Genomic DNA, 72,089 nt, shown 5'->3' with positions numbered 1-72,089 from the left:
TCAAAACTACAGTGACGTATCACCTCACTCTGATCAGAATGGCCATCATTAAAAGGCCTACAAATAGGGCTTCCCTGGTGGCGCAGTGGTTGAGAGTCCGCCTGCCAATGCAGGGGACACGGGTTCGTGTCCCGGTCCGGGAAGATCCCACATGCCGAGGAGCGACTGGGCCCGTGAGCCATGGCCGCTGAGCCTGCGCGTCCGGAGCCTGTGCTCTGTAACGGGAGAGGCCACAGCAGTGAGAGGCCCGCATACTGCCAAAAAAAAAAAAAAAAAAAGTCTAGAAATAATAAATGCTGGGGAGGGTGTGGAGAAAAAGGAACCCTCCTACACTGTTGGTGTGAATGTAAATTGGTACAACCACTATGGAGAACAGTATGGAGGTTCCTTAAAAAAACTAAAAAGAGTTACCATGTCATTCTGCAATCCCACTCCTGGGCATATATCAAGAGAAAACTATAATTTGAAAAGGTACATGTACCCCAATGTTCATAGCAGTACTATTTACAATAGGCAAGACATGGAAGCAACCTAAATGTCCATCAACAGATGAATGGTTAAAAAGGATGTGATATATATATATATATATATATATATATATATATATATATAAAATGGAATATTACTCAGCCATAAAAAGAATGAAATAATGCCATTTGCAGCAACATGGATGGACTTAGAGATTATCATACTAATTGAAGTAAGACAGAGAAAGACAAATATCATATGATATAACTTATATGTGGAATCTAAAAAAAAGATACAAATGAACTTATTTACAAAATGGAAATAGACTCATAGACTTAGAAAACAAACTTATGCTTAACAAAGGGGAAAACGGGGGAGGGATAAATTAGGAGTTTGGGATTAACATATATAAATATTATATATAAAATAGATAAACAGCAAGAACCTATTGTAAAGCACAAGGAACTATATTCAGTATCTTGTAATATTATAATGGAAAATAGTCTGAAAAAGAATATATATATAACTGAATCACTTTGCTGTACACCAGAAACTAACACAACATTGTAAATCAACTGTACTTCAATTAAAAAAAAAAAGTATCCAAAACTGCTGTTCCTGGTGCTGCACTGGTGAAGTTTCACAGCTGAACTTCTGCACACTCTGAGAGCTGCATATGAACACCTCGGCTCTACACATCAGGAAAGGGACCCCTGGGTGCCCGTGTCTGCAGGGCTGGGAGGCAGACCAGCGTTGTCCCCATGCATGGTTATTCATCCACATAGTGCTGCTCTCAGTGGATGGGTATCTGCAAACAGGAGCACAGGTGAGATGTTATTTTGAGCGGAGATGAGCAGGGAGACTTGCCAGTGTCCCTTAGTATTGATCTTCTGCTCTACAGATGGTCTCTGCTTCTCAAGAAAGGAGATTAGAGGAAATGGGCAGCAGGGTGTTTACAGTTCACACCTTATTTTTTGACTCAAGGGACCTAGTGGATATTATCGCTGTTCAGCTGTTTTCTGCTACTGTTCACAGAAAAATATAGAAGAGAAATCCCTTGGTGAGGGTGATCACACTACTTGATCTGCTATACAATTGTACATCGTTAAAATACAAGACATTCTCATAGGACAAGAAGGTTTGACTTTATCAAATAATTTGGCCTCTCAGCCACTGGCTCCTTTCTTTTGAAATAATAGTAACTGTGTGCCAGGCACATTTCTAAACTCTTTTTAGGAATTAATTAATTAAATCTCAGATAAATGCCTAGTGGTGGAACTTCTGGATTACAGGGTAGATATATGTTTAACTTTAAAAAAAACTGCCAATCAGTTTTGCAGACTGGTTATGCTGTTTTACATTCCTACCAGAGAGTCCTGGTTACTATCTTTTTCACTTTATCAATTTTATCATGTATGTAGTGGTATTTCATCATGGTTTTAATTTCACTGAAGACTAATATATTTTTAATGTGCTTATTGATTATTTGTGTGTAATTCATTTAAAAATCTTTCTTATAATTAAATAAAAAATAATTTAAGACTGAATTTTCCTGAGTGTAAGTTTAGTCATATCCCAAAGGGTTTGAAAAGAAGGGTTCTACATTTTTTAGTTCTAAATAATTCTGTCATTTTATTTCTAATAATTGCTAAAAATTCCTAAGTAATAAAGGATCATTTACAGATTACCTCAGTGGCTATTACTTTTTTGCTTGCCTATCTCTTAATTATTTTCTTCTGAATTTATGACAGTGTAGTCAATGAACATGACCTGTAAAATACTAACTTTTTAAGAAAAAGCATACAGTTATTGCCAAGTACATGCTCATAGTTTTTTCAAGCTCTATGGGCATAAAGAATATATTCTTTCTTTTAGTGTACATGGTTTCTTTCTATATATCTATTAAATCAAGATTGATAATTATGTTGTCAAAATAATTTATGTACTTATTCCTTTTTTGTCTGTTCAATTAAAAAAAATTGGAGAGGTGTTTTAGACTCTCTCATTATGCTTTTCTTTTATCATTGAATTATCTTTGCATTTTTAAGAGCTTTGCTCTTAGCTATTGTTTAGTGCATAATTTTTCATGCCTTTTATAACTTGTTCAAAGAGTGTCCTTTTGTCACTTAGAATATTCTTCTTTGAACTATTTAAAAATTTGACCTAACATTCTATCTTTAATCCTAAATATTTCTACCTCTGCTTCTTTTTTTTATTGAAGTATAGTTGATTTACAATATTGTGTTAGTTTTAAGTATACTACCTCTGTTTCTTTTTGTTTGCTTTTATCTGATATCCATTTGCTCATCTAATATTTTCCAACTTCACTGTGTCATTTTGTTTTAGCTTAATTTCTTTAAGACAACATATAATTGGACTTTTGTTTTTCAAACCCATTCTAAGAATCTTTGTCTTTCTATAGCAGAATTCAACCTTTTGACATTTATTTGGGATTCAAGATGTTTGGTCTTATTCCTGCCATTTAATAATTTTATATTGATACTTTCTATTGCACTTTCTATTTGTTTCCTCATTTCCACTTTACTTATTGGGTTGGCCAAAAAATTCGTTTGGGTTTTTCCATAACATTTAACTGAAAAACCTGAATGACCTTTTTGGCCAACCCAATATATTTGTTAAATTGATGAAATTTTCTTTTTCATTTTTTTCTATCCAATGAATTGGAAGTTCTAATATGAATTTATATTCTACTAGTGTTTACATTTAAATATTTAATATACATATTTAAACTTACATTTTCTAACAATTACAAAAATGAAGTAATGACCATGTCCCTTTGAAATGCCTCTTATATTTCAAGAATCCATTAACCCTTGCATTGCAGTTTAATTTACTTAGACTTAATTATTAATAAGTGTTTATTCAGTTGAATTGTAGGAGAAGCTTTTCGTCTCTTTGCTCATTGACTTGAGGACAGGGACTATTAAAAAAAACAATTCCCTATATTCCCCCAGAACCTTCCACCTGGTAGGCAATTCACACTGGTAGTGTGCTGTAGGAGACATAGAGTTGGCCTTGAAGTTTAACTTGTGTTTGTTCCAGCTCTGCCACTTGTCAGTTACAAGTAAACCACTAACATCATTGACCCTCAGCTTCTTCAACCCTAAGATGGGAATAACTTGGCAGGCTAGTTATCAAGGTCAAGAGGATCAAATCTACAGAAATCTGAGAACCGTAGAGCAAAATTGCTGGATGAACAAATGGATGCATACAAATTGAAGAAAAACAGAGTCAAAGCCTACAGACTCTGAAATGTATCCTGGACATGAAGACTGTTCCATGGAGCATTTGCTGCCTTTGCTTTTTAGCTGAAAGTGTTTTCAGTGAGCTCAGCCAAGAGGTGGTTGCAGAATGTAGCTGGAGGTGTTGGCGAGAGTGTGGGGCTTTATGATCTCCCAAGTCCACATGTACAGCCAGATGGGCCCCTGTGTGAGACTCAATCTGCTCACCATGCTGGGTGCCAGCCTGTGCTGTCCTGCTATTTACCAGGAGTCAACCTGGCAGAGAGCATTGGAATGGTGACCTGGAGGCTTGGCAAGGGCGTGCTGGGTTTCCAATGAGTTTGTTTGTTCAGTCACATTGGTTTCTGGTCCCCTGTGACCTGAGGAGACCTGGTGCTCATCTTTCTCCCCTCCCCACCATTTGTTTGCCTGAACCCTTGGCTCCCTTTTTAAAGCTACTTTAAAATTGTTAAGATTTTCCTTTATTAAAAAGCACTCTCTCTCTCTCTCTCTCTCTCTCTCTCTGTGTGTGTGTGTGTAATTTATAAAATCTGGGAGCTTAGCACACAAAATGGCCCAGCTCGATGTTTATTTGCTTTCTATTTTTCTCAAGGATGAGAGAAATTGCTATGGCAGGGAAGAGACGGCCAGTTGACCTCTCCTGGCTTTCTGCTAGTGTTGCTTGTCAACTCCAGTATCTCTGAATGCTGAGGGCCTGAGTGACATTGAGCTAAATTTGCTCTTAACTGTGCTTCACGCAAGGGTCCCCTATACTCATGCTGAGCTTGGTACCAAGGGGTGATACATCATTTGAACTGAGGACTCCCCCTCCCTTGAGTTAACTTTTTGTTTTGGATTATCAGAAAAGTTGTAGAGAGTTCTTAAATAACCTTCACCCAACTTCCTTTAATATTAACATCTTTTGGCCTAATACTATATACAAAACTATAGACTTCAGAATTCACCAGGTTTTTCACTAATGCCCTTTTTCTATTCCAAGATCTAATCCAGGATCCCACATTGCATTCAGTTATCATAGGCCCTTAGCCTGCTCCCATCTGTGATAGTTATCTCAGTCTTTTCTTCTTTTTCGATCTTGAAAGTTTTGAAGAGTACTCCATTTTAATTTAGCAAAATGCAAGTTCTCTTGCATTTGAAAAGGAGGAAGAACAATTTATTATTTTCTGCCTTCTCAGTGGAAATCTGCTCTCATCTAAGCCATTTTTCTGGTAGTGTCATCAATATTCTCGGGAGATTATTCAGAAGGCAGTTGGGGAAATGAGTTTTCGTCCCTATACAGAAGTTTGGCTGAGCAGTACTTAATTTATTATCTCCATGACCCTGACTTAGTATGTGAACAGGGAATACATGGAGTTGACAGGTTAATAATGTCCCTGGATTTGTTATATATGGTTGTGCCCACTCTCAGGTGGGAGAGTCCTGGTTCTGCCACTAATCTGTGGTGAGATTTGGGCTAATTCACTATCTTTAGTTTCCTTGTTTGTGAAAAAAAAAGGGGTTGTGGATTAGATAATTCTAAGTTTCCTTCGAAGTCTAGCAAATGATGATTCTTATTAACTATCTTACACCCAAGATAACTTGCCTCAGCCCTCACCAAAGGACTTCTTTTCTTTCTTTCTTTTTTTTTTAAATAAATTTATTTATTTATTGGCTGCGTTGGGTCTTCGTTGCTGCGCATAGGCTTTCACTAGTTGAGGCAAGTGGGGGTTACTCTTTATGGCAGTGCACGGACTTCTTATTGCAGTGGCTTCTCTTGTCGTGGAGCACAGGCTCTAGGCACGCGGGCTCAATAGTTGTGGCTTGCGGGCTCTAGAGCACAGGCTCAGTAGTTGTGGTGCACCGGCATGCGCTCTGAGGCACGTGGGATCTTTCTGGACCAAGGCTTGAAACTGTGTCCCCTGCATTGGCAGGCAGATTCTTAACCACTGCACCACCAGGGATGTTCCTTATTCTTTTCTTTGAGTGCCACCATGTGAAAACTTTAGGGAGCATCATGGTAGTGGAGAGTGTTCTTTTGGCCACCTGACATCCATTTCCAATTCCTAACAGCACCCCAAAATCTTTTTGGGCAATTACCTCTTCCCTGGGGATATTAGTCTGATGGGGTCCTGTCCTTCTGTAAACACAGGGACATGTGACCCAAACCAGGCCATCCAGATGTTCCTTTCCTGGAATTTGAATGTTGAGCAAATAGGAAAAGACTGCCAATGTCTGGTGTTGCCCACTCCAGTTGGCATCTGGATGTGGCCACTCATGCAGCAGGACCTTCCTATACTTCTTGCTTCTAGGAGCTGTCTATGCCCTAGTAGTGTCCAGGCCTGGGTCCCAGCCTTCCAGTTGATTCTGAGAGCCCCTGACCTTCTTCAGTATAAGCCCTTTTTTCTTACACTAGACAAAATCAGTTTCTATTATTTGCAACCATAGATCTGTAAATATTGAGAAAGTGTCTGCTAAACTTCTTAAATGTGAACTTGTGCAGAGAATATTTGCCTTAGTTTCAGATAATTCCAGAGTTCTGGGAAATATGGGTCATGCCACCTTGTGATATTAAGGCTCTGGAATGAAACACATCTAAGCCAAATTGAATGTGATGTCTGGAGTCACCTTTGGTTATTCCTGTCCTTGGATAACTTTCTAACTCTTCTTAAGCCTCAGTTTTTTGTTTTTATGTTTTTGTCAATTACATGGGGATAATAATAATACCAGCCACACTGAATGGCTGTAAAGATTTAAAAAAATATTCATAGTAAGTTCTCAATAAACACTGAATCCGATTGTGATTGCAATCATGGAAACTTGGATTGTTGGTGATGCTGTGTTAGGTCTCTTCTGTCTCTAGAGGCCCAAAATCACTAGGAACAGAGACAGAACAACAACAGCAGCAGCAGCAGTGCACACTAATATAAGCACTTACTATGTTCCAGCTACTGTCCCTATTAACTCATGTAATCCTTATAACATAGGGTACTATTATTACCACCACTTTATAAATGAGGAATTGAGGCATAGAGCAGTTAAATAACTTTCTAAGGCCTCCAGAAGCACTTTACCTGCTCTGATGTTTTCTGACCTGGAGAAGGCAGGGTAGACAGGCTGACATCGTACAATACATGCAGTGCAGAACTCTTTGCTTTCTCTGCATCCCTCTCCTGGTCTCAGGGAAGGCATTGTCACTGCAGTCGGGGAGGGAGGCAGCTTCATCGGTAGGTATGACTCATAGCCTGTGCTCCTGGATTTGTTCTTGAAGTGAGATCTTACTGTATTTATTGCAAACAGACAGGCAGCTCTGTTTCCTGTTGGTTCAATTTCATTCCCACTAAGTTACCGAACTTCAAGGTTGGGGAGGGCGAGCAGGAAGGGAGGTTAAACAGGGTTACAAGAGGACTGTCTTCAGCAAGTAATGAATTTTCTGGTAGTCTTCCCCACTTAGTCCAGATGTCTTGATAGGATGTGAAGATGGGCTTCATTGCTCTGCCCAAGTTGCAGCTTGGAAGGTTGCAGCTCCTCTTGGGAAGCTGGCCCAGGGACCAGACATCTGCTGCTGAGGCCAGAGGGAAGACTGGCTAGTGTTCTGGCCACACACCTGCACAGCTGAGAGAAAGATGGAGCAAAGCCATGGGGTGTAAATGGAGGCTGTAACAAGGAGTTCAGTCAAAGAGCCAGAGGGGCTTCCCTTCAGTGAGTTCTTCACTGGTGACCCATATAGAGAGCCAGGAAGGAGTGACCACACACTGAGAGCCTGCTGTGGGGAGACACAGCAACAGACCCATCCAATACCTACCTCACTTAATCACCAAGCCAACCCCCCAATGCAATTGTATTATCCTACCTTACAGACAGGAAACTGAAACTGTAGAGCTAGGATTCAAGATCTGCTTGACTCTAGGGTCATTCCAGAAATCTCTTTCCTTTGGGCCTTTCTGCTAAGATTTCCATCTCTGACCACCATTTAAATGAAATACAAGAATGCAGATAATTTATAAAATCCCAGATAAAATAGATGTGAATGCCTTTGTTTTGGCTGTGGTTGTTGAAGAGGAGGTGACAACTGATGTGAGGGGTTTTTGTCTAATGCATGAAATGCTTATGCTGGAGAAGTTGAAGCAGGTTGGAGGGCTTTAGAAACCATTGGGTCAGTGGTCTTCCACTGGTGGTGGTTTTGGTAATGTCTACAAACATTTTTGGTTGTCATCACGGGAATGGTGGGGCTGCTAACCTCTAGTGGGTAGAGGCCAGGGATGCCACTGAGTGTCTTGCAAGCTACAGGAGAGCCACCACATCACAGAATCATCTGACCTAAAGTGTCAGTGATGCCAAGACTGAGAAAGCCTGATCTTGGTATCCTGTATTTACAAGGTGTGTAAACAGGGTTCCAAGAGGTGAGGTGCCCTGCCCCAGGAAGCACAGCTTTTGTGAGGCAGACATGAGACCAGAACCCAGGTTTGCTGCCCGCAAAGTGAGTGATATTTACACTGTGCTGCATGGCCTCAGTCAAGGGGTACAGGAATGGGTTTTGGATGGAAAGGAGGGGTCCCGTGCAACTCAGCTTAAATTGTCCAGGCCAGGTAAGGGCCTGCACAGGTCTCTCTCTTTGAGGACGAGATGCTTCTAGTCTGCTGATTTATCCATGGGGTCCAGGACCCTGGGAGGAAGGGCACTATGGGGTGTCCTTGGAACCAGCACAAGCTGGGTGCTACTGAAGGAGATTGGTAGGAAGTCCCGAGATGCCACTTCCCCCGCTGCCCTCTAGTGACCTGCATGCCCACCCAATGGGAAACATGGGAACAATTGTAGCCCCTGACTCCTGAATAGCTCTCTTTTTTTTTCTTTTTTGGCCATACCATGTGGCATGTGGGATCTTAGTTCCCCAACCAGGGGTCGAACCCTCGCCCCCTACATTGGAAGCGCAGAGTGTTAACCACTGGACCACCAGGGAAGTCCCCTGAATATCTCTTGATAGTTTACAAAGAGCTTCTTAATGTTCTGTCTTTTCATTGACTGTGTGATCCCCACAACAGCTTCATGAGGTAGGCTGAGCAGGCATGATAGTCCCATTTTAGAGACAGTGGAAGTGGGGTTCTAGAGGTTGGTCAACTGTCCACACATCTTGCTAGAGGCCCATGGAACCATAACTCCAGCCCTGTGGCTTTTGCCTTGTGTTCTTTCCACGATGGTTTACCAGTTTCCTGTGAGGGGGAGCTCTAGGTCTGCGCACTGCCATGCCTGTCTCTTCTACCCTCCTTCTTCTCCATGTCCTTGCTTTGCACTGTTTCTCCAGGGTGTGAATATCTCAGTTTTTTTTTTTTTTTTTTTTGGCCGCGCTGCACAGCTTGCAGGATCCCTAGCAGTGAAAGCACTGAGTCCTAACCACTGGACCGCCAGGGAATTCCCATCAGTTTTCACACGCCAGTGAACACAGATATTCAGTATTTAATTTTCATTTTAATAAATGAATCTTCCACTTGAGGTGCATTTGCATTTGTGAGGCTTGGTGCTGCAAGCAGGGACACAGTGCTGACCAAGCCATGGCACCATCTCTCATATGCTCAGTAGGGGATACAGAGGCAGGAACAGGCAGTGATTTGGAATGTAAGCAGAGGGTGCCACGGGCCTGGAGGTGTGCAAACAACCAGTCCTGGAAGGGCTCCCAGAGTAGCAACGAGAAACCACTGACCTCATATTACTGCTTTATAATTTGCATTGTGTAACTCTCTCCAAAAGACCTTATGCTTCTTCAAGAGCAGAGAGCATTTCTTTTCAATTCTGCCTCTCCAGCCCGTAGAAGAGCTCTTGGCACATAGTAGTAACCCAATAAATGCCAGATCCTTCTGTTCTCTCTCTGGGGGCACTGTAGAGAGTAGTTAAGAGCATGGCTTTTGGAGCCTCAGTTCCTTAACATATTTGCTGTGCAACTTGGGGAAAATTAATTAATCTCTCTGAGTTTTAGGTTCTTCATTTGGAGCAATGGGTTCTGTGAAGATTATCTGTGTAAAACACCAGCACTGTAGGAAGATGTCAATAAATGCAGCTTCTATAGTGTGATTATATAATTGAATGGTGATGCCCATGCCTGTCCAACACATGCACCAGCGCTACTTAAATCCCAATTCCTATTGGTTGATTTGAATGGTACAGGCACAGGTGTTGTAGTATAGATTTTCCTCGTTAACCACCTTACAGAGCTTTATAGTTGGAAGTGAGGTCACCTGTTGACATGCTAAGAAGTATCAATACCTTTAACACCTCCCAAAACAGAGTAAAAAATATTCTGAAGCATCATACAGGTGGCTCTACTGTGGTTGAAAGGACATGAGGCCAACAAGTTTTGGATTCATGCTTGAAGCTTGTTGCTTACTGACTTCCTTGTTCCACTGCATGAACCTTTGAAACTCTCCTGTCACTGCATCTATTCCATAGCTAAGTGTGCCTGCAGCCAGTTCAGGAACAGTTCAGAGACCCTGAGTCCACAACGCCAGGATTGCTAACATTCTTTGCCCTCTCCTGGATCTGCCACATTCTCTTTGCTAAGCTCCAGGAGGTAATTTACCTCTTGATCATAACTAACATGTTTGTAGCCATCTCCAATGGTGGCCAAATAGTGGTCAGGATTGCCGACTCTGGGTAGGTCTGTGCTAGGATCCTTCTGACAGAGATAGGAATCTATCCTGCTTCCATGATGCTTGAATGTCAGGGGCAGAGCTCCAGAGGCCCAGCCACCCCACCTCGATGCAGCCTGGGGTGAGCCTCTCTCTGCAGCAAGCTCAGCATTCCCATGCTGTTCCCAGCACACATATACAAAGACACCTTTTCTCCTTTCTGTTGGTACATCGTCAAAATGTTAACATCTGGGTCCGTGCTTCCCTTTGCATATCCAACCACCTGTTTGAACATTGTTAGGCAGTCAGCCACGGGGACCAAGGCATTTGAAGCTTTGAGGCAGCCGCTGGCTTTTTATTTTTATTATTTATTTATTTATTTATTTATTTTTTTGTGGTACACGGGCCTCTCACTGTTGTGGCCTCTCCCGTTGCGGAGCACAGGCTTCGGACGCGCAGGCTCAGCGGCCATGGCTCACGGGCCTAGCCGCTCCGCGGCATGCGGGATCCTCCCGGACCGGGGCACGAACCTGTGTCCCCTGCATCGGCAGACTGACTCTCAACCACTGCGCCACCAGGGAGGCCCTTTTCTATTTTTATTTTTTTATTATTATTTTTTTCAGCTGCTGGCTTTTAAGTGGGGACTTGGAGACTGTCAACTCCACTCCTCTGCTCTGCAGGAATTGTAATGACATCTGCAGAGTGTCTAACCACACATTACAACAATCTTTGTGCCTTGGCAGGTAGAGGTGGATAGAGATTTTTGATCAGTCCAAGCATGTCTTCCCAGTAGACTTAAACTTTTAATGAAATCCTGTGTCTATAGATGCTGAGTTTTTGTGACCAGCTTCCAGGGGCCTCCTTTGCTTGATTTTATCCAGGGAAATCTATGGACTTCATACTCTGCATGCCTGGTTCTCTGACAGGTTACCTGCCCTCAACCCCAATTTGTAAGGTTGATTTCAAAAGAGTTCCATAACTTCCTTCTGACTTTTGGGAGATATTCCTAAGGATATTTTCTAAACTGTTAGGAAAGAAGGAAGATGGGGTGAACAATAAATCTGAGGATGAAGGTGGGACAGATGATGCCCTTGAAGGTAGAATCATACCTGACAACCACACTGTGATCTGAAGCTAAATATGGGGCCCCTTACATCAGTCAGCTGAACCAAGGCTTCTGTGCAGCAGAAGTAACATGTAATGTCAGTGGTAGGAAGAAGATTCTCTAAAGGAAATGAAACAGGATGGATGTCTCTAGAGAGAGAGTTAGAAATCCATCCTTATCTTGAATCATTTCTAGAACCCCTGGAGTATGAGATGAAGACTTTGCCCACGTGGATCAGTGCTCTGGAATGCAGTGCCCTTCCACCTCGGGACACCATCTGGGGGAACATCTGGATGTTTTGTTGTACAATGTGTTCTGGGGTCCCCAGTATTTCACCATAAGGATGAGACCCAGAGAACATGACATTTCATTGAGCAGAGTTATGTATTTAAATATGCAAAAGTAAATATGAGGAGGGTCTTGTGTGGTATAGAAAGTTTAAGAGAACTGGCTGGAGTCTTGAATCTGCTGAGGAAAATGGTGAGAAGAAATTTCCATTGCTTGGGGGAAGGAGACATAAGATTTTCAAGAATGGGGATTTTTGGTATTAAACTGCAAGTTGTTTTTCTTTGAAATAAATCCTTACCTATTGTGACCAAACCCTCAGTAAATTCTTCTAAACATATGGTTTAGGGTGTGTGTGTGTGTGTGTGTGTGTGTGTGTGTGTGTGTGTGTGTGTTTTGTAACCAAAATAAATGTTTATTGAATGAGTGAGTGAATAAATGAAATGAAGGAAAATGAATTACTTATTCAAGTAGTACATTTCTATAAAAACTGCCATTGTTAAGGAAAAATAAGGTATTGGGGCATGGTTTTGGGCAAAGTCAGGAAAAAGGAACTCTGTTGCACATTAGGATTGGTGAGGGGAGGAAAGAAGAGGTGGGGAAGGGAATTCATAAACGAGACAGAGAATTCGGTAGGAGCAGGGATTGAAAGTCAGCGGAGGTTAGCAGAACATATACCTTTGGGGATTCATAGAACTCTTGGGGAGGGCATTGGACTCCCTGCAGAATGTGGACATAGGCATTGGTGCCAGTTTTATTTAAACCCTAAAGCTTAGAAAAATCTCATCTAATACCTGAGTTTATATGGATGCACATAGATAAAGGTCAGGAAGAAAAAGTTCAGGAAGACCATATCAAGCTTTAGCTACATCTAGGGAGTATTACTTTATGTGAGTGATTGGTAAGTTGAGGGAACCTTCACTTTTTTCTCTACATATACTCCAGTATTATTTCAATACAAATTTATTAATTAAAAATGTACCATTTTATTATTTAAAAATAAAAAAGGCACAAACCTCTCATAAGCTCATTGCCCAGGTGTGATAATTTTTAACATTTGATGTGTATTCTTCCTGATGTTTCTATTCATGTGTAAACACATATACATGTACATGTAAAAAATGAGATCATACTATATTTGTTGTGTAGCCTGCCTTTGGAAGCTAATAATATCTTTTTCAAATTTTTTAAAAAATTAAAAATTTTATTTATTTTTAATTTTTTAAACTTTTTTATATTGTAGTATAGCCAATTAACAATGTTGTGATCATTTCAGGTGCACAGCAAAGGGACTCAGCCATACATAAACGTGTTTCTATTCCCCCCCAAACTCCCCTCCCATCCAGGCTGCCATGTAACATTGAGCTGAGTTCCCTGTGCTATATAGTAAGCGCTTGTTGGTTATCCGTTTTAAATATAGCAGTGTGTACATGTCAATCCCATATTCCCTAACTATCCCTTCACCCCATCCTTCCCCGCTGGTAACCAAAAGTTCATTCTCTAAGTCTGTGAGTCTGTTTCTGTTTTGTAAATAAGTTCATTTGTATCATTTCTTTTTAGATTACGCATATAAGGGATATCATGCGATATTTCTCTTTCTCTGTCTGACTTCACTTAGTATGACAATCTCTAGGTCCATCCATGTTGCTGCAAATGGCATTATTTCATTCTTTTTAATGGCTGAGTAATATTCCATTGTATATATGTACCACATCTTCTTTATTCATTTTTCTGTTGATGGACATGAAACCTAATAATATACCTTACACATCTTTCCATGTCCTCAAAATATAGATACACACCATCATCTTTTAATAGATACATGATACTGCATGGCTGATGTAACTGACATTAAGGACATTAAGGTTGTTTCCATATTTTTCATACCATATACAGCGAATATCTTCATACATGCATCTTTTCACATTTTTTAATTATATCTATAGAAATTATTCTGAGAGGTGGAATTACTGGATCAAAGAGCAGTTATATTAAAAATTTTGATACATATTATCCAACAATCCTCCAGGAATATACCAATTTCCACTTTCTAGCAGCTATCAGCACTCATATATGTTTTGAACACTTACTCTGTTCCAGACAAATAGAAATTATTTTTTCCCTGAGAGAGTTTACATTCTACTAAATAGCTGGATAACACATACTAAGATTCCTTATTTATTTAACAAGCCCTTACACAATGCTTACCATGTGCCAGATAATTTTCTAAAGATCTTATAATATTGTCATTTAATTCTCATGACAACTCTGTAAGTCAGTACTATTATTATTTCTATTACAAATGAAAAAGCTGAAGCAAAGAAGTTAAATAACTTATTTAAGTTCTTACTGGAGATAAGTGGCAGAGCCAGGAGTCAAACCTAAGAAGCACCCTAGCTCCAGAATCTGTGTTCTTAATCTCATGCATAACAGGTAATAAATCTCTCAGCATCAAAATAGTAATCCAGTGGCTTGGAAACCCTATATTCAATCATGGAAGCTAACAAGGGAGAGGGGCTACCAGTTGCCATCCTTTAGGTTTGGGGCAATGGACCCTCAAAGGGCTCAATTACCCTAGTCTGGGCAGTGGAGGATAGAATGAAGGAGTGAGGATCATGGAGTTTTCCTTGGAATTTTCCACTTCAAGGCTATCATTGGAGGAGACCCAGGAATAGGTAAACTAGCTGAGGCCTTATGGCTGACCCAGGAAGATGGAACTCTTTTTGGAGGTATGAGTGATGCATTAATTCTGAAGAAGGATGAAAGTTGAGAATGAGGAAAGAGGAGAAAGAGAGATAGAGAGATAGGTAGAGAGAGAGAGAGAGAGAGAGAGAGAGGCTTAAATAGAAACTTAAGCTTGAACAAAGGTCAAAAAGGCCATAGTGCAGAGCATGAGGGTATGTTTTCGTGGTAATGAGCAGTAAGCCATGAGTGGAGAGCAAGCTGCAGATAGGGTTAGGTGGGAGATAAGAAAGACAGCTGGTTTCAAATCTCAGAATGCTCTGAGCCCAGGCAAGGAGTTGGATTGAGGACAATGGGAAGCCATGATATGTTAAAGCAGAGAAGTGACTTGACCAGAGCTGTGTTTTAGAGATATCTTGCAGGAGGTATGGAAAGATTTATGAGAGGACAGACTAGATGGGAGATCCCTGTAATAGTCTGAGTAAGAGGCATTTGGGGTTTGATTTAGGGCCTAGGCAATTTGAGCAAAAAGTTGGGATAATGCAGTCAATGTGAAGATGAACCTGAGAAGTTTGCATGACTGATTTTGTGGGGCTGAAGGGAGAATAAGTAAGGAGAAAATATGATTTTGTGATTTTCAGCTTGAGCATTTGGGAAGCTACTCCTGTCCTTAACTGAGATGGGACACCCAGGAAGAGGGTAGATGGAGGGTTGGGATGAAAGAGACTTCTGTTTTGGATTTGTTGATTGAGAGCTCTGTGAGATATCCAGATGAAAGAGCCAAGCAGCATAAGGAAATGCATGTTTGGAGCTAGGGAGAGAACATAGGAAGTTGAGTCCTGAGAGACACCAGCCTAGGGGACAGCTGTGAAGCAGTGAGTGGGGAAGGGATCCTACAGGGAGAACATGCAGAGCAGGAAGAGCAGAGGACAAAGGGCTGGTCCTTAAGAAGCGCCCCTGTTTAGAGGAGTGGTTCTGAACCTTGGCCCCATGTTAGAATCGCCTGGAGACTATATAAGCTCCTGATGCATTGGTCCCACCCCCAGATATTCTGATTTCATTGACTTGGAAGCCAGCCTGGGCAACAGATACTTTAAAGCTCTCTTGGTAATTATACTGTGCAGCTAAGGTAGAGAGCTATTGATCGAAGGTGATTACAGAAGAGGAATAAGAGAAGAAGCTATCTTAGTAGAGCAGGTGAGAATTTAGAAGTGTTTTCATTTGTTATATAACATTTGCTGAGTGCCTAATAATAATAATAACTACCAATTATTGAAAGCTTTGTTCTGTCAGGCCCTGTGCTGAGTGATTTACACACATTATCTCATTTTAATGCTCACACAACACTATGAGATAGACATCTTTACCTCCTTTTTCAGGTAAAGAAACTAAGAATCAGAGAAGTTAAGAAACTACCCAAAGTCACACATCTAACTAAGTGGTAGAGTCAGGATTTGAACCTGGTAATGAATGTCTTGGGGTTAATCGTTGTGATATGCTGCTCACTACCTGATAGACCTTGTACTTGAAACTCTCAAGGGCCTCAAAATCTGATGGGTATAGAACAGTTATGTATAATAAGGTAAGTGCTGTCATGGAGAAATGTATAAAGTGCCATGGGTACCAAAAGGAGGAAGCTCACATCAGTCTGGAGGACTCAAGGAAAGCTTTGCCTATGAGCCAATGTCAGGGGAAGCATTTTCCATTTATTTCTGTACCCACAAATGGGCTTTGCTTCTTGATAGAAGGGTGGCATATGTGTACAGGGAGGAAAGAATGACCACAGGATGGTGGCCATTATGGAGCTAAGCAACTGTAGTCTTGATCAACAAATGTGCACATTTGAGAGAGGACTAGGGACTGTATTAACTTTCCTTTCAGATCCTTTGGCGCTAAGAATGTGACAGAGCCTCTCTAGTGAATGGAAACCAGATTGGTTTCTGTCTATTTTTAAGCTTCCCTAGAATAAAAGCCACAACTACTGAGAAGGTGATCCTAGCCTCAGTAACACTGAAGAATTCTGCATAGTCAGAGCAGTCAGCTGAGCCAATGGCAACATCCACTGTCCTAAAGAGAAATCCTTTAGATAAAGTTTGACATCTTACTTGGTAAGGTATCTCCTAAGCCAATGTGAATTTACTGTATCTGGAAGGGGAAAGGACACATTTAGGCTTTCAAAAATGAGAAGCTAAAAGTGGGCATCAGTCAGGGTTGTCATCACCTTATATATCAAAACTGGGATCATGCTGATGTCATTCTTGACTTAGAACATAATGAATTTTAAAATTGCCAGTCAAGAGGCTGCTGCTCATGCTTATGATTAATGACAGAAATCAAGGTGTTACATAAACATCTCCACTTCCCATTTATGTTTGCATGAAATTCAGGGGAAAAGAGAAGCTGAACTCTTTGTCAGGCATGGTCAACAAGACTATGGTCTCAGAGGGAACCAAGTTTTCCTGTACTGGGGAGTGGCCAAGATGGTGGAGCAGGAAGACACATCTCCCACAGCAAAATTGCAACTACTTACAGAGCAACTATTGATGAGAAAAAATTGAAGACTAGCAGAAAAGATTTACCATAGCTAAAGATATAAAGAAGGAACCACATGATGAGTAGGAGGGGCAGAGATGTGGTATAGTCAAGACCCACACCCCAGGTAGGTGACCAACAAACAAGAGGATAATCACAATTACAGTGGTTCTCCCCAAGGAGCAAGAGACTTGAGCCACACATCAGGCTCCCCAGCATAGGGGTCCTGTAATGGTTAGACAAGCCCCCAGAAGGTCAGGCCTTGAAGGTCAGTGGGGCTTGCATATGTGAGAGCCAGAAGGCAGTAGGAAATAGAATCTAATCTTAAAGGGCATGCAAAATCTCACACGCTCCAAGTCCCAGAAGAGGCAGTAATTTACAAGGAGTCAGGATCAGACCCACTTGCTAGTCTTGGAGAGCCTCATGGAGAGGGAGGAGGCAACTGGGACTCCCCATAGGAATACAGATGCTAGTTGGAGCCATTTAGGGAGCTCATTCTACCACGAGGACATGGGTGCTACAAGTACCATTTGGGAGTTCTCCCTCTAGCCTACTAGTGCTGGAGGCTTAACTACTTCAGGGCCCCATGAGTCAGCCATCCTGGGACTTGGCCCAGCCCACCAGCAGCTGACAGCCTCAGCATGAGGCAGTGCCTGGCAGCAAACTAGGCTGTGGGTCAGCCCCATCTACCATTATTTCATTCTTTTTTTCTGGCTGAGTAATATTCCATCATATATAGGTACCACATCTTCTTTATCCAATCCTCTGTCAATGGACATTTAGGTTGATTTCATGTCCTGGTTATGCCCAAGTAGCTGGCCCTGCCATAACAGAAGAGCCCACACAGCCCACATGGGGAGCACCCCTAAAACATATAGCTCTGGTGACCAAAGCAGATTGTGCTCCTGGGCCCCATAGGATGTTTTCTACATGAGGCCACTTCTCTGAGATTGGGAAATGTAAATGACCTACTTAATACTTAGAAATTAAAACAGAGAGTTAGGCAAAATGAGGCAACAGAGGACTATGTTTCAAATGAAGGAATAATATAAAACCTTAGGAGGAAAACTAAATGAAGTGGAGATAAGCAATCTACTTCATAAAGAGTTAAAGGATATGATCATAAAGATGCTCAATGAACTTGGAAGAAGAATGCATGAACACAGTGGGAAGTTTAACAAAGAGAAAATACAAAGAAGAGCTCTGGTGGAATCAACAGTAGTATAGATGATACAGAGGAACAGATCAGTGAACTGAAGCACAGACTAGTGGAAATCACCCAAGTTGAATTTAAAGAAAAAAGAATTTTAAAAAATGAGGACAGTTTAAGAGACCTCTGGGACAACATCAAGCATACTATCATTTGCATTATAGGGGTCTCATAGGAGAAGAGAGAGAAAGGAGCAGAGAACTTATTTGATGACATAATACCTGAAAAATTTCTTAACTTAGGAAATGAAATAGACATCCAGGTCCATGAAGCACAGAGTCTCAAACACGATCAATCCAAAGAGGACCACAACAAGACATATTGTAATTAAAATGGCAAAAATTAAAAATAAAGAGAGAATCTGAAAAGCAGCAAGGGAAAAGCAACTAGTTACAAACAAGGGAACTCTGATAAGACTATATCTCACTTTTCAGCAGAAACTCTGTAGGTCAGAAGGGAATGACACAATATATTTAAAGTGATAAAAAGAAAAACCCTACAACCAAGAATACTCTACCCTGCCATGCTACCATTCAGATTTGAAGGAGAGATCAAGAGTTTTACAGACAAGCAAAAGTTCAGCACCACTAAACTGGTTTTACAAGAGACATTAAAGGGACTTCTTGAAGCAGAAAACAAAAAAACATAACTAGAAATGTAAAATTTACCAAAGGAAATATCTCATTGGTAAAGGCAAATATAAAGTAAAAATAGTAGATCAGCTACTTGTAAAACTAGTCAGAAAGTTAAAAGACAAAAGTAGTAAAATCACCTGTATCCACAATAAGTAGTTAAGGGATACACAAAACAAAAAAAATGTAAAATGTGATATCAAAAACATTAAATGTGGTGGTGGGAGTAAAAATGCAGTAATGTTAGAATACATTTGAACTTAAGAGATCATCAACATAAAGTTAAAAAAATATATATATATATAGCTATATATAAGCCCCATGGTAACCACAACACTAAAAAAAGAAAGGAATCCAAACATAACACTAAATATAGTTATCAAATCACAAGGGAAGAGAGCAAAAGAATAAAGGAACAAAAAAGAACTACAAAAATAACCTGAATACAATTAACAAAATTGCAACAATTATATACCTATCAATAATTACTTTAAATGGACTAAATACTCCAATGGAAAAACGTAGAGTGGATGAATGGGCAAAAAAAAAAAAAAAAAGACTCATATACATACACACACACACACGTGTGTGTGTGTATATATATATATATATATATATACACACACACTCACATACATACATATTCATATATACTGCCTATAAGAGACTCACTTCAGATCTAAAGACCCACACAAACAAACTGAGGGGATGGAAAAAGGTATTACATATAGATGGAAATGAAAAGAAAGCTGAGGTAGCAATACTTATAGCAGACAAAATAGACTTTATTTATATATTTATTTATTTATTAAATTTTATCTATTTATTTATTCTAAAATTGAGGTATAGTTGCTTTAAAATATATTAATTTCAGGTGTACAACACAGTGATTCAAAATTTTATAGATTATACCCCAGTTAAAGTTATAAAATATTGGTTATATTCCCTGTGCTGTACAATATATACTTGTAGCTTATTTACATATTTAAATTTGTAAAATTTATTTTTTTATTTTAAATTTTTTAAATTAATTTTTTATTGGAGTATAGTTGATTTACAATGTTGTGTTAGTTTCTGCTGTACAGCAAAGTGAGTCAGTTATACATATACATCTATCCACTCTTTTGTAGATTCTGTTCCTATATAGGCCATTACAGAGCATTGAATAGAGAGTTTCCAGTGCTATACAGTAGGTCCTTATTTGTTACCTGTTTTATATATAGTAGTGTGTATATGTCAATCCCAATCTCCCAATTTATCCCTCCCCCCATTTTCCCCCTTGGTAACCATACTTTTTTTTCTACATCTGTGACTCAATTTCTGTTTTGTAAATAGGTTCTTTTTTTAGATTCCACATATAAGTGATATCATATGATATTTGTCTTTCCCTGTCTGACTTACTTAACTCTGTATGGCAATCTCTAAGTCCATCCATGTTGCTGCAAATGACATTATTTCATTCTTTTTTTCTGGCTGAGTAATATTCCATTGTATATAGGTACCACATCTTCTTTATCCATTCCTCCGTCAATGGACATTTAGGTTGATTCCATGTCCTGGTTTTTGTAAATAGTGCTGCAATGAACATTGGGGTGCATGTATCCTTTCAAATTATGGTTTTCTCTGGATATATGCCCAGGAGTGGGATTGCTGCATAATATAGTAGCTTTATTTTTAGTTTTTAAGGAACCTCCATAGTGGTTGTACTAGTTTGCATTCCTACCAACAGTGTTTTCTCCACACTCTCTCCAGCATTTATTGTTTGTAGAGTTTTTGATAATGGCCATTCTAACCGGTGTGAGGTGATACCTCATTGTAGTTTTGATTTGCATTTCTCTAATGATTAGTGATGTTGAGCATCTTTTCATGTGCTTTTTGGTCATCTGTATGTCTTTTTTGGAAAAATGTCTATTTAGATCTTCCACCCATTTTTTAGATTGGGTTGTTTTTGGGTTTTTTTTTTGATATTGAGCTTCATGAGCTGTTTGTATATTTTGAAGATTAATCCCAGATGGATCACTTTGTTTGCAAATATTTTCTCCCATTCTGTGGGTTTCCTTTTCGTTTTGTTGATGGTTTCCTTTGCTGTGCAAAAGGTTTTAAGTTTCATTAGGTCACATTTGTTTATTTTTATTTTCATTACTCTCAGAGGTGGATCAAAAAGGATCTTGCTGTGATTTATGTCAGACCGTGTTCTGCCTATGTCTTACTCTAAGAGTTTTATAGTATCTGGCCTTACATTTAGGTCTTTAATCCATTTTGAGTTTATTTTTGTGTGTGGTGCTAGGGAGTGTTCTAATTTCATTCTTTTACATGTAGCTGTCCAGTTTTCCCAGCACTACTTATTGAAGAGACTGTCTTTTCTCCATTGTATAGTCTTGTCTCCTTTGTCATAGATTAGGTGACCATAGGTGTGTGGGTTTATCTCTGGACTTTCTATCCTGTTCCATTGGTTATTTATTTATTTAGTTTTAGTTTTTATAAGTTTATGTATTTATTTATTTATGTATTTATTTATTTATTTATTTTTGGCTGCATTGGGTCTTTGTTGCTGCACGCAGGCTTTCTCTAGTTGTGGTGAGTGGGGGTTACTTTTCATTGTGGTACACAGGCTTCTCACTGCGGTGGCTTCTCTTGTTGCAGAGCACAGGCTCTAGGTGCACATGCTTCAGTAGTTGTGGCACACGGCCTCAGTAGTTGTGGCTCACAGGCTCTAGAGCACAGGCTCAGTAGTTGTGGCACAAGGATTTAGTTGCTCTGTGGCATGTGGGATCTTCCTGGACCAGGGCTTGAAACCATGTCCCCTGCATTGGCAGGAGGATTCTTACCCACTGCACCACCAGGGAAGCCTGGTTATTTATTTTTTAAGTAGTAGTTTGTAACTCTTAATCCTCTTCCCATATATCACCCTTCCCCATTCCCTCTCCTCATTGGTAACTACTAGTTTGTTCTATATATCAGTGAGTCTGTTTCTGTTTTCTTATATTCATTCACTTGTTTTATTTTTTAGATTCCACATATAAGTGACAACATACAGTATTTGTCTTTCTTTGGAAAAAACAGACTATAAAACAAAGACCATGAAAAGGGACAAAGAAGGAGATTATATAATGATAAAGGGACTGTTCCAAGAAGAATATATAATTGTAAGTATATATGTAACCAACATAGGAGCATCTAAATACATAAAGCAAATATTAACAGACATAAAGGGAGAAATTGACAGACACAATAATAGTAGGGGACTATAACCCCACCTCCATCAATGGACAGATCATCTAGACAGAAAATCAATAAGGAAACACTGGCCTTAAATGACACATTACACTAGGTAGACCATATATATATATTCCATCCAAACTAAGAAATGGAGGAGAAGTTACAACTGATACCATATAAATACAAAGGGTCATAAGACATTCCTACAAATATTTATACACCAATAAAATGGACAACCTAGAAGAAATATTCCTACAAACATACAACCTCCCAACACTGAACCAGCAAGAAATAGAAAATATGAACACCAATTACAATTAATGAAGTTGAATCAGTAATTTTAAAAAAGTCTCCCAATAAACAAAAGTTCAGGACCAGATGGCTTCACAGGTGAATTCTACCAAACATTTAAAGAACAGTTAATACCTATCCTTCTCAAACTATTCCAAAAATTTGCAGAGTACAGAATGCTCCTGAACTCATTCTATGAGGCCAGCATCACCCTGATACAAAACCAAAGATATCACAAAAAAATAAAATTACAGGCCAATATCACTGATGAACATAGATGCAAAGACCTCAACAATCTATTAGCAAACCAAAGTCAACAATATATGAAAAGGGTCATACATCATAATCAAGTGGGATTTATCCCAGGTATAGGAGGATCATTCAATATCAATCAATGTGATATACATATTAATAAATTGAAGAATAAAAATCGTATGACCTTCTGAATAGATACAGAAGAAACTTTTGACAAAGTTCAACATCGATTTATGATAAAAAGCTTCAACAAAGTTGGTATAAAGGGAACATACCTCAACATAATAAAGGTCATATATGATAAGGCCACAACTAACATCATAGTCAGTGGTGAAAAGCTGAAAGCATTTCCTCTAAGATCAGGAAGAAGACAAGGATGTACATTCTTGCCCCCTTTATTCAACATGATTTTGGATTTCCTAGCCACAGCAATCAGACAAGAAAAAGAAATAAAAGGAATCCAAACTGGAAAGGAAGAAGGAAAACTTCAATATTTTCAGATAAATGAATTCAGTAAAGTTGCAGGATATGAAGCTAATATACAGAAATCTGTTGCATTTCTATACATTAATGAGGAGCTATCAGAAGAGAAATTAAGAAGACGATCCCATTTACAGTTGCAGCAAAATGAATAAAATAAATAGAATTTTTCACAGAACTAGAACAAATAGTTCTGATATTTGTGTGGGAACACAAAACACCTCAAATGTCCAAGCAATCTTGAGAAAGAACAAAACCAAAACTATCAAACTCCCTGACTTCAAACTATTCTACAAAGTTACAATAATCAAAATAGTGTGGTATGGTGCAAAAACAGACACATAGATCAATGGAACAGAATCAAGAGCCCAGAAATAAACTCATGTTTATATGATCAATTAATCCATGGCAAAGGAGGAAAGATATACATAATGGGGAAAAGACAGTCTCTTAAATAAATGGTGATGGGAAAACTGGACTGTTACATGCAAAAGAATAAAAATGGACTGCTTTCTCATATCATATACAAAAATAAGATCAAAATTGATTAAAGAGTTAAATGTAAGACCAGAAGCTATAAAAGACATAGAAGAAAATATAGGCAGTATGCTCTTTGACATCAGTTTTAGTAATCTTATTTTTTGTATATGTCTTCTCAGGCAAAGGTAACAAAAGCATAAATAAACAAATGGGACTACATCAAAATAAAAAGTTACACACAGTGAAGGAAACTATCAGCAAAATGAAAATGTCACCTACTAAATGACAGAAAATATTTGGAAATGGTGTATCTGACGATGGGTTAAAATCCATAATATTAAAAAAAAACCCTCCTACAACTCAATATCAAAAAAATGAATGACCCAATTAAAAAATGGGTACACATAGAGAACAAACATATGGACACCAAGGGGGGAAGGGGAGAAAGAACTGGGAGATTGAGTTTGACATATATACACTATTGATATTATGTCTAAAATAGATGAATAGTAAGAACTTACTGTATAGCTCAGGGAACTCAATGCTCTGTGATGACCTAAATGGGAGAGAAATCCAAGAAAAAGAGGGGATATATGTATACATATAGCTGATTCTCTTTGCTGTACAGTAGAAACTAACACAACATTGTAAAGCAGCTGTACTCCAATAAAAATTAATTAAAAATAAAATAAAATACTCTATGCAAGAAAAAAATGGGCAGAGAACCTGAATAGACTTTTCTCCAAAGAAGACATACCAATGGCCAACAGATACATGAATATATGCTCAACATTATTATGAATAATCAGGGAAATGCCAAACAAAACCACAAAGAGATATTACCTTACACTAATCAGAATGGCTCTATTATCAAAAGACAACAAATAATGAGTGTTGATGAGGATGTGGAGATAAAGGAACACTTGTGCACTGTTGGTGGGAATGTAAATTGGTTCAGCCATTATGGAAAACAGTATGGAGATTCTTTGAAAAATTAAAAAAGAGAACTACTGTATGATCCAGTAATCCATGCTTGGGTACTTATCTGAAGAAAATGAAATCACTATCTCAAAAAGATATATGCACTAGTATGTTCATTGCAGCATTATTTACAATAGCCATGGTATGGAAGCAAACTCAGTGCCCAGAAATAGATAAATGGATAAAGATCATGTGATACGTTTATATAACAGAATATTGCTCAGCCATAAAAAAGAAAGACATCTTGTCATTTGTGACAACATGGATGAACCCGTAGGGTATTATGCTAAGTGAAATAAGTTAGACAAAGACAAAGAAGTATGATTTCACTTGTATGTTGAATGTTAGAAAACCAAACAAATGAACAAACATAACAAAGCAGAAACAGATACAGGAGTAAACAGGTGGTTGCCAGAGGAGAGCAGAATATGAGAAGGAGAGAAACAGGTGACGGAGACTAAGAGGTGCAAGCTTTCAGTTACAGAATAAACGAGTTATGGCTATGAAATGTACAGTGTGGGGTAAATAGCCAATAATTATGTAATAGCTTTGTATGGTGACAGGTGGTCACTTGACTTATCATGGTGATCATTTTGAAATAAATGCATAGAAACATCAAAACATTATGTGTTGTACCAGGAACTAACAAAGTGTTATAGATAAATTATACTTCAAAAACAAACAAACTCCAGAAAAATAGATTAGATCTGTGTTTACCAGAGGCGAGGGATGTGGGGAGTGGAGATTGGATGAGGGTAGTCAAAATGTCAAACTTCCAGTTATAAGGTAAATAAGTAATAGGGATGTAATGTACAGCATGATAAATATAATTAACACTGCTGTGTGTTATAAATAAAAGCTGTTGAGAGTAAATCCTAAGGTTCTCATCAGCATGAAATTTTTTTTCTATTTCTTTAATGTAGTTTCTATATGAAATGATGGATGTTTTCTAAATTATTGTGGTTATTATTCATGATATATGTAAGCCAAATCATTACGCTGTATACCTTAAACTTGTACAGTGCTGTATGTCACTTATATCTCAATAAAACTGGACTACATCAAACTAAAGAGTATTTGCATGGCAAAAAAAAAACTATCAAGGAAACAAAAAGGCCACCTACTAAACAGGAGAAGATATTTGCAAACGATACATCTGACAAGGGGTTAATATCCAAAATGCACAAAGAACTCGTACAATCAATATCAACGAAATAAACTCGATTAAAAAATGGGCAGAGGACCTGAATAGATTTTTTTTTACAAAGAAGACATACAGATGGCTAACAGACACATAAAAAGATGCCCTACATCATTAATCATCAGGGAAATGCAAATGATAACCACAATGAGATATCACCTCACACCTGTCAGAATGGCTATTATCAAAGAGACAAGAAATAACAAGTGTTGGGAATTCCCTGGCGGTCCAGTGATTAGGACTCTGTCCTTTTTTTTTTTTTTTTTTTGCAGTACGAGGGCCTCTCACTGATGTGGCCTCTCCCGTTGCGGAGCCGGACGCGCAGGCTCAGCGGCCATGGCTCACGGGCCCAGCCACTCTGCGGCATGTGGGATCTTCCCAGACCGGGGCACGAACTCGTGTCCCCTGCATCGGCAGGCGGACTCTCAACCACTGAGCCACCAGGGAAGCCTGGACTCCGTGCTTTTAATGTCAATAGCCCGGGTTCAATTACTGGTTGGGGAATTAAGATCCTGCAAGCCTAGCGGTATGGCAAAAGAAACCAACCAACGAACAAAAGCAAGTGTTGGTGGGGGTACAGAGAAAAGGGAACCCTCATGCAGGGTTGGTGGGAATGTAAATTGGTGCAGCCACCATGGAAAACATTATGGAGGTTCCTCAAAAAATTAAAAATAGGATTACCATATGATCCAGCAATTCCACTTCTGGGTATTCTTCTGAAGAAAACAAAAACACTAATTCCAATAGATATATGCATTCCTGTGTTCATTGCAGCATTATTCACAATAGCCAAGAGGTAGAAGCAATCTAAGTGTCCATTGATTCATGAATGGATAAAGAAGGTGTGATATGTTACTCAGCCATAAAAAGAATGAAATCTTGCCATTTGTCAGAGAGAGAAAGCCACACAGAGAAAGACAAATACAGTATGTTTTCTTTTATATGTGGAATCTAAAACAAAACAAATTAATAAACATAACAAAACAGAAACAGAGTCATAGATGCAGAGATCAAACCGGTGGTTGCCAGAGGGGAAGGTGTGTGTGGGGGATGAGTGAAATAGGTAAGGGAGATTAAAAGACACAAACTTACAGTTACAAAATAAATGAGTCATGGAGTTGAAATATACAGCATCAGGAATATAGTCAATAATAATGTGATTTTTTTGTATGGTGACAGATGGTAACTAGACTTATCGTGGTGAACATTTTGCATAGAAATATCGAATCACTATTTTATGCACATGCAACTAACAATGTTTTAGGTCAATTATATGTGCAAAAAAAAAAAGGAAAAATGTTTGCTACATTTTAAGATCTGGTCCTTGGCATCTGCCTTGACTTAGAATGACACCTCTGCATTAATCACACAGATTCTCTGCTCAGTCCCTGAGGCTTCTCAAGGGAACCAGCTGGCAAACAGGTTTAACTGAAGTTCCTGAAAAGTCAGGGAGTTGAGAACTCTTTATTTAAATGCAGTAGCTATATCATTTAAGACACAATTAGTGACCAAATAAAGAGTTTCATACAAGTGGCCCTTACCAATTTGCAGCTTGCTTTTATTAAACTTACTTTTAGTGAAATCATTCAGGGCTAAGATCTAATACATTCAACACTAGCATGAAAAATGGCAAAATATGGTAATATTTTAAAATTAGTTAGATACACACAATGATGAGAATGTAAATGAGTATAAAACTTCAAGGGAATAATATAAATTCTAATGACTTTTCACCAAGTGATGAGATTCATGATTTAAAGAAATCACTCTAAACATTTTTTTCAACAGTCAATAATTGACCATTCACTATGGGTCATGCACTATACTATGTGCTAAAGATTCTGATGTGAACAAAATAGAAAGTCCCTGCCTTCAGGAAGCGTATAGTCTAGTGGAGAAAACCAGGCAACAAATGTAGCTCTGTGAAGGGTAGCTATGATCATTGAAAGGATGAAAGGTTTCCCCTGAGAAGAGACTTTGCAAGAGCCATGTTAGATGAATGGTAGGAATATTGAATGTGTTGAGGATTAAATGGGAGGTGAGAACCACAGACAACTCTTTTAAGAGGCTTGAGGACGTCCAGAGGAGAAAGGGAATCTATAGAGGAGAATTGTAGAAGGGAGGATTTTTAAAGATTAAGTAGACCTGAGTGCATTTAAGTGTAGATGCAAAGGAAGTCAGAGACGGAGAGAGACAGAGACAGAGAGATGCACAGAGACCAAGAGACAGAGACAGAGAGATTAACTATGGGTCCTAAGAGGGTGAGAATAATTTTACAGGTGAGTGACAGGGCATCCAGTTCATAGGTGGGAAGATTTGTTAGTCAGGATGTTGTGGTTGAACCCACCCCAGTCACCCAATCTCTTTCCTCTTCTCTCAGTCATGAGGGGTTGTGGCTCCTTCTGCAGTTGCTACTTCCATGATACCTTAGAATTCCTTTTTGTCATTTCCAATTATATAGTTAACAGTTTTTATAGTAAATTTTCTCTTTTACAAATAAATGGTATGGTTTGGGTCTCCTGACTGGACCGTGTCTGATACCTACCAGTCTTTTTAGGGGGAAATTTAGGCTTATTTCTGGCGGGAATTGAGGATCCCCTGGGTCTGGGACAGACTGCCTTTCAAGCCTTCCACCCCAGGGTCACCTTGTTTCCTGCCATGCAAATCCCTGGTCAAGCGTGCTAACCAAGACTCTCAGCTTCTGTAACTCTCTTCCCTCTTTTCCACTGGGCACAGGGGACCTTCTGGGCCTCCACCATGTCAAGTGCAACCTGCAAGGAACCAGGGGACATTCTCTGCCATTTCCTGTCTGGAACACCTGCTGCTGTCTATCCCGTGTCTTGTGCTCTGTGTGACATCAGTGGGATTCTCAATTTCTAATATCAGTTAAGAAAGAGCACATCAGTTCACCCATTTACAGATACACCCAAACTCCAGGGGGATCCTCTCATATTTTCTTCCCTTTCCCTCATCTTCCTCTCATTAGCTGGGGACCCTCAATCACTATACCCTCTCTAACTTGTTTCATCTTCCACCAACTCTTGTCTCTCATTTCCAGGTCTCTTTATCTTGAAAAATCAATTCTCCCAGTTCATACATGCCCTCCAGTGATTTCTCTCACTTGGCCCACTCTCCACCGCACTTAGCACCTTGGGACCTACCCCCAGCCCCTTTTAAAAAAAAGTTGTTTGTAGGTGATTTCTAGAAACATTTAATGTCTCAAATTACCAGTTGGCTACAAATGAATATGTCATGTATTAATCTGCTTTTATTATTATTACTATTAATCTTTTTTTGTCCGTATGGCATGCGGGATCTTTGTTCCCCACCAGGGGTCAAACCCTCACCCCCTGCATGGCATCCTAAACACTGGGCCGCCAGGGAATTCCTGAATCTGCTTTTATTATATTATGCTGTCGGGGAAGCTAGTAAAGTAGTCTTGTTCAGGCTTCAGAGGCGGCACTAGGCCTCTCTCTTGACCAGACAATGACGCTAATGTTGGCTGCATGTCAAACTGCTGAGCTACACCCAGGCCAGTAGGGCACCAGCACACATCATAAACCACTAGATAAGAGAGAGAGTAAGTCATGGGACTTCTTGTGCCTTGAGGGTCTGGTCAGCCCTCGGGGATCAAGAACGTTCCAAGACTTACAGGTTAAGACCAAGACATTTATTACAATAACCAGAGCTGCAAACTTGAACATAGGCTGATTGTTATCAGCCTGCGGCCTGGTGCTAAAAGCTGGGCTCCTTCATGTGGCAAACTGAAGTCTCACCCGTGGGGTGGACACACAGCCCCGGACCTTCCCAACCGAAAGTAAGGCTTTCGGCAAAATGTATACTTCTAAAGGTAGTGAGCAATATAAGAAGCAGAAGGCAGGACGACGTAAGCTCAAGAATCCAGACAATCTGTCTTGTGGCCTGGCATTTTGGATTCCCCCAGCCTGTTTTGTGGATTTCATCTCACTGTGACAGAGCACCCAAGGAGATTGCAGTCAGCTCGCTTAAGCACTCTCGCCAAAGCCTAACTGTTCCATTCCACTCAAAAAAGTAAACAGCTCAGCCTCTTTCCCACAGTACCCCTTATGCCCCAGATGCTAATTGCATTTAACTAATCCACAAGTGAAAAGCCCATACAGAATTCCATTTTAATTAGCATATGACACTCTTTGTGCAAATTTGCTCTCACAGGAGCCTCATTGCAACTGCGTGGAGATGCTAATGACAGGACCCCTTGATGTTTTCCCGATTGCTTTAAGATGTAAAAGCATTTGGGCAGAACACCATGAGCATCTTGCCCAAGTGTATTACTGGGGAACACCTGATTGGCCAGAAGTTGATCCTCTTGTAATTTTCCTCTGTTTCTTTGCATTTATTCTTAAACCTCAATTGTGTCACTTATCAGAATGCTGTAAAAGGTGGCAGTGTCTAGGATGAAATGAAGAATTAGACTATGGACTATTTTCTTTCCTCTGTGCCATGAAATTTCAATGCTAAAAAGGGACTTTATTTATTTTTACTGAAGTATTGTTGATTTACAATATTGTGTTAGTGTCAGGTATAGTCTCAGGTTAGTATCAGCATAGTGATTCAGTTATTTTTTCTGATTATATTCCATTATAGATTATTGCAAGATATTGAATATAATTCCCTGTGCTATACAGTAAATCCTTGTTGCTTATTTATTTTATGCATAGTAGTCTTTATCTGTTAATCCCATAGTCCTAGTTTGTCCCTCCCTCCTCCATCTCCCCTTTGGTAACCATAAGTTTGTTTTCTATATCCATGAGTTTTGTATATAGATATGTTTGTATTTTTTTTAATTCCACATAATAGTGATATCATATAGTGTCTGTCTTTCTCTGACTTATTTCATTAAGAATAACATTCTCTAGGTCCATCCATGTTGCTGTAAATGGCAATATTTCATTCTTTTTTATGGCTGAGAAATATTCCAATATATCTGTATATATACATACATATATATGGGTATTTCCATGTGTTAAAAAAAAAAGCATAATGTGAGAGCTGCAAGTTAAATTTTATTTGGGGCAAAGTAAGGACTGCAGCCCAGGAGACAGTGTTTCAGATAGCTCTGAGAAACTGCTCTGAGGAGGCGAGGGGGGAGCTAGGATATACAGGAGTTTTGAAACAAAGGGCAGGTAGTCAGGAACATCAAAAGATTATTAATTAAAGAAAACCAGATATCTCAAGTTAAGGAATTTAACACTTTTCTATGTATGGGAAGATGCAAGAGTCTGGGCTCACTGAAATCATTCCTTTGATATGTACCTCATCTATATGGGACCAGTATACTGTATTTTCACATCCTGAGTTTCCTCAGGGCTCACTGTGGGGAGTGGCTGCAGTCTGATTGCTGCTAGATGTCAGGTATTATTTTCTTTCCTGAGTTTCCTCAGGGCTCACCAGCTCATGTTGGAGGGCTACAATTGCTGATGACTGTGACATCCTTGTTTACTGATATGGCAGGAAATATTCCATTTCTCATGTCTTGGCTATTGTAAATAGCACTGCTATGAACATTGGGGTGCATGTATCTTGAAAAGGAACTTTAAAATTATTTTGTCCGGCTGGTTCACTTTATAGCTGCGAAAACTATGGTGTACATTCTTTTAGCTTGAACTGGGGCTAGAATCTCCACTGAGGGCCTACCTAGTACTTCTTAATGCTGGACATGCCTTAGAATCACCTGGGAGCTTTAAAAATGTACCAATGCCAAGCCCCACTCAGACCAATGAAATCATGTTTATGGTGGGGCCCCAGCATTGCTGTTTTTTTCAGAACTCACTGTTATGGACTGAATTGTGTCCCTTCAAAATCCCTATGTTGAAATTCTAACCCCTGTGCCTCAGAATGTGATTGTATTTGAAGTGAGGGCCTTTAAAAAGTAATTAAGTGAAAATGAGGTCTTATGGATGGACCCTAATCTAATAAGACTAGGGTTCCTATAAGATGAGATTAAGACATGGACCACCACAGAAGGTAGACCATGTGAAGACGCCAGAAGAAGAAGGTCATCTATAAGCCAAGGAGAGAGCCCTCAGAAAAAACCATCCCTCCATCTCACACTTTTAGCTTCCTGAATTGTGATAAAATAACTTTCTGTTGTATAAGCCACCAGAAGTCTGTGGTATTTTGTTATGTGGCCTGAGCTAATACAGTCCCCAAGTAATTATAATGTGTAGTCACAGTGGCCTTGTTCAGGCTTCAGTGGCACCAGTGGCCTAGTACAGAGCCTGGAACTCAACAGGAGCTGCTCAATTGATTTTTTGAATGAAGGATTGAGTTTTCTAATTCTTTCCAGTGCTCTTGCCACAACACCAGGCCCACAAACATCCAAATCCACCAGAAATTTTATGAATGATAATCTTTTCCCAGGATTGTATCCTGAATTGTCTGCTCAAGCCAAGGCGGTTTCCTCACTAACTCTGTATGTTTTCTTGCCTCTGGCCATCTTCTCTTTGTCCTGCCTGGTTTGCTCTTGCTTTTCTCACCTGTTTCACATGCTACCTGTCCTTTAAGCTTCCCTCTTTACCCTAGTTGAAGCTGTGCCTTCCTCCTCTGGCTCCTATAACCATTATCAAGTGTGATGTGTGAAATCAACTTTGCATTTACATATGTACTGCCCTTGACAGTTATTCTATTGTCCTTTTGATATGTCATCACCCTCATTGGGGTAAGCTTGCCTCACATGTCTGTTGTTACAACCTCAATTTCAATTGGCTGCTAAGTGTCTTCATCTGCACTTCAGAAGCGACAAGTTTTCATTTCAATTCACCATCTCAACCCCAAACTTCTCCATCTTCCCATATTTCCTGTTTCTGATTAAAGCATCTCCATTTTCTAGCAGAGGACATTCAAACTTCTTTGACTGAGACCCCCATAATAAGAAATACATTTTATATCATGACTCATAAAAGTTGCGAGAAATATTACTTGCTCATGATATACTCTAATCCATTCTGTTATGTTACATTATTTTTTCTTTACTTGAATAGCTGCCATAGAAGAAGCTTTTTGGAGTTAAATTGATCATTCATTCATTTGTACAACTAGTGTTTATTGAATGCCTGTATATGTTTGGTATTGTAGATGCTGGTGAGATTAGGGGAAAAACAGACACAATTCCTTGGGTTTACTTTTATCAAAGAGACAGGTCTTGAACTTGTAGTTTCAAGATGACTTGGTCCAATACAGCAAGCCAGGGGAAAGGAGAGAGTCACCTAGAAATCACATCAAAATGGCAGGCTTACACTGAAAGAACCCTAAAGGCTCTTGGTGAGATGCTAGAATGGAAATAGCCATAGCGCTAGTCTGGAGTTAGTTAGATCAGGTTTTTTTCTTGGCTTTGTCTCTAACCAGGCACCTGACTTTGGGTTATGTTGCAATGTAAATAGAAGTGAGAGTTTTCTTTCTTCTTCTCCTCGAGAGCAAGGAAAACAAAGGGAACAGCAACCAGGCTAGAGAAGAAACATAACGTGGCCTGAAAGAGTTAATCACTCCTTGTTTTACTTTGTCACTAATTTGTAGTAACTAGATTTGTACTTTACAAAGCTAACCTCACTCCCTGACATTATGTAATTTACATTCGGCACCTATCACCCCTAACTCTTTGTGAGTTACATCCCATCCCTCTCACTTCCTAACCCTATTACGTCCCAGCGCTTACATTCTATACGTCTCTTGTAACAAATCACCCCTGTGGTATCTGCATTTCAGAAACAAGGTCACCGGTCGATAAACCAGAGGCAAAAGGACTCAATTACCAGGCTGCCGGACCCCAATTACCGGGTGGCCTGACGCCAGCTGGGACTGTTTTGAAATAATGCAAAGGAAAGGAAGAATGAAAGACCTTTACTACTTTGATCCTTATCTTATACCCTGGACTGCGAGCCCCACATATAAAAATCTCACACCAGTCAGAATGGCCATCAACAAAAAATCTAGAAACAATAAATGCTGGAGAGGGTGTGGAGAAAAGGGAACCCTCTTGCACTGTTGGTGGGAATGTAAATTGATACAGCCACTGTGGAGAACAGTACGGAAGTTCCTTAAAAAACTACAAATAGAACTACCATATGGCCCGGCAATCCCACTACTGGGCATATACCCTGAGAAAACCATAATTCAAAAAGAGTCATGTACCAAAATGTTCATTGCAGCTCTATTTACAATAGCCCAGAGATGGAAACAACCTAAGTGTCCATCATCGGACGAATGGATAAAGAAGATGTGGCACATATATACAATGGAATATTACTCAGCCATAAAAAGAAACGAAATTGAGCTATTTGTAATGAGGTGGACAGACCTAGAGTCTAGAGTAAAGTAAGTCAGAAAGAGAGAGACAAATACCGAATACTAACACATATATATGGAATTTAAGAAAAAAAAATGTCATGAAGAACCTAGGGGTAAGACAGGAATAAAGACACAGACCTACTAGAGAACGGACTTGACAATATGGGGAGGGGGAAGGGTTAGCTGTGACAAAGCGAGAGAGAGGCATGGACATATATACACTACCAAACGTAAGGTAGATAGCTAGTGGGAAGCAGCCGCATAGCACAGGGAGATCAGCTCGGTGCTTTGTGACTGCCTGGAGGGGTGGGATAGGGAGGGTTGGAGGGAGGGAGATGCAAGAGGGAAGATATGGGAACATATGTATATGTATAACTGATTCACTTTGTTATAAAGCAGAAACTAACACACCATTGTAAAGCAATTATGCTCCAATTAAAAAAAAAAATCTTCCCTGATTACCTAGCCGGTTGGGGGGGGGGTGCGGCACAGTTCTTGAGGCACTAGCCTGTTGTGTCTTCCTTTCTGCCAAGCAGAAAAATAAAGCCATCTCTCTCTTCCTCCAAAATCCCTGTCTCCATATTTCTGTTCGACATTGGTGCACAGGGAAGCCGATATTTCGGCAACAATTAGTCATATCCCTTGGTGGGGATTCTATCCCTTCACGTGTGAAAAGATAGGGCTGGACTTGATGAGTTCCTGTCCAGTTCACACATTCCGTGCCTATGGATCAGTAGTGCCCTCAGCTCCTCTCTCATCTTTCTTGGCCAGTACGTGGCACAGAGCTTCTCTTTCAGGAAATGCTCAATAAATATGGAATGAATGTGTCCATGGACCATCAGACTTGAAAGGGACATAGGGTCCGAGCTTGGCAAGTAATGAAAACTCAAAAAATAGCTGATCAACTGCCTGAATGAATGAATGAAAGGAACTTATAGATCAATTTGTTCAAACAATTCATTTTATAGATGAGGAGCCTAAGATATAAAACATCATTCAGAGGAGGAGCTGTGGCTCATCTTTCAATCTGAGTGAATAAAAGGAGTCCATTAACATCCCAAAGTGAGTAAAAAATGCAAACACTACAAGGCATAATATCAGTTAACACACATCTTTTCATTGAAAAGCTTCTTCTTCTTTTTTTTTTTTAAAGTACAGCAATTTATTAAACAACTACCTTTTATTTTTCTGATTTTTGTCCTGGAACAGGAAGAAATACCAAAAACATTTTAATGCTGAGGACTAAAACCCCAAATTGCAAGGTACAAGATGGTTGGTGAGAAGTAAACAAAAGTGATTGTATACCATCATACGAATAGCAGGTTACATACAGAATAATTTTTTTTCCTATATCTACTAATTTAAATCATGATGCTAATAATTATCAAATTACTACTAAGTATTTTCTAAGGATATATTATATGTATAGGACTTTATTCTAGGCTATATTCTAGTTCCTGATTGGGTTCACACAAAATTAAAAACCTAGGTCTATCATATGTTCTTTTCCTCCTTTTTTAAATTGTGTTAAACATAATATAAAATTTACCATTTTTAAATGTACAGTTCAGTGGTATTAAATGCTTTCACATTGTTGTGCAGCCATCACCACCATCCATCCCCATAACACCATGTGTTCTTTTTTTTTATTAACATTTTTATTGGAGTATAATTGCTTTACAATGTTGTGTTAATTTCTGCTGAATCTTGAATGCACATGTTTGAGGAAGAATGCCCCTATGAGCCAGGTTTGAGAGCAGAAAGATTGCTGAAATAGATGACAGAAGACATGCTTCTGCTTACTGCTTTACGATCTTGTGTTCTCCTTCACACTTATTTCTCCTTCTTAAAACACAACAAAACAATAGAAAAGTAGATAGGTTAATTCAACAATACCATAGCCTAGTAGTCCAGAATTTAAAAATATTAAATCCTATTTCATTTTTTATAGAAGATAGAGAATATTATAGATAAAGGTGAGCTTCTTTTCACCCCCAAGCAGACCCATTCCTTCTCTTTCTATAGGCAGTTATCATCTTGAATTTGATGTTCTTCCAATCCTTTTTTCTCCTCTTATTTTTGAACACCACTTTGCATTTTGTCTTTCTGCTTTTTCATATAAACAATGTTTATTGAGGTATAATTTATACACAGTAAAAGATAAAAGCTTAAGTGTTCTTAAGATGTAACCCTGAAGTCTTCCCTGGTGGCGCAGTGGTTGTGAGTCCGCCTGCCGATGCAGAGGACACGGGTTCGTGTCCAGGTCCGGGAAGATCCCACGTGCCGCGGAGCGGCTAGGCCCCTGAGCCATGGCCGCTGAGCCTGCGCTTCCGGAGCCTGTGCTCCGCAACGGGAGGGGCCACAACAGTGAGAGGTCCGTGTACCGCAAAAAAAAAAAAAAGATGCAACCCTGAGATCAAGACAGAACATTTTTCTCACCCCAGAAAGTCCTTTCTAGGCAGTATCATTTCCTCTAAGAGTTAACCTGACTTTTATCATCATAGGTTAGTTTTGTCTGTGTTTGAACTTGGTGTAAATGCAATCACACAACATGTACTATTTTGTATGTACTATTTTGTATCTGGCTTCTCTTGTTCAAAGTAAAGATTTTGAGATTCATCCATATTGATACTTGTCTCAGTGATTTATTATTTTTATTGCTAAATACTATTCTACTGTATGAATACAAGGCAATTAATTTGTCTATCCCATAACTATGTATTTTTATATATTTAAAATATTACATCTAACATTTCTATGTTTTTATGGTGGAAGGGGAGAGTATGTGTGTGTGCTTTCCTCTAACTTTTTTTTCCGACTTGGTAAACCTATTTATTTATTTATTGGAGTATAATTGCTTTACAATGTTGTGTTAGTTTCTGCTGCACAATGAAGTGAATCAGCTATATGTATATATATATCCCCTCCCTCTTGGAACTTCCTCCCACACCCCCCATCCCAGCCATCTAGGTCATCAGAGAGGACCGAGCTGAGCCTCCTGTGCTTTATAGCATGTTCCCACTAGCCATCTATTTTATGCATGGTAGTGTATATATGTCAATCCTAATCTCCCAGTTTGTGCCACACTCCCCTTCCCCCCGCCCCGTGTCCACATGTCCATTCTCTACGTCTACGTCTCTATTCCTGCTCTGCAAATAGGTTCATCTGTACCATTTTTCTAGATTCCATATATATGCATTAATATACGGTATTTGTTTTTCTCTTTCTGGCTTACTTCACTCTGTATGAGAGGTTGTGGAGAAAACGGAACCCTCTTGCACTGTTGGCAGGAATGTAAATTGATACAGCTACTGTGGAGAACAGTATGGAGCTTCCTTAAAAAACGAAAAATGGAACTACCATATGACCCAGCAATCCCACTACTGGGCATATACCCTAAGAAAACCATTATTCAAAATGACGCATGTACTCCAATGTTCATTGCAGCACTATTTACAATAGACAGGACATTTCTTATTTTCTATGTCTGTGAATCTATTTCTGTTTTGTAAATAAGTTCATTTGTATCTTTTTTTTTAGATTCCACGTATAAGTAATATCATATGATATTTGTCTTTGTCTGACTTACTTCACTTAGTATGATAATCTCCAGCTCCATTCATGTTGCTACAAATGGCATTATTTCATTCTTTTTTATGGATGAGTAATATTCCATTGTATATATATATATATATATATACACCACATCTTATTTATCCATTCACCTATTGATGGACATTTAGGTTGCTTCCCTGTTTTTGCTATTGTAAATAGTGCTGCTATGAACATTGGGGTGCATGTATCTTTTTGAATTATAGCTTTCTGTGGATGTATGCCCAGGAGTGGGATTGCTAGATCACATGGAAACTCTATTTTTAGTCTTTTTAAGGATCCTCCACACGTTTCCATAGTTTTCCATAGTGGCTGCACCATTTTACATTCCCGCCAATAGTGTAGGAAGGTTCCCTTTTCTCCACACCCTCTCCAGCACTAATTATTTGTAGACTTTTAAGTGATGGCCATTCTGACCAGTGTGAGGTGATACCTCATTGTAGTTTTGATTTGCATTTCTCTAATAATTAGCAATGTTGAGCATCATTTCTTATGCCTGTTGGTCATCATGTATGTCTCTTTTGGAAAAATGTCTATTTAGGTCTTCTGCCCATTTTTTTGATAGGGTTGTTTGTTTTTTTGTTATTGAGCTGTTTGTATATTTTGGAAATTAAGCTCTTGGCAGTCATATTGTTCACAAATATTTTCTCCCATTCTGTACGTTGTCTTTTTGTTTTGTACATGGTTTTCTTTTCTGTACAAAAGCTTATAAGTTTGATTAGTTCCCATTTGTTCATTTTTGCTTTTATTTCTATTTCCTTGGGAGACTGACCTAAGAAAAGATTGGTACAATTTATGTCAGAGAATGTTTCACCTATGTTCTCTTCTAGGAGTTTTATGGTGTCATGTCTAATATTTAAGTCTTTAGGACATTTTGAGTTTATTTTGTGTGTGGTGTGAGGGTGTGTTCTACCTTCATTGGTTTACATGCTGCTGTCCTGCTTTCCCAACACCAGTTGCTGAAGAGACATTTTCTCCATTGTATATTATTGCCTACTTTGTTGAAGATTAATTGGCCATAGGTGAGTTGGCTTATTTCTGGGCTCTCTCTTCTGTTGCATTGATCCATATATCTGTTTTTGTACAAATACCATGCCGTTTTGATTACTGTAGGTTTGTGGAATTGTCTGAAGTCTGGGAGGGTTATGCCTCCAGCTTTGTTCTTTTTCCTCAGGATTGCTTTGTCAATTCTGGGTCTTTTATGGTTCCATATCAATTTTTGTATTATTTGTTCTAGTTCTGTGAAAAATGTCATGAGTAATTTGGTAGGGATTGCATTAAATCTGTAGATTGCTTTGGGGGTATGGCCATTTTAACAATATTAATTCTTCCAATCCAAGAGCATGGGATATCTTTCCATTTCTTTGAATCACCTTCAATTTCCTTTATCAATGTTTTATAGTTCTCAGAGTATAAAACTTTCAACTACTTGGTCAGGTTTATTCCCAAGTTTTTTTTTTTGTTTTTTTTTTTTTGGATGTGATTTTAAAAGGAATTTTTTTTTTTTACTTTCCCTTTCTGATATTTAATTTTTAGTGTAAAGAAATGCAACATATTTCTGTATGTTAATCTTGTATCTTGCTACCTTCCTGAATTGTTTATCAATTCCAGTAGTTTTTGTGTGGAGTCTTTAGGGTTTTCTCTATAGAATATTATGTAATCTGAATATAATGACAATTTTACCTCTTCTCTTCCAATTTGTATAACTTTTATTTCTTTTTTCTATCTGAATGCTGTGACTAGAACTTCCAATACTATGTTGAATAGAAGTGGTGAGAGTGGGCATCCTTGTCTTGTTCCAAATTTTAGTGGGAAGTCTTTCAGCTTTTCATCGTTGAGTATTAAGTTGGCTGTGGGTGTGTCATAAATAGCTTTTATTAAGTTGAGATATGTTCCCTCTATACCCACTTTGTTAAGAGTTTTTATCATGAATGGATGTTGAATTCTATCAAATGCTTTTTCTGAATCTATTGAGATGAGATGGTCACATGATTTTTATTCTTCAGTTTATTAATGTGTGGATCACATTAATAGATTTTCAGATATTGAGCCACCCTTTTAACCCTGGGATAAATCCCACTTGATCACGGTGTATGATCCTTTAAATGTATTGTTGAATTAAGTTTGCTAGTATTTTGTTGAGAATTTTTGAATCTCTGTTAATCAGTGACATTGGCCTGTAGTTTTCTTTTTGGTGATATCATTGCCCAGTTTGGTATCAGGTTGATTCTGACCTCATAGATTGAGTTTGGGAGCATTCCCTCCTCTGTAATTTTTTGGAATAGTTTGAGAAGGATAGGTGTTAACTCTTCTCTATATGTTTGGTTGTGTAGTCATCTGGTCCTGGATTTCTGTTTGTGGTGAATTTTTTTAAAATTACAAATTCAGTTTCACTACTAGTAATTGGTCGGTTTAGATTGTCTGTTTCTTCCTGAGTCAGTCTTGGCAGGTTGTATGTTTCTAGTAATATATCCATTTCTTCTAGTTTGTCTAATTTGTTGGAATATAACTCTGTAGTTTTCTCATTGTGTTCTCTATGAGAGATCACATACTAGGCCACAAAACAAGTCTCAACAAATTTAAGAGTATAAAAGTTATATCAAGTATTTTTTTCTGACCATAATGGTCAGAAACTAGAAATCAATTACAGGAAGAAAAATGGAAAAAGCACAAACACATGGAGACTAAACAATATGCTACTCAAAAACAAATGGGTCAACATAGAAATCAAGAGGAAATCAGAAAATACCTCAAGACAAATGAAAATGGAAATACAACTTGCCAAATCTGTGCAAGGCAGCAAAAGCACTTCTAATAGGGAAGTTTATATCTGTACAGGCCTTCCTCAAGAAACAAGAATAATCACAAATAGACAGCCTAATCTTTCATTTAAAGGAATTAGAAAAAGAAGAACAAGCAAAGCCCCAAGCCAGCAGGATGGAAATAAAAAGATTAGAGAGGAAATAAACAAAATAGAGGCAAACAATAGAAAAGATCATTGAAAACAAGAGCTTGCTGTTTTTGAAAATATAAACAAAATTGATAAATTCTTAGCCAGGCTCATCAAGAAGAAAAGAGAGAGGACCCAAGTAAACAAAATAAGAAGTGAAAGAGGAGAAATAAGAACCTATAGCTATGATTGGATCATTTAGTCCATTTAAAGTAATTATTGATAAGTATGTACTTATTGCCATTTTGTTAATTGTTTTTGGTTGTTTTTGTAGGTCTTCTTTTGTTCTCTTCCTTGTGATTTGATTATTATCTTTAGTGTTATGTTTGGATTCCTTTCTCTTGTTTTGTATCTATTATAGATTTTTGGTTTGTGGTTACCATGAGATGTATATACAGCAATCTATATTTATACATGATTGTTTTAAGTAGCTGGTCTCTTAATTTTTTACTCCCCAATCTCTACAATTACTGTTTTGACATCGTATTTTACATCTTTTTGTTTTGTATATTCCTCACTTGCTTATTGCAGACATGGATGATTTTTACTACTTTTGTCTTTTAACCTTCCTATTAGTTTAATATATGGTTGATTTACTACCTTTACTGTATATTTGCCTTTACCAATGAGCTTTTTCCTTTCATAATTTTCATGTTTTTAGTTATGTCCTTTTCTTTTTTACTTAGAGAAGTCCCTTTAACATTTCGTGTAAAGGTGGTTTCGTGGTGCTGAACTTTTTGGCTTTTGCCTGTCTATAAAACTTTTGATCTCTCTATCAAATCTGAATGAAAGCCTTGCTGGGTAGAGTATACTTGGTTGTAGGCTTTCCCATTTCATCATGTTAAATATTTCATGCCACTCCCTTCTGGTCTGCACAGTTTCTGCCGAAAAGTCAGCTGATAGTCTGATGGGAGTTCCATTTTACATAACTTGTTTCTTTTCTTTTACTGCCTTTAATATTTTCTCTTTATCTTTAATTTTTGCCATCTTAATTATGTGTCTTGATGTTTTCCTTTTGAGTTGATCCTGTTTGATACTCTCTGTGCTTCCTGGATATGGATGTCTATTTTCTTTCTCAGGTTAGAGAAGTTTTCAGCTATTATGTCTTCAAGTATGTTCTCTGCTCCTTTCTCTCTTTCTTCCGTTTCTGGGACCAAGAGGTCTCTTATAATGTCCCCATTTCTTTTTATTCTTTTTTCTGTTTATCTTCAGTGATTTCCACTACTCCCTTTTCCATCTCCCAGATGTGTTCCTCCATATCATCTAATTGATATCTAATTATTTATTCCTTCTAGTGTTTTTTTTTCTTTTCTTTTTTTTTTACTGTGCCATGCAGCTTGTGGGATCTTAGTTCCCCAACCAGGGATTGAACCTGCGCCCTTGGCAGTGAAAGCGTGGAGTCCTAACCATGGGACCACCAGGGAATTCCTCCTTCTAGTGTATTTTAAATTTCAGTTATTATATTCTTTATCTCTGGTCCTTCTTATATTTTTAACTCTTTGTTACAAATTTTTAACGTCTCACACTGTTCATCCAATCTTCTGAGTTATTTGATTATTCTTACAATCATTACTTTAAGGTATTTATTGGGTAGATTGCCTATCTCCACTTCACTTAGTTCTTCTTTGGGGTTTTATCTTGCTCCTTCACTTGGAACGTGTTCCTCTGTTACTTCATTTTGCCTAGTTTGTTGTTTTTGTTTCTATGTCTCTGGTAGGGTGGTTATTTTTCCCACTTGCTTGGAGAAGTGATCTTTTGTAGGAGACATCCTATGCATCCCAGCAGTGCACTCCCCTCTGGTTATCAGAGCTATATGCTCTAGGGGTGCCTCCTTCGTGGTCTGCATGTGTATTTCTGTTGTGGTGGGCTGACTACTGTGAGCCATACTGGTAGGTATGGCTGACTCCTGATCTGGTTGGTTGCCAGGCCCTGCCTTGTGGGGTGTTTGCTGGCTGCTCTTTGGTGGATCCAGGTCATGTTAGCTGGCTATAGAGCCCTGGGGGATCCTGAGGTTAGTGCTTGCCCTCTGGGGGGAAGGCGGCATCCTGGGGTAGGTTGTTGTGGGGACAGAATTCTTGGATCTAGTGTTGGCTTGCTGGTGGATGGGCCTACTTCCTGACATGGGTGGCTTCAGATTCTGCGGTGTCCCAAAGCTGATTCTGGTCCACTGGTGAGTGAGGCTATATCCTGCCATGGCTGGCTGAGGGATCCAAGGTGTTGTGGAGCTTGTGTTGGCCTGCTGGTGGGTGGGGCCAAGACCTGGGCAGTCCCAGGACTGGTGTTGGCCTGATGGTTGACAGGTTGGGGCCCAAGGGGTCCTAAGGCTAGTGGTGACTCACATGTGGGTGGAGCTGTGTCAGGATTTCTGGCTGCAGGACCCTGGGGGTCCTGAATCTGTTGTCAGCCTGCTGGTGGATAGGCCCAGATACTGGGGCCACTGGCTGAGGGGCCCAAGGTGTCCTAGAGTTGGTTTTTGCCTGCTGGTGGGAAGGACTAGAGGTGGTGCAGACCTGCAGGTGGTCAGGGCCTGGCCCAGGGAAGCCTGGGACTAATACCTGTTTACTGGTGGGTGAGGTTGATCCTGAGTTTAGGGCTGGTCCCCTGGTGGTGGAAACAGGGTCCTGGGGACTCTGGCTTCAGGGCCCTTTGGGTCCTGAAGTTGGTCTGTCAGACCACTGGTGAGTGGGGCTGGGTTCCAGAGTGTCCTGGGACTGATGCATGCCCACTGGTGGGTGGAGCCACATCCTGGGGCCACTGGCTGTAGGGCCCTGGGGGTCCTGGAGCTAATGCCAGCCCACTCATAGGTCAATCCAGGTCCTGTGCTCCTAGTGGATAGGGCTACATCCTGGGGCAACTGTGAGGTCAGGAGGTCTTAATGTAGCCTGACTGGTGGTGAGTGGGGCTGTGTCCCTGGCCAGCTATCTGCTTGGCTTGGGGCATCCTAGGATTGGTGTTGACAGACTTGTTGGTGGGGCCAGTTCTAGGGTTAATAAGATAGAGGGAAGATTCCAAAATGACACCTGCCAGCACCAGTGTCCTCATGGTAGAATGTACTTCCCAAAATGACTGCTACCAATGTCTATGAGCTCCAGTTGTTTCCTGCCTCTCTGGAAGGCTCTCTAGGATCAGTGGGTAGGTCTGACCCAGACTCCTTTCAAATTACTTGCTTCTGCCCTGGGTCCTGGAATGTGTGACATTTTGTGTGTGCCTTTTAAGAATGGTGTCTCTATTTCCCACAGCTCTCATGGCCTTCAAAACCAAATGTTCTGGGGGCTTGTCCTCCATGAAATTTCAAAAGCAGTCCTCAAGTCAATATTTTCTATTATTTTATTTAAGAAGCTCCCATAATACAAAACCAAGGAAACATAAAATAACCTGGCAGATATTAAAGGTCACTAGGAGCAGAAGGAGTGGATGCTTTAAGTTCAAACCAAGACCTTTAAGATGTGTTGGAAAAGCCCCTGGTCTGGGGTTAAGAGATCTCTGTTCTGGCTCCAGCTGTGTGACTTGGGGCAAGTTGCTTAACTTCTCTGGGTCTCAGGTTCCCGCATTGTAACTATAAGAGGTGGGGCTGGACAGTTCCTGAGATTCTCCTCAGCTCTTGTCCTCAGTGCTTCTCAGATCCAAGAGGAGGCCTGACTGAAAGGATTTGGTCCTGTACTCATGCCTTAACATGGATATCACCTGGACGGCGGATACCTGCTTCCTGCCGTATTAATTTTTATTTGTGAAAAGTCTATGAAGCAAGGTAAAGCCTTTGATTTACATGAATTCTTTGCAAGAAAAAATATTTAGTTTGGAGCTTCAGGAAAAGTTAAAACACTGCTAAGCTGGGCAGAGAGGGATTTTCACTCTACTGTGACATTGGTATGTGCAAGAGATCAGCTAATGATTTGCTAGTTGGAGTCAGAATTGCCCATCCACTATGCAGTAGTGCTAAGTCTGTATAGAAATGTCCACCACATCCTAGAAATATAGTCTGCAGAAACCATCATGGTGTCTGGCACATGATAAGTGCTCAGTAAATATTTGATGTTACTTTGAGGATTCTTCTTCCTCAGCCTGGGTAGAGAAAAGAGCTGTTTCCTATTCTGTCACCATGCAATTTGTGTTTGAGTAGTAGGCTTTACTGCTTGCTGCTTCCTTCTGCTCACCAAGAGAGAAATTGTGGAAATAGGTATGCTTGGGATGGGGTGAGAGTGGGTTCAGGGAATTGGGGGTAGAGAATTCATACACAAGATTCCTTGGGAAATTCATATTACCATCAATCTGAGAAAGGGAGTGGCTATTATGAGAAGCTCTTGAAAAGCAGTCTCCTTCCCAAAGATACCTAGATCAAGCAGTTCCACTGCTTTCTCACTTTTTCTCCCCATTATTTTGCAGTTAACATGTATATACTAATAAAGTGTAGAATAATATAGATATCACCATCACTAGGTATTTTATTAAAACAAGGTTTTATTAAAACAAAGTTCATCAGTGTCCCTTTCCCTAATCACCTGTCAATCATGATTATGTGGGGGAAAAGAACCCAATCGCTCATTTGGAAAAATAATCATTTGAAGCACTAACACCTGAGGAATAAACACACTTGATTAGGAAGTTCCAGATATCCCTTCAACTTTACTTTTTAAAAATTTTGGCAAAAGGCATGTAACATAAAATTTAACATCTTAACCATTTTAAAGTGTACAGTTCAGTTATGTTAAGTATATTCACATTTTTGTGTAACAGATCTCTAGAACTTTTTCATCTTGTAAAATTGAAACTATATGTCCCTTCTTCTTTTGAACTCTGAAAAACGCAAGAAAACATGTTTTGAAGAGGATGCGTTAAGAGCACAAGCTGTATGGGTTTGATTTTACTCAAGGGATGGAAAAGGAGGAAATTAACTAAATCAATATGTATTGAGCACCTGCTAGGTGTCAGTCCCTTTTACGCAGCATATCCATGTACTCTACTGTTCTGAGATTCTACACTTGTCATTTTTGTTGATCTTGCTAACATGAAGATGCTATAGGGGCCTGTAAAAGCCTGACTACCTGTGTGATATATAGAATCTGGGATACTTGTCATTTTGTTGTTTTTTTTTTGGAATGAGGTATTTAATGTAAAGAATAATTATTCTTTGCTTTTCATTTATCAATTACTTAAAAATTATATATATATGTATATATGTATATGTGTGTGTATGTATATATAATCACATACACACATATATATAGAGAGAGACTGGGTACCATAAGTTACATTTTCCATTTGCATTACTCTGTCCAGTTCCTTAATAATTTTTTTGAAAGAGTGTATCCCCCCTCCACAATACCCTTCATATGGGCTTAGTTCTAGTGTTCACAAATAAATGGAGAAAATAAAATATAAAGTATTTTGAAAAAAAGTATTTTACTTGGTTAGAAGCGTCATTCCCAGGCAATCAATCTGCGAGAAAGTCTAAAAGCCAGTTGCTTACACAAAAGTTTAAATATTTATTCAGCTTAAGTGTTTAAAGCATTAGAAGAAAATGAACACAGTTCAATAAGTAAGAGGTGATGAAATGGATCTGGGAAAGAAAACAATGATTGAAATCTTGTCTTTTCTACCTTCTCTTTAAGATATGGTATCTTTAAGACCGTGTAGCCTGAAATGGTCCAAAGAGTTCATTTCCAATGTGATAAGATAAAATGGGCTCAGCACATCTTGAGATGCAAATGGCTTTGACTTGGCAGTTGTCTAGCAGAAATCATTAAGGAGTAGGTCTGAACAAGTTCATAAGCCAAAAGCACAGAAAGGGAAACAACTACTGGCTGAATATCCTTGACTAAAGCAGATGCTCCAACAACAGCAACAAAAAATAACATTTGCCTAGCACTTGCCAGTTTTCTCTAGGGTTCTGACATCAGTTTTGCCCACCAGCCCTGTTCACCAGACCCACTGACAGGAGGCTGGGGTGGGGGTGGGGGTGATGTTTGGGGGACCGGGCTTACTGTCTTGGTATCTTGTGTTGATATTGGCAGAAGTACTGCATTCAAATTCTGGTTGTCTGGCTTTTAACTAATTTATTCCTTGCTCCATTTCAACAAAGAATTTAGACATAGCATGAGAAACAAATGGTAATCATCAGTTTAAATAATCAATAGGAAAATTTAGACAAAGGGCAAAAGAAGGCAGGACAATAATAGGAGGAAGCTGTAAGAAATTAAACAGAACCTCAATTAAATAGAGCTGGGAAGCCAGAAGGGGGAGCTCTCATACCTTATGACCATAGCAGAGCCCAACAGGAAGAAGAAAGACCTCCTCTTATTTCCTGGCAAGAGCTCAGCCAATGAGAGACTGTCACCACACAGCCAATGGAAAGCCATGAACTGTTTACTAAAACCCTCCCAACTTCCTTTTCCCCTTCATAAAAGAGTTCTCTTTTTCATTTTTGCTGAGGACTTGCATATGGCTTCGATGGTTACAGATTCTGAACTGCAATTCTTTGCTGAGTCAGAATAAACCCATTTTTGCTGGAGAAATAATTGACAATTTATTTGTTTTAGGTCAACATTTTGGTGGCTTGTATGGGAATCCAGAGAAGACCCTGGATGACTCCAAGGCTGGTTGCTAACTACTTTCCTTACTGACCCTGGGGTTTGAGGGTATTTCTCCTGGATCCAACCTTCTGCCCCTTTTGCATTTTGACACACTCCACATTTATTTTGGGATCTGTTTTAAGGTTTTTGTCCTTTCTGTTAAGGATTTGTTCTGTATGTGAGTACCTGTTTTGTTCTTAGGCCTTGTTTTGAAATCAGACTGTTCAACTGGTACGGGCTATCCATCAGCCCATTCCTTTGGGGACAGTCTGTTTCACTGCAACTGTGCCAGTTTAGCCTTCATTCCAATTCCCTCTAGAATAAGGGCTGTTCTATTGGAACTGTGCTGAGCAGCTTTCAGCCTGGCTCCTCCAGGACCAGACTGTTTTCTAAGAACTGGCTGATATTAAGCCTGCAAGCTATTTGGGCTATCTGAGCTGTTTAAGCAGTTGGAAAATTATTCTCTTACTCTAGAGAAAAATCTCTGAGAAATGGGATCCATTTATCTAAATATTTTGAGGGTCCCTCAAAATATTGAGGGTCCCTCCACAGAGACCCTGGCTGATTTTATGTTTGAAAACCATGGTTCTTCTAATCATTTCTAACTAAATCGACAGACCTAATCAAAGGCAATTTAGAATATCAATGACCATTATGGGGAATTTTGAAATCCCAAAACTTACTTTTCTTAAAACCAAATTGGGCAACTATAGCTCTAAAATTTCTAAAACTGAATGGAATCCTTATTTCAATTGGTATTTTGAGACTTCCAAACATTATCAGAAGCCTAAATTTCCTTTCTTCCAAATAATATTTTAAGATTAACTGAGGCAAACAAACAATTAAAAAAAGATAAAATGGCTTCCAAAACCTCATGTTCTTCCCTGGCTCCTTTGTCTCAGGCTTCACCTCCAGTGCCATCTTGCCTTTTCCCCAGCTCCTTGTGCTCAGGTCCTGCCTCCAATGCTATCTTTCACTTTCCCTTGTATACTGCCTACACCTTCTCTATACTCTCTGTTCCCCAATACTAATTCTCTCACTGAACTTCCCTTTTTCTCTGAAACTCTCCCCACTCACTTTTCCTCTGAACCTATCAGAACCTGTCCCTTTAAAATTAAGACTTCTGAGGATCCAGAGGCTAAACCCTTAATTTCTTATATTCCCTGGATTAAAGCTGAACTGAGAGCCATGGTCAAAGATTTTCCTAAAGTAACTGAAGATCCTTACTGATTTGCTGAGGAATTTAATATAGTAGTTCAAACTTATTAACCTGGCTTCTCTGACTTATATCAGCTAGTTCATAGGCTTGTCAGTGAACACCAGAGCCAACACTGGATGGAAACTGCTAATTGGGAAAATCCTGAAAGGTTTCTACAATTACAACTGGGAGACTGGGCTTGGGCAATCACTAAGTGACTTCATCAGGCAATTCCTAGGGCTTTTCCAAAGCCTGTTGATTGGAACACAATTCAGCCTTGCTCACAAAAATCTGATGAATCTGTTCATGACTATTACAATTGACTTCAGATTGATTTTATTTTTTAATTCTTGTCTTCCTTCAGATGTTGATTCCACCTGGGTAGCTTTTAACTCTATGTTTATTAATGGGTTGAACCAGGACCTCTCCCTTCTAGAAAAGAGGACCAGGATGGAATGGGAAACTATGTCCACTCCAGATTTAGTTAATCTGGTAAGCCAGCTCTCTCACACTCTAGATGAGTAACCTAAAAGGAAGACCGCTAAAATTCTCGGTCTTCAACTCCAGGAAATAAAGGCCCCTAAAAAGAAACAAAACCCTCCTAGTTTCTGCTGTTAATGAAAAAAGACAAGACACTGGAAAAGAGATTATTCCAACTTTAAGCATGCCAGGCACCTTCAGCTCTCTAACCAGCCTTTACAACGTTCTTCTAATTCTCAGTGATGAGACTCCAAGGACCTACAGGGGCTCTTCCTATTCCTCCCTCTTAATTGGCTTGGAGAATCAGTCTCCAGATTGGGGATGAATCTCTTCCAGTTCTAATTAACACTGGAGCCACACTTTCAGCATTATTATAAAGCAGCCCCTGCCTCAGAGTACTAAAATAGTTCAAATAGTGGGGATCTCTAATAAACCTCAAGAGGTTCCTACCTCTGAACATTTGTTTAGGTCCTTTGAGAGATACGCAACCCCTCCCCCCCTTTTATTAGTTCCTCCACCCCCATCCATTTTGAGAACTTCTTAGAGAAGACTCATTCTGGAATTTCTTTCTTCCAAAAGGGGGAAATAATTCTAGAACTTGACAGCAGTCATCAAAGCAGCCAATCAGGTGAATTAAATGACTTTGACATCATTTATTTGTTCCATCTCTGGTGACACCAGAGATGATTCTGGAAACATTGATTGTTTGTATTGAATCAGCTACCACCCTTCTTATGGGCAAAATCTCCAACTGACACTGGCAAAATTTACAGCACACCTGCCATCAAGATTCAGATAGATCCCTCAAAACTTCTCAGAATTAATTGATATCATATATGTAAAGAAGTCCTTCAAGTTATAAAGCCCATAAAATAAGATTACAAGGTTCAAAGCCTCATTATCCCTTGTACTAGTCCCTGTAACACTTCTATTTTGCTGGTGAGAAAACCTAAGGCCTGAGGGTGGTTGTTTGTCCAGGACCTCCAAGCGATAAACAACACTGTTATAACTTGAGAACATGTTGTTCCTAATCCTCATATGCTACTAACACCCATTCATCATAGGAAGAAAATTTTTTATTGTAATTGATTTATGTAATGCATTCTTTAGTATTCCAGTTGATGAAGATAGCCTACCCTTTGATCTTCAGTTGGGAGGTAAAACAACTCACTTGGATAGTAATGCCTCGGGGTTTTAGTGAGAGTCCTTGTTTCTCGCAAATCCTGAAGGCTGGTCTGGATGATATAATGCTCCCTAGGGGCTCTACTTTGTCACAATATGTGGATGATTGCTTCTTTGCTCTTCTTTTCAAGCCTCTTCATGGGAAGACAGTGTTAAACCTTCCAGCTTTAAAGAGACTTAAGGTAACCAAGGAAAAATTGCAATTTACTCAAGCCCAGACTTGACATTTAGGGCATCTGATATCAGAACAAGGGCTACGAGTAGATCTAGATAGACTTCATGGTGTCCTAAGTTTCCCCAAACCCAAAACTAAGCGCCAGCTGTGAACTCTTCCCAGGCTAGTTGTTTATTGCCAAAATGAGACTCCAAACTTCTGTCTTATGACCAAAACTCTGTATGTTTTACTAAAGAATAACAGCCCCAACCCAATTTTATGAGAAAAAGCAGACAACATAAACTTTAATGCCTTAAAGGAGAGTTTGATATACCCACTCACCCTTGAGCATCACATCTCAATTATCAGATTCCCTTTTTTCCTTTTTGTATATGAAAATTAAGGGAATGCTTTTGGGGTACACACCCAAAATCATGAGGACCACCTTATACTCATAGGATATTATAGCCAACAACTGGAGCCTCTGGCACAGGGATACCCCTCTTGCTTTAGAGCCATTGCTGCCACTACCCTTTTGGTTAAGGCCACTGAGAAAATTTTTGTGGGATCCCCTTTAACCATTTTTGTACATCATGCAGTAGACGCCTCCTGAATTCTCATTACACTCAACATTTCTCAGCCAGCCACCTCACCTTCTATGAAGTCCTTTCATTAACTATTCTTCACACAACTTTTTCACTTTGTAATAATCTTAACCCTGCTACTCCTCTCCCCTCCTTCCCACTGACAAAGTCCCTCATGACTGCTTAATGCTGATGGATCACCACCTGACTCCTGGTGGTGATCTGCAGGAAATTACTTTGGGTAATGCTGACTTCTCATCATTCACTGATGGTTCTTATTTAAAAGGTGACAATGGCAAATATTGTGCTGGGTATGCTATTGCAACTCTTTTTGATTTGTTGAGACAGCATCTTTTCCTATGGCTACTTCAGCCCAACAGTCTGAATTATATGCTTTTACATGAGTTTACACTTTAGCCAAGGTCAAAACAGCCAATATTTATACTGATAATAGATATGCTTTTAGAGTAGCTCATGATTTTGGAATGTTGTGGAAGCAACATGGCTTCCTTACTTCCAGCAGAAATAAAATTAAAAATGGCCCCTATATTCAGAAATTACTGGGTACAATATTTTTCACCTGGCACTTTACCTATTGTTATGATTCTGGGGCATTCTAAACTTGACTCTCTGGAAGCTAAGGGAAATTATCTTGCTGACATTTCTGCAAGAAATGCTACCCTTAAAGGAACCAGCAGCAGCAAGACCTCTGTCATGGTCCAAAAGGATATTTCTCCAAATGATAACATAAAAACTGGCTAGAGAAGCCCAACATTTGGCCTCATAAAGGGAAAAAAAAAAAAAGATTGGAAAGGCAATAATTATTGGTTTTATAAAAAGAGAAGCTCTGGTTTGGACCAAATAACTTTCTAGTTCTACCAGAGACTCTAAAATTCCCACTCCCCACCATGGTACATGCATCAAAATATTGGTCTACTGGCAAAATAATAGTATTCATTAATCAATATTTGGGGGTGAAACATTAGCAAGACTGCAAAAAATGCCCACCTCACTTGTTCCACTTTTTTGAAATACAACCCAGGGAAGTCTGTTTGTACTGTCCCCATTTTAACCTGTCTAATGGACTATTCAAGGTATGGCAAATGGATTCCATACAACTTTCTCCACCTTATGGATAGAAATATGTTTTAGTCATGGTGAGTATGCTTTCACATTGGACTGAAATCTTCCCTTGCAGGCAGGCTACTGCCTCTTCTGTGACTAATGTCCTTTTGGAAGAGATTATTCCTACCTGAGAACTCCTGTTTAACTTCCTAGTGATGAAGGAACCCACTTTAGTGGTCAGGTACTTCAACTAGTCTGTGCTGTTTGGCTGGTTTTACAACACTTTCACTCAGTCCTCTCTGGTTTAGTCGAATGCACTAAAGGCATTAAGACTCAATTGGCAAAATTTGTAGAGGCCCTTCAAATACCTTGGATAAAAGCATTGCTTTCAGTCCTTTTACATCTTAGATCCACCCTTTTTAGAACTCATAAACTTTCATGATTTGAGATAGTCATAGGATACCCAATGCACTTGGCTCCTGTATCTTTTGAACCACAACTGATAAAAGGAGAGCGAGTTCAATATTGCAAAGGCTTAACTGCTTCTATTAAAAATAATCATGTTTTGGAGCAATCTTTTCAAAGTGTATCCTCAGGAGACAAAGACACTGAACATCACACCTTGCAAAATGCAGATTTCATCTATTAGAAAAGACACCTCCAGAAGGACTCTTTTCAACTGGAAAGACCCCCATCAGGTAATTGTAACCAACTTTTCTGCTGCCAGACTCCAGGAAATAGATTCCTTGATTCACCTGACACACATAAAATAGCACCAAACCCTGACTGGACCTGCACATCATTTAGTGAGTTGAAAGTAAAGATTTCCCCAAATTAAAGCAGATGACATCTGATGAGACAGCTTTCCCAAGATATCCCGACCAGGCCTTTTGGAAGTTTGTCACCAAACCTTTGATGATGACATAACACTTCAGATGATCTCCAATTTCTATGATCTTGATAACATATGGACTTTAGAGAAAAAGTGCCTGAGTTCTTCTTTCTGCCCTTACTTGTTACTGAAATGTGACCTCAGTAGGTTTCCAGTCTGTACACTTTCCCTCCTATGTGGGCCAGTACACCTAGGAAAGTTTCTTCCTGGCATTGAGGGACAAAAAGCCACTGACACCAGGAAACCTGACTCCTGATCAGCAATGCTTTCAGAGAAAACTCTTGATCAAAAAAGGGAAATGTGAAAAATTAGTAAACAGAAATATCAATTAAATAGTAAGGAGACCAGAAGGGGGAGTTCCATACCCTACAATGGTAGCAGAACCCAACAAGAAGAAGAAAGACTTCCTCTTCTTTTCAAACAAGAACTCAGCAAATGAGAGAATATCACAGCTCAGTGAATGAGAAGCCATGGACTCTTAGTTTACTATACTCTCCCAACTCCCCCCCACCTCCACACCCCATAAAAGTGTTCTCTCCATTTTTGCTGGGGACTTGTGTGGCGCACAATTGTTGAAGACCCTGAATTAAAATTCTCTGCTGATTATGAATACATGTAATTTTTCTGGAGAAATAACCGGCAGTCTATTTGTTTTAGGTCAACAAAGCTGAGTAAGGGTTCTTGCCCTACATCCTGTGCAGAGCTTTCTGGCTCTAGGGAGTTCATTTAAATCTTCTGATTTCATTTCTCTCATTTATAGAATGGGACACAAACTACTTACCTCAAAGGTCATGAGAATTACATTAGAAAACACTATATAAATGAACTATTGTTATCATAACAAATATCCCCCCCCTTTTTTTCTTTTTTGCAACCCAGCCCAATCACCTTCCACTAAGAACAAATTAGCTAGATAAGATTTTTAGGCAAGTGGGGAAATTTGCAGCAATGGGCAACTTCCTGACCCTTTTTGAATTGCGATTTCCCTTTGGGTTATTAGAGAATGATGAGCAGAGCAGAATTTACACTCTTTTGGCATACTATACAAAGAAACTGCGGGAAACTTCTGAATATCCAGCTCTCCAGGTATCACTTTTCCAATATTTCTTGAAATTGCCTTGTGGAAGTTCTCTACATGTTTCTGCAAGTAAGAAATGTGTGCTTCAGTGGAAAAGTATGTATTGTTTAGAGCATACCCTTTCAGATTATTTAATTCTGATTTTGTGGGGGCTTTGAGCCTCTATGGGTTGAATTGTGTGCTCCCCTCTCTGCTCAATTCATATGTTGCAGTCCTAACTACCAGTAACTCAGAATGTGACCTTGTTTGGAAACAGAGTCATTGTGATTAGTTAAGAAGAGGTCATACTGGACCTCATCTTGGGTAGGGCCCTGATTCAATATGACTGTTGTCCTTATTAAATGGGTAAATTTGGACAAAGACACACAGGGAGAATGTCATGTGAACATGAAGTCAGAGATCGGGATGATGCATTCCATCCCAAGGAACATCAAAGATTGACAGAAAACCACCAGAAGCCAGTTGAGAGGCATGGAACAGGTTCCCTCAGAGCCCCCAGAGAGAAATAGCCCTGCTGACATGTAGGTCTCTGACTTTCAGTCTCCAGAACTGTGAGACAGTTCTTACAGTTCTAAATTTGTGTATTTTAAGCCACCCAGTTTGTGGTACTTTGTTAAGGCAGCCCTAGAAAACTTATCCACCTTTCATGACTTTGAGCCACTTTAAACTCTGTGAATTATAGATAACTGATAGCAATGCAAATAATCCTTGTCTATAGAGGTGCAAATTTTGTCCTGTCCACCTGGAGGCTTAATTTGTTTTCTTCTCCTACTGTGAAAGAAGGCAGTTTGCTCCTATTTGCACATTCATTCCAAGATTCTTCACATTTAAATGTGTTGGTTCTTTGGTTTCTCTTCTGAACTGATTATAACATTTTGCTGGTTCCCTTTTTTAATAATGAGTTAAATAAAATCTTTAACACGTGTCTATTTTACACCTGTAGGAGAGTCAAGCTTTTACATTTTTTGGAGGAAATTTATCCTTTAACAGCTCTTTATTATCAAATAGTTCTTCTATGGGTTTAATTTATATACTACTTTATTTAACAATTTTCTCTTTAGTGTTTTTTTTTTAACATCTTTATTGGAGTATAATTGCTTTACAATGTTGTTTTAGTTTCTGCTTTATAACAAAGTGAATCAGCTTTATGTAAACATATATCCCCATATACCCTCCCTCTTACGTCTCCCTCCAACGCTCCCTATCCCACCCCTCTAGGTGGTCACAAAGTACTGAGCTAATCTCCCTGTGTGATGCACCTACTTCCCACTAGCTATCTGTTTTACACTGGGTAGTTTATATATGTCAATGCTACTGTCTCACTTCATCCCAGCTTACCCTTCCCCCTCCCCGTGTCCTCAAGTCCATTCTCTACATCTGCGACTTTATTCCTGTCCTGCCCCTACATTCATCGAAACATTTTTTTTGATTCCATATATATGTGTTAACATACGGCATTTGTTTTTCCCTTTCTGTCTTACTTCACTCTGTATAACAGACTCTAGGTCCATCCAACTCACTACAAATAACTCATTTTTCTTTTTATAGCTGAGTAATATTTCATTGTATACATGTGCCACATCTTCTTCATCGATTCATCTGTTGATGGACACTTAGGTTGCTTCCATGTCCTGGCTATTGTAAATAGAGCTGCAATGAAGATTGTGGTACATGACACTTTTTGAATTATGGTTTTCTCAGGGCATATGCCCAGCAGTGGGATTGCTAGGTAGTATGGTAGTTTTATTTTTAGATTTAAAAAAACCCTCCATACTGTTCTCCATAGTGGCTGTATCAATTTACATTCCCACCAACTGTGCAAGATGGTTCCCTTTGCTCCACACCCTCTCCAGCATTTATTGTTTGTAGATGTTTTTGATGATGGCCATTCTGACTGGTGTGAGGTGATACCAAATTGTAGATTTGATTTGCATTTCTCTAATGATTAGTGATGTTGAGCATCATTTCATGTGTTGGTTAGCAATCTGTATATGTTTGGAGAAATGTCTGTTTAAATCTTCTACCCATTTTCGGATTGGATTGTTTGTTTTTTGATATAGAGCTGCATGAGCTGTTGTATATTATGGAGATTAATCCTTTGTCAGTTGCTTCATTTGCAAATATTTTCTCCCATTCTGAGGGTTGTCTTTTCATCTTGTTTATGGATTCCTTTGCTGTGCAAAAGCTTTTAAGTTTCATTAGGTCCCATTGCTTTATTTTTGTTTTTATTTCCATTTCTGTAGGAGGTGGGCCAATAGGATCTTGCTGTGATTTATGTCAAAGAGTGTTCTTCCTATGTTTTCCTGTAAGAGTTTTATAGTGTCTGGACTTACATTTAGGTCTTTAATCCATTTTGAGTTTATTTTTTGTATGGTGTTAGGGAGTGTTCTAATTTCATACTTTTACATGTACCTGTCCAGTTTTCCAAGCACCACTTATTGAAGAGGCTGTCTTTTCTCCACTGTATATTCTTGCCTCCTTTATCAAAAATAAGGTGACCATATGTGCGTGGGTTTATCTCTGGGTTTTCTATCCTGTTCCATTGATCTATATTTCTGTTTTTGTGCCAGTACCATACTGTCTTGATTACTGTAGCTTTGTAGTATAGTCTGAAGTCTGGGAGCCTGATTCCTCCAGCTCCATTTTTCTTTCTCAAGATTACTTTGGCCATTCGGAGTCTTTTGCTTTTCCATACAAATTATGAAAATTTTTGTTCTAGTTCTGTGAAAAATGCCATTGGTACTTTCATAGGGATTGCATTGAATCTGTAGATTATTTTGGGTAGCATAGTTATTTTCCCAATGTTGATTCTTCTGATCCTAGAACATGGTATATCTCTCCATCTCTTTGTATCATCATTGATTTTTTTCATCAGTGTCTTACAGTTTTCTGCATACAGATCGTTTGTCTCTTTATGTAGGTTTATTCCTAGGCATTTTATTCTTTTTGTTGCAATGGTAAATGGGAGTGTTTTCTTAATTTCTCTTTCAGATTTTTCATCATCAGTGAATAGGAATGTAAGAGATTTCTGTACATTAATTTAGTATCCTGCTACTTTACCAAATTCATTGATTAGCTCTAGTAGTTTTCTGGTAGCAGTTTAAGGATTCTCTATGTATAGTATCATGTCATGAGCAAACAGTGACAGCATTACTTCTTCTCTTCTGATTTGGATTCCTTTTATTTCTTTTTCTTCACTGATTTCTGTGGCTAAAACTTCCAAACCTATGTTGAATAATAGTCATGAGAGTGGGAAACCTTGTCTTGTTCCTGATCTTAGAAGAAGTGGTGTATGTTTTTCACCATTGTGAACGATGTTGGCTGTGGGTTTGTCATATATGGCCTTTATTATGTTGGGGTAAGTTCCCTCTATGCCTACTTTCTGGAGAGTTTTCATCATAAGTGGGTGATCAAAAGCTTTTTCTGCATCTATTGCGATTATCATAGGGTTTTTATCCTTCAGTTTGTTAACATGGTGTATCACATTGATTGATTTGGGGATATTGAAGGATCCTTGCATTCCTGGAATAAACCCCACTTGATCATGGTGTATGATCCTTTTAATGTGCTGCTGGGCTCTGCTTGCTATTATTTTGTTGAGGATTTTTGCAACTATGTTCATGAGTGATATTGGTCTGTAGTTTTCTTTTTTTGTGAGAGCTTTGTCTGGTTTTGGTATCAGGGTGATGGTGGCCTCGTAGAATGAGTTTGAGAGTGCTCCTCCCTCTGCTATATTTTGGAAGAGTTTGAGAAGGATAGGTGTTAGTGCTCCTCTAAATGTTTGATAGAATTTGCCATAGAATAGAGAGAATTTGATAGAATTTGTGAAGCCATCTGGCCCTGGACTTTTTTTTGTTGGAAGATATTTTATCACAGTTTCATATTCAGTCCTTGTGATTGGTCTCTATATTTTCTATTTCTTCCTGGTTTAGGCTTGGAAGGTTGTGCTTTTCTAAAAATTTGTCCATTTCTTCCAGGTTGTCCTTTTTGTTGGCATATAGTTGCTCATAGTAATCTCTCATTATTCTTTGTATTTCTGCAGTGAAAGTTGTTACTTCTCCTTTTTCATTTCTAATTCTGTTGATTTGAGTCTTCTCTTTTTTTATCTTGATAAGTCTATCTAGTGGTTTATAAATTTTGTTTACCTTCTCAAAAAAACAGCTTTTAGTTTTATTGATCTTTGCTATTGTTTCCTTTATTTCTTTTTCCTTTATTTCTGATCCAATCTTTATGATTTCTTTCCCTCTGCTAACGTTGAGAGTTCTTTGTTCTTCTTTCTCTAATTAGCTTAGGTGTAAGTTTAGGTTGCTTATTTGAATTTTTTCTTGTTTCCTGAGGTAGGATTGCATTGCTATAAACTTCCCTTTTCGACCTGCTTTTGCTGTGTCCCATAGGTTCTGGGTCGTCGTGTTTTCATTGCCATTTGTTTGTAGGTATGTTTTGATCTCCTGTTTGATTTCTTCAGTGATCTCTTGTTTAATAGCATATTGTTTAGCCTCCATGTGTTTGAAATTTTCACAATTTTTTTCCTGTAATTGTTACCTTATTTCAAAGCATTGTGGTGGGTAAAGATACTTGATATGATTTCCATTTTCTTAAATTTACCAAGGCTTGATTTGTGACCCAAGATATGATCTATCCTAGAGGATGTTCCATGAGCACTTGAGAAAAAAATGTATTCTGTTATTTCAGATGGAATGTCCTATAAATATCAATTAAATCCATCTTGTTTAATGTGTCATTTAAAGCTTGTGTTTCCTTATTTATTTTCATTTTGGTTGATCTGTCCATTGGTGAAAGTGGGGTGTTAAAGTTCCCTACTATTATTGTGTTGCTGTCAATTTCCCCTTTTATGGCTGTTAGTATTTGCCTTATGTATTGAGGTGCTCCTATGTTGGGTTCATAAATATTTACAATTGTTATATTTTCTTCTTAGATTGATGCCTTGATCATTACCTCGGGTCCTACTTTGTCTCTTGTAACAGCCTTTTTTTTTGCGGTATGCAGGCCTCTCACTGTTGTGGCCTCTCCCGTTGCGGAGTACAGGCTCCGGACATGCAGGCTCAGTGGTCATGGCTCAGAGGCCTAGCCACTCCATGGCATGTGGGATCTTCCTGGACCAGGGCACGAGCCCATGTCCTCTGCTTCGGCAGGTGGACTCTCAACCACTGCACCACCAGGGAAGCCCGTAATCATCTTTACTTTAAAGTCTATTTTGTCTGATATGAGAATTGCTACTCCAGCTTTCTTTTGATTTCCATTTGCATGGAATATCTTATGCCATCCCTTCACTTTCAGTCTGTATGTGTCCCTAGGTCTGAAGTGCGCCTCTTGTAGACAGCATATATATGGGTCTTGTTTTTGTATTCATTCAGCCAGCGAACGTCTTTTGGTTGGAACATTTAATCCATTTACCTTTAAGGTAATTATTGATATGTATGTTCCTATTACCATTTTCTTAATTGTTTTGGGTTTTTTTTTTAGGTCTTTTCCTTCTCTTGTGTTTCCTGCCTAGAGAAGTTCCTTTAGCATTTATTGTAATGCTGGTTTGGTGGTGCTGAATTCTCTTAACTTTTGCTTGTCTGTAAAGGTTTTAATTTCTCTGTGAAATCTGAATGAGATCCTTGCTGGGTAGAGCAATCTTGGTCGTAGATTTTTCCCTTTCATCACTTTAAATATGTCCTGCTGCTCCCTTCAGGCTTGCAGAGTTTCTGCTGAAAGATCAGCTGTTAACCCTATGGGCATTCCCTTGTATGTTATTTGTTGCTTTTCCCTTGCTGCTTTTAATATTTCTTCTTTGTATTTACTTTTTGTTAGTTTGATTAATATGTGTCTTGGTGTGTTTCTCCTTGGATTTATCCTGTATAGGACTCCCTAAGCTTCCTGAGCTTGATTGACTATTTCCTTTCCCATGTTAGGGAAGTTTTCAACTATAGTCTCTTTAAATATGTTCTCAGACCCTTTCTTTTTCTCTTCTTCTTCTGAGATCCCTATAATTCGAATGTTGGTATGTTTAATGTTGTCCCAGATGCCTCTAACACTGTCCTCAATTCTTTTCACTCTTTTTTCTTTATTCTGCTCTACAGTAGTTATTTCCAATATTTTATCTTCCAGGTCACTTATCCGTTCTTCTGCCTCAGTTATTGTGCTATTGATTCCTTCTAGAGAATTTTTAATTTCATTTATTGTGTTGTTCATCACTGTTTGTTTCCTCTTTAGTTCTTCTAGGTCCTTGTTAAATGTGTCTTGTATTTTCTCCATTCTATTTCCAAGATTTTGGATCATCTTTACAATCATTACTCTAAATTCTTTTTCAGTAGACTATTTCCTCTTCTTTTTTATGGTCTGGTGGGTTTTTACCTCTCTCCTTTATCTGCTACATATTTCTCTGTCTTCTCATTTTGCTTAACTTACTGTGTTTGGGGTCTCCCTTTCACAGGCTGCAGGTTCATAGTTCCCGTTGTTTTTTGTGTCTGCCCTCAGTGGGTTAGGTTGGTTCAGTGGGTTGTGGAGGCTTCTTGGTGGAAGGGACTTGTACCTCTGTTCTGGTGAGTGGGGCTTGATCTTGTCTTTCTGGTGGGCAGGGCCACCTCCAGTGATGTGTTTTGGGGTGTCTGTGAACTTAGTATCATTTTAGGCAGCCTCTCTGCTAATGGGTGAGGTTGTGTTCCTATCTTGCTAGTTGTTGGCATGGTGTATCCTGCACTGGAGCGTGCTGATTGTTGAGTGGAGCTAGGTCTTAGCGTTGAGTCAGAGATCTCTGGTAGAATTCTTGCCAATTGATATTATGTGGGGCTGGGAGGTCTCTGGTGGTCCAATGTCCTGAACTCGGCTCTTTCACCTTAGAGGTTCAGGCTTGACACCAGGTCGCAGCACCAAGACCCTGTCAGCCACACAGCTCAGAGGAGAAGGTAGAAAAAAAAGTAAATTAGAAAACAATAATTAAAATTTAAAAATTATTAAAATAAAAAAGTAATTAAAACAAAAAGAGTGCAACCAAACCAAGAAATAAAACCACTAATAATAACAAGGACTAAAAACTATACTGAGATAAACACAATAATCAGAAATAAGTCAGTCACAAACAGCAAACCCCAATTCTACAGTTGCTCCCAAAGGCCATACCCTCAATTTTGGTTTGATTCGTCTTCTATTCAGGTATTCCACAGATGCAGGGTGCATCAAGTTGACTGTGGGGATTTAATCTGCTGCTCCAGAGGCTACTGGGAGAAATTTTCCCTTCTCTTCTTTGTTTGCACAGCTCCTGGGGCTCAGCTTTGGTTTTGACCCCACCTCTGCGTGTAGGTTGCCCTCAGGCGTTCCTGCCCAGACAGGATGAGGTTAAAGCAGCAGCTGATTAGGGGGCTCTGGCTCACTCATGCCAGGGGGACGGAGGAGTATGGTAGTTACAATTGGAATGCTGGACGTGCCTGCAGCGGCAGAGGTCAACGTGACGTTACAATAGCCCGAGGTGCACTGTGTGTTCTCCTAGGGAACTTGTCCCTGGATTACAGGACCCTGACAGTGGCGGGCTGCAAGGCTCTTAGGGGGTGTGGTGTGGATAGTGACCTGTGTTTGCACACAGGATTCTTGGTGGCTGCAGCAGAAGTGTTAGCTCTTCATTCCCATCTCTTGTGTCTGAGCTGATACCCATGGCTTGTGCCTCTCTCTGGAGCTTGTTTAGGTGGTGCTCTGCCTTCTATGGGCAGATGGGGAAGGAATCCCCTCTTCTCATCACCTGAAACAATGGTCTCTTGCCTCTTTGGCAGCTCCAGACTTTTTCCCAGACTCCCTCCCAGCTAGCTGTTGTGCACTAGCCCCTTTTAGGCTGTGTTCACACAGTCAACCCCAGTCCTCTCCCTGGGATCTGACCTCAAAACCCCAAGCCTCAGCTCCCAGCCCCCACCTACCCCGGTGGGTGAACAGAAAAGCCTCTCAGGCTGGTGAGTGCTGGTTGGCATCAATCCTCTGTGTGGAATCTCTCCACTTTGCCCTCTGCACCCCTGTTTCTGTGCTCTCCTCTGTGGCTCTGAAGCTTCCTCCTGCCCTATCCCTGTCTCCATTAGTGAAGGGGCTTCCTAGTGTGTAGAAACTTTTCCTCCTTCACAGCTCCCTCCCAGAGGTGCAGGTCCCATCCCTATTCTTTCGTCTCATTTTTTTCTTTTTTCTTTTGCCCTACCCAGGTACGTGGGGATTTTCTTGCATTTTGGGAAGTCTGAGGTCTTCTGCCAGCATTCAGCAGGTGGTCTGTAGGAGTTATTCCACATGTAGATGCATTTTTGTTGTATTCGTTGGAGGATTGTGATCTCCATGTCTTAGTCCTCCACGGTTTTGAAGGTCCACCCTCTCTTTAGTCCTTTTGATGGTAACATTCCAATGGGTTAGAGACACATCTATGCCAAATTGAGGAAGGGTCATCTGTGGGACATATAGCTTTTATAAAATACTTCGAAGGCTGTCACTTGAAGGAGGGGCAGAGTCATTCCCTGTTTCCTTTAGCAGCTGTCAGTTATAGGGAAACATGTTTTGGCTCCACAGAAACATGAACTTGATTATCATCAGAGTTGTCCAAAGACAAAATGGACTGCCTTGGGAGGCAGTGAGTTTTTGTGGTTGGAGTTGTGCAGGGAGGTTTAAGATGGCCTTTTGGTGGTATGTCATATTAGGGTTTAAGAATAAAGGGTTGGCTGGACGTTGTAGGTCCTTTCTGGTCATGAGATTCAGTAATTCAAATATATAAAGACTTACATTAATATCCTCTCCCCCACTTCTTTTCTTGCTCCCATCTCTAAACTTCTTTTGCCTTACTTAAATTGCAAATCCTTCTTCCTAGTCCTATTTCCAGCTTCTTGGTGATTGTCATTTTCCCCTTCAATCTTGAGATGGCTCTTTTGCATAGAGAATCTGCTTTCTCTTCATTAGCTTATGTTCACCTGGCTGCCCACCAGATGGAGTCAGGATGGAACATTTAGAGCCTTCATACTCTGGGCCTGGGCCTTGGGGCTTCTAGTATGCAAGTTATTTTTGACAAAGATGTCAAGATGTCATTGGTAAGTGGCTGAGAAACATTGTGGGTGTGGTGTTATTGCCTGACACACTCTGGGTCTGTAGTCTTGCAAAACTCGGAGGGTATAATTAATGCTATACACATACTGTCTAATGTCATCATAAATCTGTCAGTGATGGGTCCTCATGGGCGTTTTCTTTTTTTTTCTTTTTGCGGTATGCGGGCCTCTCACTGTTGTGGCCTCTCCCGTTGCGGAGCACAGGCTCCGGACGCGCAGGCTCAGCGGCCATGGCTCACGGGCCCAGCCGCTCCGCTGCATGTGGGATCTTCCCAGATCGGGGCACAAACCTGCGTCCCCTGCATCGGCAGGCGGACTCTCAACCACTGTGCCACCAGGGAAGCCCCTCATGGGCGTTTTCTGACTCTTGGTGCTAAACTTCATGAGTCCCCATCACTGCTTTCCAGGCATGTCATCATTTTGCAGGTTATAATTTGCAAAACAAGAGAGACACCTATTAACAATGAGCCAGTTAAGGTTATTCCAAAGACTTCATTATATGCCATGCATCTTACAAGTTTGTAATTATGTAGTTAAAAAAATTGCCAGGGCTTCCCTGGTGGCGCAGTGGTTAAGAGTCCACCTGCCAATGCAGGGCACGCGGGTTCGTGTCCCGGTCTGGGAAGATCCCACATGCAGCGGAGCAGCTGGGCCCGTGAACCATGGCCACTGAGCCTGCGCGTCCGGAGCCTGTGCTCCGCAACGGGAGAGGTCACAACAGTGAGAGTCCCCCGTACTGCAAAAAAAAAAAAAAAAATTGCCAAAGTCAGCCACTTGACATAGATGCATAGTTCTAGTCCACAAAAATTATTGATATAATTTTTTTAGCCTTCTTTTATTAAAAAAAAAATAGGTTAAAAAAATCAGTGAACTTTTTCAGTGTACATAGAAATCCCAATGCAGTTGCAGTGCCTGAAGTTTACTGATGTAACATAGGTCACACCTTGGATCTTAAAAAAGTGTTGATTTGCTGCTCATGCAGCAATGGAAGTAGAGACCCCTGTTCATTTATTGTTGGGGATCTTTTTTCTTCCAGGATGCTGCAACTATAGATTGTGCTGAAGATTAAAAAGGTAATGGTGAGATAGGAATTTGACCAGTGGCAGGCAGCTGGTTCTGAGTCTTCACTGGGAGCAAGTGTGGAACACTATTACCTAAATCCTGGCCAAATATTACACTGCTGCAGGGCATCAGATTACTAGCATGGAATCAAATTAACCAGAAAGACAGATAACCAGGAAACACGCAACTAATTTCATCCTGGAGGAAGAGCTCCTTTCACTTTATTCCCCCTGAGTACCCTCACTAGCCAGGAATCCAAGCCAGTGCCAGCTCAGCAGAGCTCAGTGACCAGTGGGGAGTCTGTTTTATTGAATCTTCAGGGCCAGAGTTCACTCCTTCCTTCTTTGCTCTAACTCCTTCCTAGGAAACTCATGTCTATCAAGTTCCAGTCCCTGGATATCCTCCTTTAATTTACTTTTTATTTCATCATGTCTCATTACACCTCAGTTACAATTAGAAAAGTTGCTTTGAGGTTTCTTCTCCCACGAGATGGATATTAAGTCCTTTCACATGACTTCTGGCTAATCCATCAACTCAAGCAAAATTGCTAGCTAAAAGGGTATTCAAACTTTAAAACCCTTTCTTTTTTTTTTTTTTTTTTTTTTTTAAAGCCTACAATGTATTCAGTACACTTGCAGTGTTGTGTAACCCTCACCTCTGTCTAGTGGCAAGACATTTTTATCCCCCCCGAAAGGAAACTCCTTCCCCGTTAGCGGTCACTCCTCTCCCCCACCCCCATCCCGGCAACCACAAAAACCACAGATCCACATTCTGTCTCTCTGGACTTCTGGACATTTTGTATAAATGGAATCGTACCATAGGTGGCCTTTGGTGTCTGGCTTCTCTCACTGAGCATCATGTTTGCCAGGTTCTTCCCCCAAAAGTCTCCTTGTGTCCCTTTTTTTGCCGCTCCCACCCCTACCACCACATTACCCAGGCAACCACCAACTGGCTCTGACACTGTAGATTAGCTGCATTTCTAGAATCATGGAGTATGTACCTTTTTTTTTTTTTTTTTTTGGTCTGGCAGTTTTTACCTGACACAATTATTTTACAATAATTTGCATGTAGGAAAAGTGATTTGCATGTAGGAAAAGTGATTTGCATGTAGGAAAAGTGAGCTCGCTTTTATGGCGGAGCTGTACTCCACTGTACGGCTGTTCCACATCCATTTACCTAATTCCTCTGTTGATGGCTATCTAGGTGGTTTCCAGTTTTTTATGATTGCAAATAAAGCTGCTGAGAACACTTCTGTGTAAGCGCGTTCATCTGCTTTTAGTTCTTTCGGGTAAACTACCCAGGAGTGCAGTGGTTGCATCATATGGTAGGTGTATATTTAAATTCTAAAGAAATCGCCAACGTGTTTTCCGAAGTGGATGTGCCCTTACTTTCCTTCCCCCGCCCCCAGCAATGTCTATATTTTCATCTCCTTGCAGCCTTGGCATGACCCGATGTGGGCAGTCTTTTTTTTTTTTTTTTTTTTTTTTGACTATTTATTTTGTTATGCCTAAAATCCCCTTCCTGCTGGTGGTGATGTATGAGAGACAAGGTGCAGTCAGTGTTGAAAAAGTTCACATTCTAGGAATGCAATAATTATGGCCTAAAGAGTTCAAGGCAAGACATAGAATATGTGTTGTTCCATGTTATGCTATAACATTCTAAATGATAAATTTAACATGACCAGAAAACAAATTATTCACGTTTCCTGCACACTCTGGGTCAGACTTGAATTTGTGGTTATTATCAAAGAAGTGCCATAACAGTCTTCGAGTGACTGGAAGCTAGTATTTACAAGTAGCACAATGGATGGCACAAAATCAAGAGTAATGATGTGACTAACATGATAGAGATGGTAGCAGAGTGTTGTAGAGGCTAGAAGATTCATATTATTTTAATACAAACATGTTACAAGCACCATGGTGTTATGAGAAATAATAGCATTACTATCGTTTCTTGTGCTGAAAGATATGAAATTGGCAAGAAATGGCTCATTTGATAATAAGGAAAAAAAAGAAATGACTCTTGAACCAAACAAGAAGAAATAGCACCTGGATACCAAGAAGAATCTTTACTTGCATCGAGTGGACAATAAATAATTTTGTTATTATTCTAAATCTTCATCAATATATCCCTGTACCTCAATGGACCTATGAATTATATAATACTTTTTCGTTTTTTTTGGCCACACCATGCGGCTTGCAGGATCTTAGTTCCCCATCCGGGGATTGAACCTGTGCTGCCTGCAGTGGAAGTGTGGAGTCTTAACCACTGGACTGGCAGGGAAGTCCCTGTAATACATTTTTTTTTTTTTTTGACCATTGTAACCATTTGGGCCGTATATATATATTTTTTTTTTTGGAGCATAATTGCTTTACAATGGTTATGTTAGTTTCAGCTTCACAACAAAATGAATCAGTTATATATATACATATGTTCCCATATCTTTTCCCGCTTGCGTCACCCTCCCTCCCACCCTCCCTATCCCACCCCTCCAGGCGGTCACACAGCACCGAGCTGATCTCCCTGTGCTATGCGGCTGCTTCCCACTAGCTATCTACCTTACGTTTGGTAGTGTATACATGTCCATGCCTCTTTATTGCTTTGTCACCGTTTACCCTTCCCCCTCCCCATAGCCTCAAGTCCATTCTCTAGTAAGTCTGTGTCTTTATTCCTGTTTCACCCCTAGGTTTTTCATGATATTTTTTTTTTCTTAAATTCCATATATATGTGTTAGCATACGGTATTTGTCTCTCTCTTTCTGACGTACTTCACTCTGTATGACAGACTCTAGGTCTATCCACCTCATTACAAATAGCTCAATTTCGTCTCTTTTTATGGCTGAGTAATATTCCATTGTATATATGTGCCACATCTTCTTTATCCATTCATCCGATGATGGGCACTTAGGTTGTTTCCATCTCCGGGCTATTGTAAATAGAGCTGCAATGAACATTTTGGTACATGACTCTTTTTGAATTATGGTTTTCTCAGGGTATATGCCCAGTAGTGGGATTGCTGGGTCATATGGTAGTTCTATTTGTAGCTTTTTAAGGAACCTCCATACTGTTCTCCACAGTGGCTGTATCAATTTACATTCCCACCAACAGTGTAAGAGGGTTCCCTTTTCTCCACACCCTCTCCAGCATTTATTGTTTCTAGATTTTTTGATGATGGCCATTCTGACTGGTGTGAGATGATATCTCATTGTAGTTTTGATTTGCATTTCTCTAATGATTAGTGATGTTGAGCATTCTTTCATGTGTTTGTTGGCACTCTGTATATCTTCTTTGGAGAAATGTCTATTTAGGTCTTCTGCCCATTTTTGGATTGGGTTGTTTGTTCTTTTGTTATTAAGCTGCATGAGCTGCTTATAAATTTTGGAGATTAATCCTTTGTCAGTTGCTTCATTTGCAAATATTTTCTCCCATTCTGAGGGTTGTCTTTTGGTCTTCTTTATGGTTTCCTTTGCTGCGCAAAAGCTTTTAAGTTTCATTAGGTCCCATTTGTTTACTTTTGTTTTTATTTCCATTTCTCTAGGAGGTGGGTCAAAAAGGATCTTGCTATGATTTATGTCATAGAGTGTTCTGCCTATGTTTTCCTCTAAGAGTTTGATAGTTTCTGGCCTTACATTTAGGTCTTTAATCCATTTTGAGCTTATTTTTGTGTATGGTGTTAGGGAGTGATCTAATCTCATACTTTTACATGTAGCTGTCCAGTTTTCCCAGCACCACTTATTGAATAGGCTGTCCTTTCTCCACTGTACATTTCTGCCTCCTTTGTCAAAGATAAGGTGACCATATGTGCGTGGGTTTATCTCTGGGCTTTCTATCCTGTTCCATTGATCTATATTTCTGTTTTTGTGCCAGTACCATACTGTCTTGATTACTGTAGCTTTGTAGTATAGTCTGAAGTCAGGAAGCCTGATTCCTCCAGCTCCATTTTTCGTTCTCAAAATTGCTTTGGCTATTCGGGGTCTTTTGTGTTTCCATACAAATTGTGAGATTTTTTGTTCTAGTTCTGTGAAAAATGCCAGTGGTAGTTTCATAGGGATTGCATTGAATCTGTAGATTGCTTTGGGTAGTAGAGTCATTTTCACAATGTTGATTCTTCCAATCCAAGAACATGGTATATCTCTCCATCTATTTGTATCATTTTTAATTTCTTTCATCAGTGTCTTATAATTTTCTGCATACAGGTCTTTTGTCTCCTTAGGTAGGTTTATTCCTAGGTATTTTATTCTTTTTGTTGCAATGGTAAATGGGAGTGTTTTCTTGATTTCACTTTCAGATTTTTCATCCTTAGTGTATAGGAATGCCAGAGATTTCTGTGCATTAATTTTGTATCCTGCTACTTTACCAAATTCATTGATTAGCTCTAGTAGTTTTCTGGTAGCATCTTTAGGGTTCTGTATGTATAGTATCATGTCATCTGCAAACAGTGACAGCTTTACTTCTTCTTTTCCGATTTGGATTCCTTTTATTTCCTTTTGTTCTCTGATTGCTGTGGCTAAAACTTCCAAAACTATGTTGAATAAGAGTGGTGAGAGTGGGCAACCTTGTCTTGTTCCTGATCTTAGTGGAAATGCTTTCAGTTTTTCACCATTGAGGACGATGTTGGTTGTGGGTTTGTCATATATGGCCTTTATTATGTTGAGGAAAGTTCCCTCTATGCCTACTTTCTGCAGGGTTTTTATCATAAATGGGTGTTGAATTTTGTCAAAAGCTTTCTCTGCATCTATTGAGATGATCATATGGTTTTTCTCCTTCAATTTGTTAATATGGTGTATCACGTTGATTGATTTGCGTATATTGAAGAATCCTTGCATTCCTGGAATAAACCCCACTTGATCATGGTGTATGATCCGTTTAATGTGCTGTTGGATTCTGTTTGCTAGTATTTTGTTGAGGATCTTTGCATCTATGTTCATCAGTCATATTGGCCTATAGTTTTCTTTCTTTGTGACATCCTTATCTGGTTTTGGTATCAGGGTGATGGTGGCCTCGTAGAATGAGTTGGGGAGTGTTCCTCCCTCTGCTATATTTTGGAAGAGTCTGAGAAGGATAGGTGATAGCTCTTCTCTAAATGTTTGATAGAATTCGCCTGTGAAGCCATCTGGTCCTGGGCTTTTGCTTGTTGGAAGATTTTTAATCACAGTTTCAATTTCAGTGCTTGTGATTGGTCTGTTCATATTTTCTATTTCTTCCTGATTCAGTCTTGGCCGGTTGTGCCTTTCTAAGAATTTGTCCATTTCTTCCAAGTTGTCCATTTTATTGGCATAGAGTTGCTTGTAGTAATCTCTCATGATCTTTTGTATTTCTGCAGTGTCAGTCGTTACTTCTCCTTTTTCATTTCTAATTCTATTGATTTGAGTCTTCTCCCTTTTTTTCTTGATGAGTCTGGCTAATGGTTTATCAATTTTGTTTATCCTTTCAAAAAACCAGCTTTTAGTTTTATTGATCTTTGCTATCGTTTCCTTCATTTCTTTTTCATTTATTTCTGATCTGATTTTTATGATTTCTTTCCTCCTGCTAACTTTGGGGTTTTTTTGTTCTTCTTTCTCTAATTGCTTTAGGTGCAAGGTTAGGTTGTTTATTCGAGATGTTTCCTGTTTCTTAAGCTAAGATTGTATTGCTATAAACTTCCCTCTTAGAACTGCTTTTGCTGCATCCCATAGATTTTGAGTCGTCGTGTCTCCATTGTCATTTGTTTCTAGGTATTTTTTGATTTCCCCTTTGATTTCTTCAGTGATCACTTCGTTATTAAGTAGTGTATTGTTTAGCCTCCATGTGTTTGTATTTTTTACAGATCTTCTCCTGTGATTGATATCGAGTCTCATAGCATTGTGGTCGGAAAAGATACTTGATACAATTTCAATTTTCTTAAATTTACCAAGGCTTGATTTGTGACCCAAGATATGATCTATCCTGGAGAATGTTCCATGAGCACTTGAGAAAAATGTGTATTCTGTTGTTTTTGGATGGAATGTCCTATAAATATCAATTAACTCCATCTCATTTAATGTATCATTTAAAGCTTGTGTTTCCTTATTTATTTTCATTTTGGATGATCTGTCCATTGGTGAAAGTGGGGTGTTAAAGTCCCCTACTATGAATGTGTTACTGTCGATTTCCCCTTTTATGGTTGTCAGTATTTGCCTTATGTATTGAGGTGCACCTATGTTGGGTGCATAAATATTTACAATTGTTATATCTTCCTCTTGGATCGCTCCCTTGATCATTATGTAGTGTCCTTCTTTGTCTCTTCTAATAGTCTTTGTTTTAAAGTCTATTTTGTCTGATATGAGAATTGCTACTCCAGCTTTCTTTTGGTTTCCATTTGCATGAAATACCTTTTTCCATCCCCTTACTTTCAGTCTGTATGTGTCTCTAGGTCTGAAGTGGGTCTCTTGTAGACAGCAAATATATGGGTCTTGTTTTTGTATCCATTCAGCCAATCTGTGTCTTTTGGTGGGAGCATTTAGTCCATTTACATTTAAGGTAATTATCGATATGTGTGTTCCCATTCCCATTTTCTTAATTGTTTTGGGTTTGTTATTGTAGGTCTTTTCCTTCTTTTGTGTTTCTTGCCTAGAGAAGTTCCTTTAGCAGTTGTTGTAGAGCTGGTTTGGTGGTGCTGAACTCTCTCAGCTTTTGCTTGTCTGTAAAGGTTTTAATTTCTCCATCAAATCTGAATGAGATCCTTGCTGGGTAGAGTAATCTTGGTTGCAGGTTTTTCTCCTTCAACACTTTCAATATGTCCTGCCACTTCCTTCTGGCTTGCAGAGTTTCTGCTGAAAGATCAGCTGTTAACCTTATGGGGATTCCCTTGTGTGTTATTTGTTGTTTTTCCCTTGCTGCTTTTAATATGTTTTCTTTGTATTTAATTTTTGACAGTTTGATTAATATGTGTCTTGGCGTATTTCTCCTTGGATTTATCCTGTATGGGACTCTCTGTGCTTCCTGGACTTGATTAACTATTTCCTTTCCCATATTAGGGAAGTTTTCAGCTATAATCTCTTCAAATATTTTCTCAGTCCCTTTCTTTTTCTCTTCTTCTTCTGGAACCCCTATAATTCGAATGTTGGTACGTTTAATGTTGTCCCAGAGGTCTCTGAGACTGTCCTCAGTTCTTTTCATTCTTTTTTCTTTATTCTGCTCTGCAGTAGTTATTTCCAATATTTTATCTTCCAGGTCACTTATCCGTTCTTCTGCCTCAGTTATTCTGCTATTGATCCCATCTAGAGTACTTTTAATTTCATTTATTGTGTTGTTCATCATTGCTTGTTTCATCTTTAGTTCTTCTAGGTCCTTGTTAACTGATTCTTGCATTTTGTCCATTCTATTGTCCATTCTATCTCCAAGATTTCGGATCAACCTTACTATCATTATTCTGAATTCTTTTTCAGTTAGACTGCCTATTTCCTCTTCATTTGTTAGGTCTGATGGGTTTTTATCTTGCTCCTTCATCTGCGGTGTGTTTTTCTGTCTTTTCATTTTGCTTATCTTACTGTGTTTGGGGTCTCCTGTTTTGCAGGCTGAAGGTTCGTAGTTCCTGTTGTTTTTTGTGTCTGTCCCCAGTGGCTAAGGTTGGTTCAGTGGGTTGTGTAGGCTTCCTGGTGGAGGGTACTAGTGCCTGTGTTCTGGTGGATGAGGCTAGATCTTGTCTTTCTGGTGTGCAGGTCCACGTCTGGTGGTGTGTTTTGGGGTGTCTGTAGACTTATTATGATTTTGGGCCGCCTCTCTGCTAATGGGTGGGGTTGTGTTCCTGTCTTGCTAGTTGTTTGGCATAGGATGTCCAGCAGTGTAGCTTGCTGGTCGTTGAGTGAAGCTGGGTGCTGGCGTTGAGATGGAGATCTCTCGGAAATTTTTGCTGTTTGATATTATGTGCAGCTGGGAGGTCTCTTGTGGATCAGTGTCCTGAAGTTGGCTCTCCCACCTCAGAGGCACAGCACTGACTCCTGGCTGCAGCTCCAAGAGCCTTTCATCCCCAGGGCTCCTTAATTTGGGATGATTGGTTGTCTATTCAGGTATTCCACAGATGCAGGGTATATCAAGTTGATTGTGGAGCTTTAATCCGCTGCTTCTGAGGCTGCTGGGAGAGATTTCCCTTTCTCTTCTTTGTTCTCACAGCTCCCAGGGGCTCAGCTTTGGATTTAGCCCCGCCTGTGCGTGTAGGTCGCCGGAGGGCGTCTGTTCT

Source organism: Grampus griseus (assembly GCF_964374135.1).
Source record: "Grampus griseus genome assembly, chromosome: 20".
NCBI classification, from domain to species: Eukaryota; Metazoa; Chordata; class Mammalia; order Artiodactyla; family Delphinidae; genus Grampus; species Grampus griseus.
This window is presented reverse-complemented; position numbering follows the sequence as displayed.